At 39.8% G+C, this 65,217-nt stretch overlaps 1 protein-coding gene across 1 annotated transcript; it reads left to right on the top strand.

Moving 5' to 3' along the window:
- The first annotated feature begins 29,573 nt into the window (after positions 1-29,573).
- On the top strand, positions 29,574-58,907 carry LOC139715778 (uncharacterized). The gene is made up of 8 exons (XM_071627317.1): positions 29,574-30,080; positions 43,862-44,086; positions 50,356-50,514; positions 50,770-50,993; positions 51,294-51,830; positions 53,324-53,478; positions 54,041-54,254; positions 58,036-58,907. The coding sequence occupies exons 1-8, from the start codon at positions 30,068-30,070 to the stop codon at positions 58,729-58,731; spliced, it is 2,223 nt and encodes a 740-aa protein (XP_071483418.1). The 5' UTR covers positions 29,574-30,067; the 3' UTR covers positions 58,732-58,907.
- The last annotated feature ends 6,310 nt before the right edge of the window (positions 58,908-65,217 follow it).

The raw sequence follows: 65,217 nt of genomic DNA, 5'->3' as shown, positions 1-65,217 counted from the left end.
TGTGTAGTCCGTTCTGTGTGTTACTCTGTACCTAGAACAAAAATAGTTACTACGAAATAAAGTGTATCTAAACGAGACATTGAATGGTTGAACGCAAAGTTGAGAGACAAATTATTTTGATAACTTTTCTAAGATTCTCACACGTCATATTCATTAATAAGAAATGGCATAGCATGTCTACTGTTTTTTTGTATGATAAATGTAGCATCCATGACAAATAGAGATTACAACAGCAATAATCTAATGGCTTGAATTCGACTCCTGGTAAAAACGTATACAATTTTACAACAATTGAAGAAACGAACAGTATGTGAATAGTTTAACATGGGCCAGTCACCAGTGTGTACTAACTATGTGCTGGTATATTTGAGGGGTGCTGTTCGTTATTCCGAAGGTTCGCTATTCCGAAGGTTCGTTATTCCGAAGGGTCGTTAATCCGAAACACGCAAATTCCCTATACCTACAGGTTCGTTAATCCGAAAATTTGTGGCGTTATTCCGAAGGTTCGTTATTCCGAAGATTGGTTAATCCGAAAATGAAATTCGGAACAATGAACCTTCGGAATAACGAATCTTAGGAATAAAGAGCCTTCGGAATAACGAACCTTCGGAATAACGAGCTGTAACCATTTGAGGGCTACAATGCTTTCCTGTAGACATTTATAAATACAAAGGAACAACATCTTGCCCAGGATTTGTGCGAACTAGACTTCAACAGGCTACTTAAATGATATTACTTCGAGGGAGATTTCTTCTCATCTTCTTCCGGGAATCTTAATTCAGTATGGATATTTCTGAAGATATTCAGTGTTATTAAATTTTGATGTTCCATCCAGCATTTCAAACGTTGAAATTTGTTTGTCAAATCTTCTTGACATAACTTTATTTTTAATATCTTTATACAAATAACGTTTTATTCCACATTAGGGTGTTCATTGGCTGCTTCGGGAAATGCTAAAGAAAACGGAATCATCAGTGTAATATACACTAATAGGTTACTTATGATTGCGATTTGAAAAATAAAGAGAAATCGAAACGTTTCCACCACCAAATAATTTAGGTTGTCATTTTCAGCTAAATCATCATTCATGCAAAAATTTAGTGCAGTTATTGAAATATAAAATTTCTCATCTCATCTCATCTACTGCTTTTCCCGAGTAGCGACATTCATCCAAACTACAAAATATGCAAATTAGCTGTATTAAGGATGTCATGAGTTTGCAGCCCTGGGACCATCACGTTGTGCCTAAAAGTATTAAAAATTTAGGGTTTGATCTAAAATATACTGATCACAAACGTGTTCCCTTATAAACGTAATTATTGAAGTTCTTGTAACACAACAAAACCTTTTGATGCCGGATGCTTTTTTATTTTCCCCAAAATTGATAATTCCATATAAAAAAAAGGGAGAGGCGATTTAGTGAAGATATTAAGTGAGTATGTAAATGGAGGATCTGTGAGATCATGACATCATCATCTTGTCTAATTTGCATATTCTGTGGTTGCTGCTAATATTTTCTTTTCATGGTGGCAAATATCCAAGAACCTTCTCAAGATTCCATAACCTTCATATTTTAGTTCTAATTATGATGCTTGTTTGATTTTACTCCCTCTTTGTATACCAGAGGCAACACGTTGATGATGTGGAATCGCACCGTCAAAGCACATTATGATCAGGCTGATGATAATGAGTAACAATATTAATACATCGTGGAATGACGACGGCTTGTCGTTGCTATGGTAGCGGTCCTTTGTGGCGTAAGGTTTTGAGGGCGTGGTTTTATATGAGATAAATTGGAGACAATAGTGTCTTACGATCCTCTTATTATAATAAACGACCTGTCCATGCAACTGACAGAGATCGCCACAGAAAGTCACCTGCTAGGGCCCGCCACCGCGTTACGTCTATTTTTGTTCCGCCCATCCTGAGCGTTTCTCATGGCAGTTATTAAGCAGTTCCGCCAATCTTTAGACGGTACCCAGGTGTCGTGTGGTTTTGATCGTCCTTAATTCACCAGCCTCGGGAACGTCCAACATAATCGTCACTTAGCACTCACGAGTCAAAGGGACTCTTACAGACATTATAGATTACAATTTACTTTATCTTTTTTTTTTCTTCAACATTCACGCGCATCTGAGCAAGGGGGTCTTTTCATCATGGTCATGTTTCCATTGTCTAACTTCGTGTTTTTGTCGGAATAATCTTTCTAGATTATTACGTGAATGGTGGTATACGATTTAATCTATGCCTGTCAAAACATATCGCTTTCAGAGAAGATGCAATAATTGCAATCTTAGTGTTAGCATTATGAGTGTCTTTATTATTTTCATCAATAACATCACCACTTTTATATTGTGCGTATCATTAATGGTAAAAATGATAATCACAATTAATATCAACACCATTAGCATGATCGATATCATCGAAACTCACACAGCAATCAGAGGAGATGTTGCATAATTATTGCTTTAATCAAAGTTATTATCATCATGATTATTATCATTATTATTATTATCATTATCATCATAACTATCATCGCCATTATCATCATAACTATCATCGCCATTATCATCAAGGATTATGTGCGTTACATCAAAGCCTTTGTGGCCGATTATTAAGAACACAGAACTGATGCAAAGAAAACAATATAGGAACATCTCTCCATAGTGATAATTTCAGCTCAGTTTATTTGATTTCATTTCTTTAACTGCAACTGCAAGTGAAATGTGCCTATAGACATCGGATACTATATCCTTCTTGAATTCCAATATTTACTCTTGTCACTTCAATGATGCAGGATGGAAAATGTTTTAAAGTCCACCCCCACACCGGAGAAAGAGTAAACAAACAAACAAATTCTCCAGTTTTTTTCCTTTTGTTTTGTTTTGTTTGGAACACTAACGAAGCTAAAAAGTATTATGGCTCTAAATCCCTAATCAGTACGTGTTGTGGTCATCTGAATTTCTTAGTCTTTCGACCAAAGATTTCAGTGAAATTACCCAGGTGTCCTCAGGTGTCCTTTTTTCACATTATTAGTAATAATCGGAAATTTAACGGAAGTTGTACTTAAAAATCAAACCAAAACAGTACTCAACAAAAATAATAGGAGGTGGCCTTTCAATTGCCTTGCCAGAACGACAATTGATGATGATTTAATCTATCTTTTTATTATAATTTCAAATTTCATAGAATCAGAAAAGAATGCCGCTATAATGTCTATAGCCCTGCCTCGCAAGCTCTCCCAATGTTCATAAAACTTTCTGTAGACATGGTAGAGAAAGGAGTTTGATGTCAGATTATAGCGTGTTTAGAATAAAAATTCGAATTAAGACTACTGATATAGCGCTGCAGCGGTGAGATGTGTGCGCAGTATTTGTCTTTGGTAAACCGATGACTTTTATTTCATACGTGGAATGCAAGTGTTTTAACCCGTGTATAAAACAAAACAAAACAAACAAACAAACAAACAAACAAACAAAACAAACAAACACCTACATACACCTATACATATCTCTACATGAGACATGTACATACATGTGCATATACAACATGAGATTATAGCCCATTAAATTTTACCGGAAGTAAGAAATGCCTAAAGTCATCTATCGCAGTGTTGGCCTTTAAAAGCAAGCAAGAGAATTAATCCCTCTATACGCCTATTCCGTCTAACAATGGCTGTGGACTTATCATAGGCGACCAAGGGTACACCCTATTATAGTATGCTCCTAGTCCGAAAAAAAAGTTACCGGGCGTGGCGCGTAAATGTCCCATCGCCAAAATTTGCACTTTTTTATAAACTGATTCATTTTAATGTGGAGATTCCAAACGCTCAGTCTAAAGGGGGACAGGAATCTGTTACGGGGAAAAAGGATTTATGAAGTGTTGACGGTGGTTATTTTCGCTGCTCAAGGTTAGGTCTCCATCAGTGCCACAACAACGTGAGATTCATCACACTGTACACAATGACACAGCAGTTCTTCTGCGCCTATTCCCAGACTCCCTATCCTAAAGCAAGGAGCTCCTTGCCTAAAGTATTACTGCTTGATAACAATCTGTGTGATCTAAACCTAGATTAACTTGGATGTGAGATAGCTCTCTACTATGGGATGAGTGATTATCACTCAACCTGTGTAGATTCTCTCATAATAGCGATATGAATCCATCCTCACATACATCCGTGTATACACCTATGATATAAGAGCAAGAGTTATGTAAACTTGGGATTTATTATTCTTTTCTGATGGAAAATGGTTTCATCAACGTATTTGATAGAAAAACAAAACCATTCGATCAACTCCGTTTTAACTCTCGATTTAACTTCGAACTAAGTGAATATTATGGTAATGATGGAAATAATGGTGATGGTGAAGGTAATGAAGGGAATGATGATAATGATGATGATGATGATGATGATGATATAATAATAATAATAATAATGATAATAATGATAATAATGATAATAATGATAATAATAATAATTATAATTATAATAATAATAGTAATAATAATAATATGACTATTATTGATAATGATGACGATGATAATGACAGCGACTAAATTTTCATCATCATTAATAGTTATACCAAAGACAACAGCTCATCTAGAGATTTTTCATCTTTTCTTATCATATTTCACATGACGGAGACATCAAATATTGAATTGCAAAACAAAACAAAACAATGCACACACACATTTTTTTTATTTCTTTTATTTTTCTTTCTTTTTATACAATAATTATAATACAATTTTTTTATTACAAAATAATGCAGGTTCCATTATGTCAACATTAATTCCACATTGTCAATATTACGAATGAAAGAGAAAGAATTTTTTACGAAAAATAAAGGATAAAGAAAACACACACACACACACACACACACCCACACACAAGGCATATCGGAGGTGTGGGTTGGCGTTCGGCTTCACCAAAGCGGAACTCTAGCCGTGTCTGCTAGTTCCTCGCGTCCGCCATTCCTTTGAGGAGAGGATCACCGGAAGGGTGACATTCCCCGATAGCCTTTCGGGACTTCGTTGGCGCACATCGCGGATGGCATTCGGTCGCCAGGCGTTGACGGATCATGACAGGCCAAGACAGGCGAGTCCTCTTTAATTACGTCTAGCCCTTTGTCGATCTCTCTGACGTTACGTAACAAAAGATTATTGCGTCTTATTTCAGGTTTCGCGCGCGTGCCAAATGTTTCGATGATGCGATCGCCGCCCGTCTGCGAATGTGCCAAGACAAAGGAGTCGGAGGAGTCGTTAACGTTTTGAGGAAAATACTAAACAGCATCTATTTTGGGGGTTGTCCGTCGCTGAATTAGAACAATCGGAAATAAAGTAATTATCAATGAGATTGCGTGGGTGATAATGTGTTGTGTAATGCCTATGTGATGCGGGCACATCCCTTTAACCGCCTCTCTGTCGCATTTCACACCAGAGGGTACTTTCAGTTTTCCTTCATTGCCTTACTGCTTGTTGAAATGTTTGGTCAGATGATATTCATACCATCCATACCATAACAACATAAAATTAATAACTAGAATTTTACTTGCAGTATAATGTCAGCCTGGACGTTCGTATATAGGGATATTTGATTTGATGTGAATATTCCTCATACTCCTCTCCTAATCATAAGAAATCTTAAACAGCAGTGAAATGTCAATTTTTTTTTTCACTCGAAATATCCATCTTTGATAATGCTGACAAAATGTTGAAAATGGTCATTTTCGTGATTGCTCAATTCACTGTTTCAGTAAAGAAAAAAAGAAGAACTGACGAAATGGGACCTGATACAGAGCTGAGTTAGTTTGACAATTTTGTAAGACAAGAAGTAAATACGTCACTGCTCTCAAAAGGGAAGTGTTCCCCCAAAGAATGCCCTCATTTGCTAAGGAATAGGGCCAAAGTTATGATTAGTAAGAAAAAGCCTATACAGGAAAACAGAAACAACAACAATCCCTTCAATGTCGTCACTTTATCATCAGCGGGGAGAAATTGAACTCGTGTCCTTCGGGAACCAAGAAAAACGGCCCCACGGTTAAGCGACTGTGTTCTTAGTTTCAGATTTCATTGGAACGTGTTCTTGAAAAACCCTCCTAAAATGAATATAAATCAGTCGTTTTTACACCTATACACATCCCAACTTTGATTTTTGTCCAATAAGGAACATTTATATGAAAAACAAAACGCCTGGCACATCCAGCTTGAAAGATTTCAAATATGATAGTTTCTGTTTCCGGTCAAGAAAAAAAAAAGAGTGTCCTGTCACTTCTTATATTGTCGATATATACTAGCCTCTAAAGGAATTTCATATAATGTAGATTTTTGAAATCAATGCAAATTCCTACTGTTAACACAGAGACGTCAGCTACTATAGTTATTATTATTATGCACCAAAATGAGGATGCTATATCGATATGACGGCATTACTTCGTGACTTTATTTCTTACGGCGTGCGATAGCAGGAAATGAATATTCCTAGAAATATTCTTCAATTTGCATAGCTTTCTTAGGGTTTTTTTTCCCTAAAAGCATTTTGGTACATCCATGCTTGTATTTCTTTCTTTCTTTCTTTCTTTCTTTTTTTTGCGCGCGCGAAGAAAGACGGGCACTTTCTTGGTTGTCCTTCCGATAACCACAAGTTGGTCGGTTTTCACGACTGTCGCCACCTCAGTCGCGACGGAGTAAAAAATCTACCATTTTCACCTCAGTCCAAACCCCCACACTCCTTAAAAATACAGCCTTAGAATAATTGCCTGGCGAAAGGCAAAGGTGATGATACATGGTCGGTGATAATGTCTGCAACAAATGAAAGGGATGTGTCATGTCAAATAACTCGTTTGTTTTTCACTTCCTCTGAAGTAAAATATTGTACCAGCTAGCGCACGGCTAGCATTGAGTAAAAGAAAACAAACATAAAAATATAAGGAAGTCGTTCATTCGAGTAAGGACCTTGATTCTGACGTACTTTAGAGACATTATTTACCATTTGCAGATGAAACAAATACCCAGCTTTAGTGCTTCAAAATAGTTCTAAAATGTGAGTTAGGGATAAAAACAACCAATGTGAAAAGGTTAATCAGTATAGTCAATGTTTCAAGTATATTGTTGAATATACAAGAGGTGAACAATAGTTATGATAGAATTATTTCTAGACTAAACCGTCTACAGTCATGGTCTATTGAGAAAAATAGAGATGTTTCCTTATATTTTAGGCCCTATTGCGAAATTTTTACATGTTAGGATGTTTTGTGATACAACTGACCAGCACATATGCATCAAATGTGATAACTCGAACATTTTTTAAAATCACTGCTCCCAATGGTAATCAGTACCTTTAACGAAACGATTAGGTCTAAGAAGTCATCACACAGCGGCTGCAAACTGAAAGCAAGGTGGAAATGACGTCATATAAGACATCTTATCCATGGACCATTAAACTATCTTCTTAAGGAGTTTGTAGGTGGTTACCATGCAGGATCGCCATTTCACGCTGTAATATTGTGTCTCGTTACATTGACGTAATATCAAAATACATGGATTGCGTCTTTTCTCTCTCTTAAATGTTTGTTTTCATTTTCTTTTGTGTGAGTTTTCGAACTATAGCAAAAGAGGGTTACTGCCTTTAAGAAAATTGGTCACCTTCGACAGTATGATCCCCTTCCCGCCACTCTTTTTATCAGCTTATCGTCGAATTGAAGTGATAATAATGAGATAGTAAAGCTATCGGGCAGCCATCCAAGGGAGTTTTACAGACGGGAACAAAATGATAGGATGTTTTGATCGCTGAGTAGTGGAGAAAATCTGTCACGGTGGCGGGCTCGTTTCATCGCATTTTTGGCACTAAGTGGATTTTGATGATATAAATAGCATTTTATTTGTCACACTGATATTCACTCCGTGTGAGCCATGCATACAATACACAAACGAAACCTTTGGTGTATGATGGGGGCAGGCAACCCAGACTGTGGGCCAATGTGTTCAAACCTGTGGATGTTTTCAATATATTCTTACACTGACGGGAGATTTAACTTACTATAAGATGCTGGATTCAAGACTAACAACAGAGTTTTAACTTGTATCGAAGGACATGTGCTTATCACTATTGATATCAGACTTACAATCACCACAAGCATCATTATCATCATTATCATCATTATCATCATCATCATTATCATCATCACCATCACCATCGATCACTACCATCGTCATCATTATCACCACCACCACCACCACCATCATCATCATCATCATCATCATCATCATCATCATCATCACACATCATCACCACCACCATACACATCGTCAAAGTTGACAGGTAGGCTTGTGCAATCGTCCAAAACTTTTACCATCTTTATTTCTTTAAGATAACGATAACAAGATTGAATTCTGCAGTCTCATGACATTGACACTTTCACCCCCATTCCCTCCTCACCATCCGTTACTCTTTTATTTAAAACAAAACAAAACCGAGTCCTCTGCGACGAGAATTCGACATGTTTACTACGCCCTAGCTTCTTCTCAACATTTCCAATGACAGTTGGTGTTTGTATTAATCAATAGTTTCTGATGTACTTTCCCATCAGACAAATCTCTTCATTCATTTATCTTTATTTTGTTTAATGGTTGGGGTAAGATATCTAGATATCTCAGACGGAAAGATTGTGATGGTTGTAAGAGATAATAGGTCTGAGGATTCGTTGTAATTCGTATGTTCTGAGAAGTACTTGAGTTAACTGAGAAGAAAATCTAGCTGTGCTGAGTCATCGGTAAACTTGCGATTTCACGGATATTCTGATCTGCAAATTAAAAAGAAAAAAAAATGAATGACAAAAATCAAATAAATAAGTAAACAACGACAATAAAACTGTGATGAATGGGCGCCATCCGACACCGCACGATAAGGTACAGAGAGGAGAATTCCAATTTGATGGCATTATCACACTTTCTCGAGGAGTTTGCTCTTTATTTTCCTTCACACTCAAAATCATGAATGACATTTCTGGAAGAAACGTAATACAGAAGGCAAAAATGCAGGTCTGAAGTGACGTCACGATCCAATGTCAGTTTTTGAAGTTTCCCAAAGGCCAACATCAACATCATTCAACGACAATAAAACTGCCATAACTTTATAGTTATCATTTATGATCATGTTACGGATTGTGCTTGAGCCTTCAAGGGCCAGATGCCCTTTCCTTTCACTATTTTTTTTCTAATTTTCCTTCAAAATAAACAAATTCTGCCTGGAGGTAACTTTCCTGATTGGTTCTTTCCTTGAAGCAGGAATGATGCTTACCAAAGAAAAATTCGGCCGGCAAATTTTCCTGCCCTCGAGAGTTTGGGCGGAAGACGGAGCCTCACCCGTTGATAAAGGCAGAGGTTTACCGAGAAACCCAACCCGACGATAATATTGAAAGAACAAGCACAATGCTATCACATTAGGGTAAGTGCAGGCGGTGCCGGGCAGGGCAGAGGGGGAAAAACACTCCTCTTTATGAGCTGAAAAGAAACGAAATTATGGCAGAAAGCAAGATTCTTTTCTTGAGGGTTTGAGGGAAGTAAGCGATTTATGAGTGGAATCGCGATGTTTGACAAGTAAATAATGCGGTTGGCAAAGGTAAATATCGGCTTTCTGTGGAAATTCGATAATCCGTGGTCATCTAATAATAGTGTCGGTAATACAATGTCTTGTTGGTCCTCTAAGGATCAGAGGTTTGAATGAGGAGAAAGAGTCGTCTTTCACTTCCGGGGTGCGACTTCCGCTAATGACCGGTGCTGGTATGACCGGTGTGATCGAGCTAGCCACAGTCTGCGGACGGCGGGAAGGCAGGTGTGGCTAAATAATTTTTCTTCGATCTGCATATTGCTGTCATTCAATCCATATGGGACTAAGGAAGGCTGCTGAGGTGACACCCATGAGGAATGGCTGGTATACAAAGAGGAAACTGGATGAGAACAGCGACAGATGATGGAACGGCAGAACGGGAGTTGAGATGAAGGGGGGGGGGGGCAGACAGACAGAAAGAGGAAGAGAGAGAGAGATAGAGAGGGGGAGAGATTAAGAATCACGCTGAGCAGAAAGCATCCAAAAACACCACACAAATGTTCACCACAATCCAACAAAAGTGGAAAGTTGTGTGTGTGTGTGTGTGTTTGTGTGTGTGTTTTTTTTTTGTTAACTAAGCTACATGTACTTTATTTGCGATGATGCAACCGGTGTTAAATGCGAATACCGTTTTCTTCTCGGACTTGTAAACAAACCGTCACCGAAATTTCCCTTCTTTTCAATTTAAAGAGGGAAAACATGCATTAACAAACAACTCGTACTGAAGAGTTGAAATGATACATATTTAAAGAGGAGTTTTCGAAATGGTAGTTGGTGTATAGTTAAACTCTAATCGGCATATAGATGTTTCTTATGAAAACTTGTGTACGTACTCAAACCAAAGCGAGAGTCACGTCGAATAATATACAAGGATGGTTTCACCATTTCCCCTTGTTAATCCAAAAATCAACGAAAACTTTTACTGGTACTTTTTTTTGATTACCAGTACCTCTTTACTTGAATACCAAATACGACCAATTTCCCCAGGCTTGTAAGAGCATGGTGGTACGAGTCCAAAAAGTACTTTCCAGTTTATCATTTGCTCCTAAGCACAAAAAAAAAAAATCCTATCAAAGCAAATGATGATCTGAATATAAGATTATATACCGCAGGTATCATAGCTGTAAAAGCGTAATAATTGGGGTTGATTTAGAAGAAAAACAGCTGTAGCAGACGAAGCATTGTCGGGAGGGGGAGGGGGGGGGGGGGGGCGCAAGTAAAATAGAAAAATAAAAGTTATCAAAGACAGTGAACTTGCGAGCGAAGTCGAAGAAACTAATAAATCTGTAAGGGCAATTCATACGACTTCATATAACAATTTATCAATAAACGATAGCACCGCTTTGAATAATTTGTTCTATTTTATTGTGATTGCGACACAAGATCCTGAAAGGGGGTTTTCCTAAATGGTGTGAGGCAGAGATAAGTCAACATTATTGTTGATTTTGCATGTTTTCACGGTTCGTCATACTTCACAAATGTATGAATGTGAGATGGAGCACGATTTTTACAATACATATCATAGCACTCGATCAACATTGACCAAATGATACTTGCGTACATCAAATCATTTTATCATAATGATCACAATTCTCACACTCGAACGAATTCGTTGAAAATGATCAATGATATTGTTATTATTTGATCAGGGCGTATAGAAAATGTATATTGTACTCAATGAAAGAAAATCAAGACTTTAGGCAGTGTTCTCCGTGCGAACAATTGTAAACACAAAGGAGCCAAGGTTGATCATGTACTTTAATACAATGGTTACCTATTGAAAGCGATACTTGACTGACGGATAGAAATATTTTCGAATGATTAATGGTAACAAAAAAAAAAAAAAAAAAACGAAGGAAAACGGAACAAAAAAGTTTGATTCCTACAAAGCTTATAGTATAAGTATAGTATAAATAGTATAAGGTGTGGTTATTGCATGCCTCACGTTCCTTTAGTACTGCGTTACATGATAAATAAAACTCCTCTGGAAAAGAAAAGGAGGAACAGTGATGAACCGCCCATAAACAACAAACAAAAATCCCGCAAACGGATTGCGAAGCCTTGTCATGCGATTCTATTTCAGCAAAATATAGGGAGCTTACGATTCGCTCCAGGAATTTAGTTTTAAGAGGTAGCAATAAAGCGACACTTTTTGCTCTAGAAAAGCGAAGCCACGAAGTAATATAATACACGTTTCACACCATGCAGCACCTGTCTATTATAATATGACATTCAGACATTGTGTCTGCGAACTCCTACCGAATCATAAAGGCAGGAACGAACTTTGGATCCTCAGTGTTTGTAATACCTCATCTTGCACAACAAAAAGGAAACACACCCAAAGAAACAAAACAAAAATAAAAACACACGTGCTCATCACCTCTTTTCTCCCCATCAAAAGCTGGCGACTTGCGGCTAATCTCTGTCTCAAGAGGTAAATTTGAAGTAATTTTATTCACCCGACAGGAAATCGCCTTTCTCTTTATACCAGCCACGATAATCAACATGCGACTTACGGCGCTCTTTTCATCATGCAGTTTTGTTTACACACACAAACATGACGAAGAGCTGAGACTACTTACGAGAAAAGGCTTTTCCGTCTCGTCAGGAAGCGAAGCTGAAATGGATAAAACCTAAAACCAACAAGTTCGCAGACTTACGGCTGCCGTTTTTATACCCCAATCCCTTTGTGTGTCATTGTATAGTGACAGCATTTTCTGTCCTGACACATAACATCGTAATACCCATCTTTCACGTGTTGACAGGAAATCTACAGAGTAGGAATAAAGAGTCAACAAAATTCTTTGTTCTTTTGTGTGTTTTTTTGAGCCGGCGCTGAGTAGGATGCCAAATAATCGAGTTAAAATCATTCTCTTTTCTTCGTCGGAATCAAGGTCTGATCAATTAGTTTATTAATCATGTCATTGACATTTCTTTTTATCATTTTATAAAACGACAAAGGAGATCTGCAATTCGTAGAAAGTGAAGGGAGTGTAGATTATTCCGATCAAACCAACCAATCCCCCCCCCCCATAAAAATGAAAGCAACAACAAACAATCTGACAATTCCCCTTTTACCACGAAATGATAAAGATGTAAAAGGAAGTCAAACGTAAAAATGAAAAAAGATTAACTCTTGAAAATAACGCGTTTGTAAATAATCACAGTGAAAATGGAGCCATTATGGTAATAGATATAATCGACCTTTCGTGACCATTTTTGCCTTCAGCTAGTGGAAGGAATTATTGGAAAGCAGGCTGATGGAGAAGGGAGAAAAAAACCCTAAATGAATGTGTCTGTTTTTTGTTTGTTTTTAACCCATGTTAAAAAGTCTGCTCTTTCAGCAAGTACATGATGGTAACAGATAAATGAATGCAAAAATAACACGGATGCAAACATACAATAAATTACCAAAATGAAACAACAGTGCAAAAATTGCTAAACACGATTAACTCAGTAGGCTTACACGAGTTACTATATACGATTCGTCAAATTAAGGTAAAACATTAAAGATAACACTCTGAAAAGAAAACTCGAAATATGTCCTTGAAAAATTCAAACCATCAGCCTGAAAATGACGTAATATTATTATGACATTATGATGCAGATGAAAATAAACTGTAGACTGTACAGAAATGGATGAGAATGGAAAATAATGGTGTAAGCATGCAGAAAAAAGGCAATAAGTCTCGAAAGGGTCCTCGAAAGTGTGAAGTTGATAATTTTCTTTGTGAAAGTGTCGACATTTCTAACGGAACCCACGTGGGTGAGGAGATCATTTAAGAGTTTACGAGCTGAGTAGGATGATAATGAGCGTGTTTGGTGTCTGATGTGTCAGTATGGGCGAGGTGGGGTGGGGGGGGGGGGGGGAAGGGGGAGAGAGATGTAAGAGACCACTCCATCATGTTCTTGGTATAATAGATTGACAAAGACTGACGTGTTAAACACACTTAACGCGGTGAACATCAGAGAAAATCTGATGATAAGCAATAAATGAGTCTAATGACTTTCCCTCCCAGCACCCACGCCATTGACCACAGACCATTTGGGTAAGTGGGTCTTCGGCGAACACCGGCAAAACTCCAGGCGATTACCGCACCGCCGAGTGAGTGATTCACGGGGTCTTTCCCGCTGGCGCTGCGTGGGTGCAGCTCTCTGCCCACTTCGCTGCTCAGACAATACCAGTGATTCAGACGATGATTCCCGCTTCAAATCTTATCACGGACGACTTGATAGAGGCTACAAGATAACAAGAATCTATTGATCTCTCCTGTGTGTGACTAAGTACTATAGGTTTTCAGTTTTGTTTTGGTGTGTTTTTCCCAATAAGGGTCACTTGCTACAGAGGATTCCCGTGGCGCGCGTTCATTGTTTGGAGTTTGTACACAATATAGCCCCGTCCCAGACCAGCGCGCCTATTTTCAAGCGAGGAAATCCCACTCGTTGAATGACTCACGCGGGAATGACTCATGCCACAAAACTTTCCCGGTTGACAAATTGGAATGCAAAGGGAAGATATCTGTTGGATTGTCGCAGAGGCAAGCAGCGTAAGAGGGATAAGCCTCTTTTAATTCCAAAGGAATTTGAGTCCGAAAGTACGCAAACATTGTCACACGAATGCCTGTGCGGGGGAAATAAACACTTCATAATTGCGACCAAAATACAGTAAACAGAAAAACAAGAAAAAATTAAAACTTTGAAAAATAATCGCTATATTGATAATACTAACAATAGCAATGATGATTGTAATAAGCGATTCAAAATAATAACGTGAATTGCCACTAAATCGTTAAGGCAATTGTTTGTGCATATAGGAATGAGTAAACTGTCTAAATATGCCCACTATTCAAAGAAAACAGAGTCCCCATTACTGGTAAGCACACGCAGTGACGTGGAACATATTATTATGAAATTCGTCCTTACCTCGATCTAGTACACGGGGTATGAGAGGTTGACTGTATTTAATTGATAAATGGCCACGTAAATTAAGTTGATTTCTAATGCAATGCAAGGAATCCTTAAGTTCTAGCGGTATTGACAAATTGAATACCTGACTATGAAACATCTCAAGTGTGCTCATTCATTGTGACAAAACTTCTTTTTTTTTTAAGGGATGATTTGGTTCTGGTTGACATGGGGATTAAGTTTTAACTTTTTATGAGATACTTAGAAACATTTTATGAAATGTTAAAGAGCATAAAATTAGAACAGATATTCGAAGTATATATTCAAGAAAATCAGTCATTAAGTGGCTGAGTTTTCCAAAAAATAAAGTAAAACAACGAGACCCTAATAAAAGATATCTTCCACCTTTTGTTAGGATCAATTTGTTTGGATATCTCACAATCATTCTCAGCCATTTTAAAACCATTTTTCTTCAAATCAAATAAACTTTGAATTTCTCTTAGAATATCATGGTCTTTCGTATTTAATTAAGTTTTCTTACTATCTCACAAAAAAAAGTTGGAAACCTGGAGTCCCATCTCAACCAAAACTGTACTATCTCTCTAAGATACGTTTTCGATACTTCCACACAATCCTTGCTCCTCCCCCTTTTTTTTTTTGGGGGGGGGGGTGGGGGCAATCTTCGTAACATACTTCAGCAACCTTTGTATTTTTTTTGGGTGGGGAGGCAATTTTCGCAATCATACTTAAGCAACCTTTGTATTTTTATTTATTTTTTTTTTTTTTGGGGGGGGGGGAAGGCAATTTTCGCAATCATACTTTAGCAAGCTTTGTACCTTTTTTTTTTTTGGGGGGGGGGCAATTTTCGCAACCATACTTTAGCAAGCTTTGTACCTTTTTTTTGGGGGGGGGGAGGCAATTTTCGCAATATATACTTTTGCCAGCTTTGTAAGTTACTTTTCAATGTTTGTTGTCACACGCTTAACGCGCGTGAGGTGAAGAGCATGTGGCATGTATCACAGCTCATTGTCCTGTATCTCAATGAGATTTCTCTCTCTGTTAACCCTCTGTGTGTCACATGACTTTTCTGTCCATAGGTTTGTGTGTGAAATTTGACTCATCGGCATAAAAAGAGTTAATCGGGACAACAGCAGCGACAGTCACAAGAGAGGCATGACCACTGACTGATGTAGTAAGCATAGACAGATATAGGACATGAGAGTCATAACTCATTACCAGAACATGATTAGAGACCAGAATCTCCGCAATTAGGTCAGGCGAGGTGACGCAACAAGTCTAGAGTCGTGACTAATTGTTAGATTCATGTAAAACAGAAATAATGACAGAATTAGGTTCTAATCATGTTTACTATCGATCCGTGTCACCTCCGAATCGGTTTGTTTATTCTCCTCTTGTCCTCCATATTCTTAATTTTCTCAGGCATGGACAATTAAAGTCATGGTTCGTCACCCGGTTTTGATTTTTCCCCCGAGTCGGACAAAAACTAAACTCGAATTGAGTTTCATAGTTTTGGAAAATTGGTCCCTCGAATTCGGAATACTTCTAGGAAACGCTGCTATGTCTCTTTGTTTGTTGGTTTGTATGTTTGCTTACTTTCTTTTTTTCCTTTTTGAAAGCGTCGTCGTCATGTCATTTCGTGAAATATGGAAACCCAAATTGCGAAGTTTGCTTTAGGTTAGACTTTAGAAAGAAACTGAAGAATTGCTAATCATTTACCCATCATCAAAATACCTTGCCATGTCGTCCTAATGACGAACAACTTCAAATTATGCAGCTCATCATATTATACTCAGTTTTCACTTGAAGTTATTTCTTAATAACTTTCCTCACCATTGGAAATTTAAAAAAAAAAATTACGACCTCTTCGATCTGTGCAAATGTTTAAATAATCAGATGCCGAAAAAAAAATCATTGGATAAAAACGAAAAAAAAAATGAATGAATAAATGAATATGAAATAGAGAAAAGGAATTAAATAATTTCAGCACAATTGAAACGTTGACCTGATACTTTCCTTATAAAGATTCTGAGATCCCCTTAAACTTAGCGAGGTAGCTATCAGGTACCCATTGGTGACGGATAAATGTAGATAGGAAATGAATTGTTTCGGTTAGAGCATGGTGAATAAAAAGTACATTTGCTGATATACCATGCTATCAAAAGTTTGTTGGCAACGGTGACGCACCATAACAACCAAACACCGGACATGGGGAATACAGGTGAGTTATCAAACAACACCTATCACATGACAATTCAGGCACCTGTTACACATGAGAAGAGTGTCCGAATGACCCTGGGGTGTGGATTAGTCACTTATGCTCTCTTATTGTTACCCTGCGCAATCTTATACGATACGGTTATCATTTCTCGTAGGAGTAAAACTGATTAATCACCAGTCTTTTCGTTTGCTGCTGCCACTTCCATTTCTTCCTTTTGTTCTTCTTTTTCCCCCGATGTTCCTTTCATTTCTATGACAGACGTTCTAACTTTCAAACTTTTAAGTACGCAATTCCAAAGCACATGATAAGTAAATTGTCCATGCGTTTACGTGAGATGAGTTTGTGAACTGATTAAAACACCATCAATGGCACAGAAACAAAAAATAGCAAATTGCCCAATGCGCGAAGCCCAAGTTTCCTTCCTGTTTACATTTCCGGATTTTTCTGGTCAGCCAGAGTAAAATATGCCCGATGATGAGTCAAATCCATAGTAACCTGTAGTGATACAATAAGCACGAGCACTGAAAATGATAGGAAACGGGTGGGAAGGGGAGGGGTGGGGTGAGGAGGGGAGCGGTGAAAAAGAAATAGATTTCGATGTGCTGCCAGGTCTTCACATCATTGAGGGTGACGCACGCCTCACGGTTAATCAACGTAATGTACAATCCAGGCATGCTGCTCATCTTCTTTCTATTGTGGTGCACAATACAGGAAACAATCTGAGGCTAGATGACCGTAACCGCGATGAGATACCCATCGATATGGAAGTGAAACCTGGCTTTTTTCCTTGTTGTTAATAACGGGCAATCTACATGCCATTGTGCGTCAGATTTCGCATTATTCGACATTGTCCATACGCCGAGTCATATTCGATATATGTGTGGTTGCCCAATGTATCATTAAATATACCGTTAAAAAGAGATAATGAAAGTAAATATGATTATCATTATGATCTATTTATTTATTTTCTGCAGGTTCAAATGACGTATCTGTGCGTCCATGCACACCGCATAAGTTCCAATACAGAGTATATAGAAGGAAAAATATTTGCATGATTGTTTCGCTTGAAGCCAGTTTGCTACTCCCGTTCGCCCTTTGTGTTGTCCCCTCTCGTACGACTTGGGATGAGTCGGAGAGAGTTTTTAAACAGACAAGCGTTCACCCTCTGTACCTCTCCACATGCAAAGTTGCAGTGTGCTTAGACATTATACTGTTGCCAATTTTGTCACCCCAGGACTTTTAGTCATAACGCAATATGTAATCTGTATTACAGCCGCATAGACTGAAGATCCTAAAGAGAGAGGGAGAGAGAAAAGAAAACTACGGGGGAAAAATGTACTTTGACAGCTATATTGATAGCCGCATTCACACGTACAATATATAGCGGGATGACGATCGCGCTCCAAATGTCGAGATTTGTATCGCGCTAATTTGTGTACGTGTGAATCCTTCTAATGATAGAGTGAAAATCAACTCTTGCTTTCTGACAATGAGAACTTGAAATTTTGATGAAACAGCTACACAGACTTCATTCATTTTGTCTGTCTGTCTGTCTGTCTGTCTGTCTATCTGTAATCTCCCCCTCTCTCTCTTCTTTGTGATATATGCATGATCCAGTGCTTGCTATAAAAAATTGCTACAGATATGTATATTCAAAATAAATCCATTGTTCCTGCGCACATAGTGTATCGAAAAGAAATGGATATTATGAAGATGTAATACACACTCTATATTGTGGACCATGTATGATTCTACTAATGTCCAAACTTCTAGCCTTTTACCCACGGGAAAAAAAAACACTGTCTCTTGCTTTAATTATCATACAAGGCAATGTACGATTGTATTATGCTGCAGTCAATGACAGTTGAGTAAAGCTTTTAGGTGCCATGGAATAGGTATGGGGTAATATGTGTAACTGATGGGCCAATAAAGAGGGCAATATTTACACAACAAAAAACGGTTACAAGGCTATCACAGTAATTGAGTAAAGCTTTAAGATGTTGCGGAATGGGTGTGTAGTACTATGTATAATTGATTGTAAAATGATGAGCTAAAATAGAAGGCAATATTTACAAGGCAACGTACGATAATAATGCTATACAGTTGAGTGAGGCTTTAAGATGCCATTTAATGGGTGTGTAGTAATATGTATAATTGATGTGTAAGGCTGGCTGTTAATAAAGACATGTTTTATCGGGTCACGGAGGTTGCGTTTTATCAAATGGATAAATGTATTTGTTAATGTTTTAATGTCTAACATGAGAAACATACGTATTACCAATAACAAGAGCAAAACCTAAAAACTCTAAATATATTTTAAGACATGGTTGACTGGGAGTTGCTATTTTTATTATACGATTCTTTTATTGCTCGATTGAAACTACAAAAACAAGAATAAAGACAGCAACAACAACGCACAAACAATCACCAAATGGTACGGAGTGATGTGGTCAGTTATGACATCACACATACAAACTCGTTGCAAACAAACAGCTAAATGAAAGGTTCCGTAATTACTCAGAGTAATTCAGGTCCTGATGGTACAAGGACACGAAGTATATAGGCCTAAACTTCTAGTTACGAATACCAGATAAGTTCAACATATATCTATTCTAGCATCTATTCTTAGCATCGCGTATTTCCCCATTCTTCGCCAAAGGCTCCGTTTTTGACATGTTGCATGAGATACGACGCCTAGTTTTGAATTGCATATTTCAATTTCAATTTCAATTAATTTATTTTCATACTTCTCGTATATGAATATCACATCCTCAGAAATAATAATACAGGTTCTTTTACCTTGTAAACAATGTGCAAAAGCAAACAATATACATGATAATAACACTACTATCGAGAACGGGAATGATATTGAAAATGATAACGATAATAACAGTTGTAAATGATGATAAATAGTAATATTCCAACAATAACAATAATGATGATGATAATGATAATAATAATAAGCTAAAACTATTTTCCACTTCCACGGTAAAGAGGTAACAAGTACAATAAACATGATACATAACATTGACATACAAAATACAAATTTCATGAACGGTAAAAAAACATATTGACAATAATAATGGAAAATGGATGGATCTTCAGAAAATAAATAATTCATAATTCATATCTGGTAATCATAAAAGAAGATCTATATTGCACACGAAAATCATTTGCATATCTTTTATTGTGATGATGAATCGACTTATTTTGCGCAAACAATTCATCAAAGACTTCTGCTAACAGATCTTTAGTTCTGTATATACGAATGCATTAAACAAATCACTAGCAATATATTCATTTCATAAAACAGTGGTTTGGTATAAATGAATATCATATATAATTATGACGACGTAGAAGTGATACGTACCGCTCTTATCTGTAAATGACAAAAATGATGCAATAAATATTTACTACAAGCACCCTCAAACAATGATATTGTATAACAAATACCGAAGAATACATCTTTGCAAATACGTTTTTAATTTAGTCTTAACTCCGATGGTCTCAGATATCTTTAATACTATTTCATTCACACGAGTCTTTCATTTCAGATCACAGTCATAGTAACACCTAAAAATGTATTTGTTTTCACATTTGTTACTGCATGACCATCAGTAAATATCTTAAATTTACTTGCATCTTTCTTATGAGAGTTTGAAATCATCATATTATGCGTCTTTTCATAATTCAATTGTAATTATTTGCACTTATCCATTTACTGACTTTACACAAATCTATATTAATCATTTTAGCCAAACATTCTACATCCTACAATGTCATATCAACAACAAAAATAAAAGTGATAATGATAATACATAATAATAATAATAATGATAATAATAATAATGATATTATTGTTATTATTATCATCATTATTGTTATCATCATCATTATTAGCATTATCATTATCATTATCACTACTGTTACTATTACTACTATACTATTTGTACTACTATAACTAGTAAACTTTATTGATTTTCAAATTTCGAATTTCAAATTTCACGATGTGTGCACGTAGCATTTTAATCTAGTCCCAACCAAATAATCAGAGAAATATATGTCTTGTTCAATCTGTGCATCATCTTGCCGCGGCAATACAAGCTAGTCATACTGAAGAGCTAGGGAATGTTTCACTGCATGGATACTGGAAATCCCAGAGAAGGTTATTAGATTGCAACATGGCAAAGGGACAACTAAAAAGAAACACATATTTACATACCTCATTGTCATGCAGTGGCGTGTATAATTGATTTGTTATCTTCATAAGATTTCTCCAATAGGACTTCCTGACCCTAAGCCGTTTCGGCTTCTCGCCTTAATCTTCTCCATTGTCTCCTTAATCCTTAATCCTCGCACGCGTCATTTCTGGGACTTCAACGAGGCCTTGTGGGTTCCCATTGTCTCACTTGTCTTGCCGGTGAATTCGGGAAACCCAGTCGCAGTAGACATCATTCGCTGTGAATGTGGTGAAAGATGTGGACTCTTCATTTTTCTTTTTCTTTTTTTTTTCTGAGGGCAATTCGTCTAAATACATTCGATTATGCAGAGGTTGTTAAAGGGATCGTATAGTTTTGGTTGAGACCTAATTTCAGGTTTCTAACATTTTTTGGTGAGATAATGAGAAACCTCTTATGAAACATGAAAGAGCATGTAATTCTATGAGGAATTCAACGTTTATTTGATGAAAATTGGTTTTGAAATGGCTGAGATATCCAAAAAAGAGCGATTCTAATAAAGTGTGGGACCCACACTTTATTACGATCGCTTTGTTTTACTTTGTTTTTGGATGTTTCAGTCATTCCAAGCCTAATTTTCATCAAATAAACTTTGAATTCCTCTTAAAATGGTATGCTCTGTACTATATCATAAGCGTTTTCTTGGTATCTCGCAAAAAGTTAAAAGCCAAATTCTCGTCTCCACCAATACTGTACTATCCCTTTAAATCAAAATTTCAGCAGCGGATTATGTACTACATAATAATTGTGTATCATTTATTATAACTCTGAGATTCTAGGAGTTTCTAGGCCTTCGATTGGTCAAAGGTGCAGTCATGGAAACCGCTAGCTAAATGCTGTAGGGAAAACTGGTGGTTTCGTTATTCCAAAGATTCTGTTAATCCGAAAATTAAATAACGTTCTTCATTCCGAAGGTTCTTTATTCTAAAACACACAAATTCCGTATACCTATTGATGAAATAGGGTTCTTAAGTCTGAACAACTGTGATAATGATAATAATAACAACAATAATCATGATTATATCGATATTAATGTCAAAATCAAAATGTATATACATAAATTCACCAAATACGGACATGTAAACTGTAGCCCTAGTGGAATCATGCATTGAACGTTTGACAGGTATACTACAGGATGAGATGAATTGAAAAAAAAAATGAGAGAATTAAAGTGTAAAGCGCTTCCTTTTCAGGTTGTGGCAAAAATCTGTTCTTAATCCTATCTCTGGGGTTCAAACTTCGCTTTGCGCTGAATACGATTATAACACCTAATCAAAAGACAAGCATCACGCGTTTCAATAAGATGGACTAAGAGTACTTGTATATTCATTGAAAGCAGACAAGTTGAGACAAGTGGGTACATGCATTCTAAGTCTCAAAACTTGCTGGCACATTTAGGAGCATACAATGATTCTGAAAAAAAATCGCTCGCTAAAAAGAGAGAAGAGAGAGAAAAAACTGAGAGAGAGAGGGGGGAGTGGAGGGAGAGAGTAAGATAACTTAGAAGAGCCTTCAATTAATTTTCCTGCAGTTTTATTCCCTCGTCAGAGAGAAAATGACAATTTTCTTACAACTCTTACTTGCATGCATTTTCGACGTGCCTCGGACGACATTGTGACACGGCAGTCAAGATTAAGAAAAACTTTAATAGACTTACAGAATAACAACTGCAGAGAAATGTCAGCGTCTGATGAGAACTCTTTAATTAGATAGTGAAATATGGAAACATATATCAATGATGGCCACATTGTTAATGATAGATACTTCTGATGATTTGTAAATATAGCCGATTTATATTTACAGGTCGTAATATCAAGTCAGATATTCTCATATCACAAGAAGTAAACGAAGCGAGCCTATAGACCAACGATGAGAAAAAAAAAAGTTATAAAAATTGACTAAAGTGCCTGCTGGTACATGAAAGTTATTTAGGAATACATTGCATGAGAATTGTAGTATTGCTGTTAGTTCCCTTTTAACTCTACATGTACTTTTTTTTTTGCTTTTGATTTAGTTTGTCGGACTTGCATATAAATTTTATGAGTTTTTGTAAATAGTTTTCACTCTGCTGTCTGCGAATGGTTTTTTTTTTTTCAATGTTTTGTCGCAAGGGGGAATAAAAACTTGCGTTGATTTTTCATTGTGCTGATAGTAACATATGTATTCTCTTGCTTCCCAATCATTTGCTGGTGCCCACAAAATAGCAACCCTGGGATTTCGACATCTGACAATTTTGCCTTGCAGTGGAGTGTCAGAAGTTGCATGTGACGTAACTAGGTCGGTTCGAGCTGGCATTTAACGCTGTTTACTAACCTTGATCATTATTTCACTGCTGGCAAGAGACACCGATCATTCATTTCCAATTGAGTGTCTGCGAGATAGTGGCATATATTTTCCCTACACTAAACATCCATGGCAAAAAAAAAAAAAAAAAAAAAAAAAATGTGAGAGATAAAACCCCGGAGTATAGAAAGCTGCATGAATTCGAAATGTACATAATACATCATAAGGAGAAGACGCAAGACAAGGAGAAAGTGGAGGAGAAGGAGTAAGGGAAGGACAAGAAAGAGGGATAGATAAAGAAAGAAAAGAAAACTACAACAGTTCTTGTCCTCTTACTTTAACTTTATGTTTTAGTTCTAGTTTAAAGGGCTCGTATAGTTTTGGTTGAGACATAAATTTTGGTGAGATAATAAGAAACCTCTCATGAATATGAAAGAGCATGTACTTCCATGAGGAATTCAACAGTTATTTGATGAAAATTGGCTTTGAAATGGCAAAGATATAAAAAAAAACAGAGCGATCCAATAAAGTATGGGACCCACATTTTACTACGATCTCTTTGTTTTACTATGTTTTTAGATGTTTCAGTCATTCCAAACCCGATTTTTATCAAACAAACTTTGTATTCCTCGTAAAATGGTATGCTCTGTACTATTTCATGTGTTTTCTTGGTATCTCACAAAAAGTTAAAAGCCCAATTCTCATCTCCACCATTCTGTGCCATCCCTTTAAGAAGTAAACAAAGGGCTAAGAAGAACTAAACGATGTAGTTTAGTTGTAGTTTAGAAGAAGGTAAGGAGGTAGGAGGAGGAGGAGGGGAGAAGATGGTAGAAGGGGAGGAGAGAAGATGAAGGAAGCGAAGAAGTTAAAGGAGAGGAGAAGGAGGAGGAGGAGGAGAAGAAAATGATGATGATGAACCAAAATGAGAAGATCAAGAGGAGAAGGAGGTTGTATGGGCAGGGCCCTGTTTCATAAAGCTGTTCGTAAAGTTACGAACGACTTACGAACGACTGGTGATCAGTTCTGATGTGTTATACTTATCATAATTTCCATAATTCAGCACAAGAACTGATCACCAGTCGTTCGTAACTTTTAGAACAGCTCTATGACCCCCCCCCCCCCCAAGAAGAAACTCTCCTCATTGTTTCGTTATTGGCGTGAAGCACCGAAGCGTGAAGCATAGTAACTTTCCCACTCAAGTCTCTGGTTCACACGTCTGTTCTGTGTCGACAGTGGATATAAAGAGACTCTTTTATTTGCTTTGAAATGTTTACTTGTGCCATCACTTTATCCTCTCCAACGTCTGATACACATAACTGTTTTTCATCTAAGATAATGAACAAATCTTAAGTCTGTTCTTTTTATGTTTATACACAGTACTAGAGTTGATTATTGTCCAAGCATGGAGCTTAGTTGTAGCTCCATGGGTCAAGCTTCCTTCATTGAAAAGAAACAAGAAAAGAATCACAAAACAACTGGTGGGCTGATCAAAAATACTAGTACTTTCTCACAGATTGTGAAGGACTTGCGTACTTTGTTGACAAGTATCGAAAGTTTGGGGATTTCTATTTGTTCCCATCTCTGTACAATGGTCTGATTTCTCTCGTCTAAAAGAGGGACGCGAAACAGATGTAATTGAATACAGAAACAATGCAACTTCTGTTTGTCGTGTGTGTTTTGTCCTTTTGAGCCACGTACCAGTTCTTTTCAAATGGCATAATAGATCAAACTGTCATCGTTTGTGATTCCGATTTCTTTTGGATGGGACGGGGGACACAGAAGAATGCTGCAGCTTGTAAAAGTATTTCGCCAAGCGTCATGCCAAACATATCGCTGATAAAAGAAGAAAAACGCCGGAACTTTGTACGCCTCAAGAAAAGTCTTTGATGTCAATACCAACTTGGGCGCAATCACTGCAAATAGCGAACATAAATAATCGAGTGTTAAAGGATTTGAAATCTAAAGTCCCCGATGAATGGCTTCTAAGGTTTTTTTTTTTCATTAATAAAAACAAACAAACAAGGAGGCTGACCATGCATTACCTTGCCTTGAATAATTTCGATGGACAGAGCGAGGTGGTGAAGAACGCACTGTTATCACTGATAATGGTAGCTTTGTTCCAGCTTCTGTCATCGTTTGGTTATAAGTAGACACAATAAAAAAGTTTCAAGCTTACGTCACGTCTTGCTCCCTTTCTTTTGCATCACCTACAAACCCACTGTCCGTACTGTGCTGATAACTGATTTTTTTCTTCTTATGAATTTCAAGGTCTAAATTAATCCTCTTTTCCTCCAATTGATATCATCATCATCATCACCATCGCCACCATCATCATCATCGTCACCATCATCATCAGCATCATCATCATCATCATCATCATCATCATCATCATCATCATCAAACGCCAATATCATTACTGCTGTCACTATATGTCATTATCATAATAACTTCTGTCACTGTCAAGTGAAGAAACGATGTTTCCTACATTGTATTACGTTAATTGGTATGTATCAATTCCTCAAATATATCATTCGGCTTTCTTTTTACACTTGGTTTCAGATTTACCCCTCAAAAGAAAAAAAGAAGACAAAGTTAAAACAATGCGTAATTTTGTTACATCATTAATTGATCCTTTGAGATATATCCTCTGAATTGCTGGTTTGATTTCGCTCGAATGTCTTACGCTATATTTCTGCAATCAGATATTCGTTCAATGAGAATTTTACTATTCTTTGATTGTAGACGTTCCTTTAAATCATATACTAGTTTGTACCCATGCATAAAAAAATGTGTCGAAACGTAACGCCAACTAATGATGCAAAATGTAGTGTGACTAATTGCGCGATTATACTGCATTATTTCCCCTTTTTTATGAGGGGGGGGGGGGGGGGAGGGGGTGGGGGAGGTATACCTTACCATGGGGGAACTCGATGCTACTTTGTTTTGAACCTGAACAGGAATTAGTGAGAGTGTGCATGGGGCATCATGTGCTCGTATGTTTCGAAGAAACAGGTTGTCTGTTTCCATAGAATGCAGGAGGTTTATGTGTACGTTGTGCGGCTTCTGTCAGCGATCGCTAGTAGGGCTTTCCCCTAACAATCACGTAACTCAAGCGGGGAAAATCGCTACAGATCTAATTTGGGGATGTGCTTCAGTGGATATCTGATGCTGAATGGCAGGTGGAGTACAGCATCAACTCGGTCGACAACGAAAGGGTATTGCCCGTAGTCATCGTTATTTATCTACCCACAAGTTCATCAGTCGGGGGTTCATTTCCCCCACAGGTCCGCTTTTCCGAATGTGCACCTTGCCGGACATTAATTGCGTCGAGTGAAAACATAACACATCCCACTAGCCCACCCACACACATTCACACGAATAACACAACAACAAAGAACATCGTTTAACATTATACACACTCAGATAAAGCGCCAAGGCCAACTAGGTAAGGTTTGATAGTGATATATTTTTACCCCTTTTATTCTGATCAGGGCCATTAAGATTGATTACAAAACTAGGGTAAAGGACTACATATTGTCTCTAATAACATTATAAATTTAAATAGATTCAGTTGCAAATATATTGATTCGTCATTCTTAGAATAAAATGCGTACTTCTGACTGGACGTGGCATGCAAAGAGCTTGAATGATAACTTATATTCCAGGATAATCTCAATGAAAGTTATTATCGTCACGGGTTTGTTGTTGTTGTTCTGAAAACATTTATCAAATCTTGTGCTTGGAACGACAGTAGACAATCAATAAAATAACAGTAGTGAAAATAACAATAATTATAATAATGATAATAATAATGATAATGATAATCATAATCATAATCATAATCATAATCATAATCATAATCATAATCATAATCATAATCATAATCATAATCATAATCATAATCATAATCATCATCATCATCATCATCATCATCATCAAGATCATAATCATAACAATAGTAATAATGAGGAGTCGAGGAAGTACAACCAGTAGATTACAGTTAGCATTCCATTGCGCGGCCTTTCTATATTCGTTATGTTCATCTTCTTTTTTTATGACACCTGTAATGTGCACGAGGATCTACAAGAAATAATTTCGAAAAAATCCCATAGTCCTCACTAGTAGTGGGCTGCCATCGGTAGATATATAGACATTGTTTGCAATAAGAGAAACCCTTTAAAACAACAAGAAAACGCGGGATCATACGGAGCTAGAATGACGTCTGAGTAATCCTTATCTTTATCGAGTCATCACAAGAAACAACACTTATTAGGGAGATACACTATTGTAGTGAAATATTTTCCCCTCGCCAAGTGGATTTCCGGCGTGACCAAGGAGGTACCAGGCGAGCTCTTTGGACGTTTCATGGCTGTGTCGTCACGCTCTCGCCGAACGAGCCGTCGAGGCAAGCCCCCAAACAAACTTGTTGTCATAGCAACCACACCTACCGAGTCTGAAACGACGACTTAGTCTGATTTTCTGTCACTCTCCTGGCACGAGTGCTACCAAAGAAGCTAAACTGTGCATGCACTTTACAAATCATATTTCTGAAAGTAGAAATCTTACAAAGGTGCCCATATTGGGTACAAACATATTTAAATTGATACCACAGTTTTACAGATACTGAGGGACTTTTTTCCTTTTTCTTTATTTGTAGGACTTGTGGAAAAGGATTTTATTTCTGCGTTTTCTGCGTATTATTACTATCAACAAAACATTGTCATGATTACAAATTCATTAACATCGGGGAAAGACAATTGTAATAAAACATCTAAATAGCAATTGATAAATACATTACGTTATTATGAATAAACTTGATCTATATATGTGTTATAGGGAAAAAGTCATGAATATCCCTTTATATTTACATGGATAACGGATGTTTGTTACTCAAACTGCCTTGACCTACATAATATAGTCGTCAATTATTCGTTTCCTTTGAGTTTACCCATGCATGACTGTTTTGTACGTCTGTTATATTTCAAATTTTATTGATGCTGAAATCCTTGCGTCACAAACATCACATCACAAACGGCCACATCACAATGGTTGAATAACGGCTGTCTGTAAAGACTAAATAGGCCATGGGCAGAGCGAAGGAGGAGAAAATCTTCTGTTTCGAAGTATTTGGAGGTCATCAGGTCTTAGTACCGATCGTAAGTCTTTCTCCGGCATCCTGCTCCCATAGAGGAGGACGAAAGACGATGAGATATAAGTGACGTCAAAATGCAGCAAGCTGGAAGCTCGGGCTCCCGTAACGAGTTCAACTGATGACATCACGATTTCACTAAATTCGAGAATAAAAATCTCAATGACAGGCATCTCCAAGGTCACCATGGCCTGCAGGTGATAGGCTTGAGTGAGAAAAGTCGGCGGGTGATTCGATTGTCACAGCCTCACCACGTTTCTGTCAATCGTGTGCCACGGAGGACAATCTCGTATGATATCATGTGAAACAACACGTGGCAATACATAAATCTGTGATCGTTTCAACTGTGTCACAAAGGAATGCTTTGCTACAAATCTATATCCTAACAAAGATTTATAAAGAAATGATGATAATATGTCATGCATTTGCCATAAGTAGGCCTAAATGGTATTAGATGAGATGAAAAGAACATATATATGGCAAATAATGATAATAACATGGGACTTGTAAGACGCCAAATCCATCTAATAGTTAAATGCTCTAGACGCAACCATGTTCAAGATACGTTTACAAACAGGTACATGAGAGGAAAAAAAAAACGACGAAGTTAAATAGCACATGAAATGCATGAAAATGATAATAATCAATCATTGCAAGCCAAATTAAACAAATATTTCTTGAGATTATTCTTGAATACCTCAATACAGAATTACTATTCAAGTGTACGTCAGACATCCATCTCCGTACAGAACTGTGCTAAATCTACCCGCCTTTGACTGGGTACGTCATAATGTATTTTGGTCAGTTTGATGCCAATGAAACGTGAAAAAAAATGCAACTCTGCCGAGAGAACAATGTATACTGTTGAGTTTGGCTGAAATATGGGTAAGTTTTTAGTATTGAAAAGCCTTGTAAAGCCATTTTAAACCAGCGGCAGATCGAACACCGGCAAAACCTGTCATCATTCGAGTTGACATAAAATGGTTATGTAATGACTTCCCCCTTTTTCCCTATCTTCCTACCTGAACGCGACAGTGGTCATGATTCATGTGCCGCTCGCACGTGGGGTCCGCTTCGCAATATTGTGTACCATAGTGCTCAACAAGGCTAGCTCCCGGTACAGGACCTGTGATTGGTCGAGCAGCCTAGCGAGGAGAGAAGAGGAGAACGCTCAGATCCATTGCCTGTTGCATGCACTACGCTGAGTGCGCACGCACAGAGCGATTCTATGGCATCCGCCAGAGCAGCGAGCTGTCAGACCGTGCACGGCTCGACTGTGATATATTTGGCAACTACTGTACTCTGTTTTGTGCATTTGGAATCGCGGGCTCATTCGCGTCAGCTTTAAAATCAGCTCGTGACAGACGATGCATTCACAACACGATTGTCTCTAGGCAAGCTGAGGAAACTGGTATGAGTGTTTGAAACAGCGTTCCCTTGCGGTACGTCCCATCCATGACGCATCTTTTTGAGGATATCTAATTCAGAGCTGCTGTCTGTTGTGGACAGAACTGGGCGGGAATCCATGAGGAGAGTTTCATGTTATTACACACAGTTTCTGAACGTTGACGCTTACTCCTTCTAATTGATTTTATGGTGGAACTTCACGAACTTTCGCTCCTGTCATCGCTTGGAGTTGACTCGTTAGGATGGAGGCTATTGGTGAGTTCAATTATTTTTGCAGATGCTGTCGAGTCGATGATTGATATACGGTGTATTGTCTGTACTCTGTACATTGGTGATTTAACTGACAGAAATCAAAAGTATTTCTCGACCAACAATAGGATACCTGCTTTACAGATACAGTATCATATTAATACAGCATTCCACCTGTGTTAAAGTCTGTGATGCATGTTCAAAAAATAGAGTTTTTTTAAGTATTAGGTTTTTTTCATTATGTGATTATGGTTAAAGTGGATTGACTCATAACATTTGTGTTTTGTTGTTGTCGATTATATAGATATCAAGTTCTATAAACTATCTATTGTGGTTTAAATTTTGGAGGATGAATGTTTTTGTGAATGTCTCGAAAATGACAGTCTTTCAGAATGAATTTCACATCTTTGAGATTTGAAAATCATGGTGAGCTTTTATCATATTACTTTTAGTTTGTCTGTGTGAGTTTGTTTGCCTTTTTTTTTTGCTTGAGGAGCTGTCAAATCAAAACGACATTTTCGAGTTTGTGTTATGATTTGTCACTGACCAGTGCTGACGAAATTATGTAAACATTGCGTGCATTCCATAAACTTCTGCCAATCTCCCTCTCTCTCTAAAATGAAAACTAAACCTCTCGGAAGATTGGCGAATTTGTGTGACATCTTTATGTTCTTGCGATCACTCTTACTCAAAATAATGTCATCAGCCAGCTAGCGTGATTTGGAAGGCTGTACTCCCAGTTGATGCAGCGTGAGCTACGAGATAGCAAGCATGCACGCAGCGCGTTAAGGAACAGTGGCCGGACGCAATGACTTAAACCAGTCGCAGGATTTGGGATCTGTGTAAACCCAAAACGCGTTGTTTTCATCAGGCAGTACTCTCAGAGGCATCCTACACATGGGATTCCTTTTCCTGCGGAACCCGCAAATCATAAGCCGTCTTTTGGACATGACTTTTATTAGCTCGTCACCCGGTAAGAGGTCCCTGATTACCAGCACGTCTCTTCCTCAACCGAGTGCCTCTGGATCAAAAGAAAAAGGGGGAAAAGTACCCACATGTAGCTCGCTAACTGTCTGGCGGATGCGGGCAGAGAAAGGCATGGATGAGCACGCATTACTGGTACACTGTAACTACTACCATACAGACGAAGAATGCCCAGTCACCGCTGCATCATGGGGGCAAGCTAAGTTTTGGGATTCGTGGGGAAATTTGTTGCGATTCCTCTCGAACGGACCCAACATGCCACCCAATGGAAGGGATAGAACCAACACGAATCCGAGCTGTCATTACCATCCCCCTTTTCTATAGCTTTTTATTATGTTTTTTAGTCTCACTATCTACTTTTGACCTGCTCAGACAAGATTTGCCAGGTTTTTATTTTGTTACCACACAATACACACATTTTCAAAACTCTTTGTCTAGGAATATTCATATTTTGGGTTGACATTGTGCATAAAAGCTCAAAATACAATTCGGTAAATGTGCGTCCTCTCCTTTTCCTCCCGAGAACATATCCACGTTTTGTTTTTGGTGGCTACACCTTCATCTTTTATTTGTTCTGTCTACACATGACGACCCTCGCAATGTTTATTTGTCAACCTGTCATAAAAGTGGTATATACATACTTCTTTGCAGCCAGCAAACCGCTCTGTCACAGTAGTCTCTTACGATATCGCATAATTTCATAGCACTGAAAGTCGTACAGATAATTTCTGTAGCTGGTTCGTGTTCGGTATTTCCTTCCGTTTGCTCAACAAGGTCTTTCGTATAAGACTACGGGACACCTTTCTATGTCTGGGAGCTGAATTCGATGATTTGTGGAGGTTATCGCTGTTGATCATCTCATACCCTCACGTCGTCAAACACTTTACAGTTTTTACGACGGATTGTTCTTCGTATTTTTTGTCTTTTTTTTCGCAAATACGTATTGTTCTTTTTTGCGTAGTGAAATCTAACACGTTCAGATGGGTTTTCAAATGCTTGTACTCGTGCTGTCTCGATTCCGTGTGTCGTAACTTATAACGCAGTTTCCGAGTATGTCTGGAGTAGCAAGTGGTTCTTCGGATGCAGTTACCGTGGTTACAGCAATCACTCACAGGATGAGTTAAGTTTTTTTTTTTCCCTGATCGGCGGCTCACGGTCGAGGAGCTTGCTCTGTGAATACAGAGTAACAGGGTCATTCTGCACCTCCCATTATCGTAGAATGACGATAAAACGTTACACTTACAGTGTACGTCCCTATGAGATGACCATTGTTTATACACAAGAGCACATGATTATGCAAAGAATATTCATCAGTCATGGGCGTCGTTGCCATTGTCAGTCAATGTCAACATTCACTGTGACGTTAAATATAAGATGCAACAGCATTCACGTAGAATGCTACCTCGTTCTCTTGCCTGGGTAGTCGTCAGGTGTACCGAAATCGGCGACGAAGACCAGAGATCGTGGTTGCTGCGCTTTAGTCGATGTGGGTGCTAGGGGGCAAGGAAAGATTTGGACGCAGAACGTAGCTGCTTTGTATCAATAATCACCGTTTTCTGTCGGACATGCCCCCGCTGTCCTACTCTGTTAAGGCATTAGCGCACTCAGACTATGGGAACCACGTTATACTCTGTCACGATCAAGGTCGCCAGGGCTGACTCTCACCATGGAGCTAGTAGTAGCTCCATGGCTTCATGTTGCTCACAGAATGGATGTATATACCATGCGTGCCACAATTACGTGACGCAGTCCCCTGCAATAGAAAACCACGAAATATGTGCTATTTTCGAACCATTAGGTGAGAAAGAAAGGCTGTGAGAGGGAAAGAGGGAAAGAAGGGAGGAGGGGAAAGTGGGGATTCCTCAAAGACGAAATAATGTGTCATGCACGAGCAGGAGCTAATGAATTAAAAGGAATAATATCACAACGGTCTCTTGTGGTGTGTAAGCCTAATTCAGTCTTTACAAGAATTTTTGCTACCCTGTTCCACGTCTGGTTTACTCATTTTGGTGAGACACACGATGCGTGTTTCATGCAAATATATACTGCAGACGGAAATTCTGGCCACACTCTGTATGTTTTGGCATAATTATTATCATCGCTATTGTTGCAGCATAGCGTGTATAATTCTCCCATCGGAGCAATCAAAATTGAGAGCAGATTCAGACTCAATAGAAGGCAAAAAAAAAACCAAAAAAAAAAAACAACAGCAACAAACATTTGATAATGGTTGGAACAAATATGATTCATACGTCCTGTGATAGTTACATAAATTTCTCCATGATTTGCTGTTGCATTAAAATTAGTACACTGAATTGACAAAGCAGGGCCATCATTATGTTAACTGTTGCTATTATGAAGCCACGGCCCCCTGTCCTTAGCTTCGACAGCTGTGTCAACTGCGTTATGTGAAAGCGGCTTGACTCAAACACGAGTGACAAAGTGCAGAAAGTGCAAGAAAAATCCTCAGTCATCCGTGGACCTACTCGTAGGTCCATGGTCATCCAGCACCGTGTTCAAACGAACGGAAACATTAACTGGCATCAACTTATTTCAAGTCCCCATCGAGCTGCAGTTTCACACCGGAATCGCACTAATTTCTTGCCGCTGCTGGCGGGGTCTTGCGTTCGGATTAGTATGTACGGCGCGCGTTTCTGTAAGTAGGTGCTCAAACTGCAAACTGCTTAGTCACCTGAGTGATGGAATCACGCAAGGTTTATATCATAATCGTGTTTTTATTTCATGGATTGTCAGATAACAGAGGTAGCGGTGGAGGATTTGAGGAGAGAGTGGAGGTGGTGGGGGGGGGGGGGGTCGCCATGAATACGACCTGGAACCTTCCTCGTCTCATGGTGTACTTTATCAATAACACACCTGATGCGCTCCGGGCACAGCCGGCTGGTTTATATCCCTTCTTCATCCAGCGTATTTCCGTCACAACACCGCCGTACTAATGGTAATATCGGGAGGAGTTGTTTAACTGGTGACAGAGCACCTTAAACTTTCTGTTAAAGGAGCACAAGTATTGCTTTCATTCTTCTGTCTACACGTGTTTCTGTGACCCAAGTGCGATGATGCGACTTCTTGGATTGGAAAGGAGTTAGGAGATAAAAGTGTAACTAAAAAAGAAGGAAGAGAGGACTCTTTTTTACGGGGGAGGGGATCCTAATCCTTAATTCTGGTAGTGCCAGAGAAGATAGTTTGTACTTTTTCTTGATTTTTCAGCGGATGTCTGTGGCACGACTCGTGATTACGTTAGAAAAGCAAAATTTCATAAGGACAAGACTGTCAGATCATACGAAGAATGGAATCATGGTATAGGGGAAAAGATGAATGGACGAAGCATTTTCTAGCAACCTTTCAAAAAATTGCCAAGTTTTGAAAAGATACATAGGCCCTATAGGCTTAATTGCCTGATCGATGTATTGAAAGCAAGTTTCAACCTGAAGACGGGGATGAAAACATGTTAATGCTCTTCCGTGTTATCAAAACCATAAGCGGGCTGCGTTAATTGGTTTGTTATGGTCTGCGCAGAGAGCATGCTTAAATCTTTTCCGGCTTTAACTGTACTCAATCCAACGGAAGTAGTGGAATCAGGACGATATTATGACGGGACGAGGTTGGCTGTTACATCAGGTGTATGGCTGCAAAGGCCGAGATTTTCCATCGGAGCCTTGACAACACGTGCGGAATTCTGTCTGCTGTGTTCTGAAGCCCGAGTTCTGCGGTTGTTTTCTGATTTGCTTGGGTAGTTGTGGTCAGACAGACATCGGTGAACATTATTTTGACGTCAGTCGAAGTGGTGCAACATTATGTAACCCAACATGATGATGCGCTTTCACTTCTATCCTCTTGTTGTGACAATTTTATAAGTGAGAATCAGGAATACGCTTGTTTTTCTGCGACACACTTTACAATCAGAAATAGATGGCGACTGGCCGAGATTCCTGATGAAATTATCTAGACGCTTGTGTTTATCTCATTATTTCATCCTGCGATTTTTCCACGTAGGCAAGACCTGACGAGTGAGGCATGGTTAGTTATGAAATATATAAAACATTAGATCTCCAAAAATTGAAGGAGTGTGAGGGGTTGCAAAAACGGATGGATAAGGTTTCTAGTATCCGTTAAAGTTTAGCAAACAAGTTATCTCCATCCCTACGTTCCCGTTACCCAATTTGTTCGTTTTGTTTTCTGTGTTTAGCAAGAAGACGCCTACAATTTCGCGGAGTTGAAATCATATTTACGAGTTTGTACGGTGATGTCAGCCCCTGGGTCAGATAACACATTCTTAGCCCAAAATCCAATTAGCAGGGGCTTTCTCCTGTAATACCGGCAATCCATCTCGGGCTCCTATCGGGCCCTATCGGCGTAGATGAACTGAAACTCCGGCGCCAATCATCACGTCGAGCTGCCATGTAAACACCGATTGACACGGACCACAAAGACAGGACACCTCCAGAAAAGACTGAGAGAAAACGAGAAACAACAACAACAACAACAACAACAGCAACAACAACAACAAAACCAGCTGGAGAAGATGGTGGAATGGGGTGGATTTGCTATCATTTGTAGGAGATGAAAAAAAAGTTGCAGTTCAAGTTCAGTTCCGCTGAAATCAGTTACAGGGTTACTATTCTGGGAATAACGTTGTAGATGGCTCTGCATCTCGAGTGAGTTCTTGAAACTTTATTGAGTGGCGGAGCACTTTTCCATGTCAGTAGGACTGGAGTCTGAAGTGTTACCGAGTTGCTGTTCACAGTTGGTAGTGTTGAATCGATGAATTGAGAAATAGAGGGACTCTCCCCCCTGTGTGAATCGCGGTTTTGTTCTCCCCGTTGCACGCTTAAATCAGCCCTTTGTGTGGTGAAAGGCGTTTTATTGTCCAATTTCGGAAGTCTTCAAGATTAAGAGACTGACTGATTTACTTTTCTGTCTTCTTGGTCAGAATCTCTCTTTTGTCTCCATTGAAAATGGGAAGCTGTTATACCACGGTGGTCTCTTTGTTCCCCTCTGACTTCCTCATCAAAGGCATGAATTGATCCATTCACCTGGCCTTGTTCTCGACTGATCGCTACCAAAAAGGGAAGATTACTCATTGTGCCCCCTCTCCTTCGAAACAATATTTAGAATTCAGTTATAGATGACATCAAGTACTGTTCTCGGGACAACGAGCCCCAGGTTGCGGCGTTTTTAGGTTGCACCAGTTTACTCCAGCCAGTTCGATTTGAAGAAAAAGTCAGAAAAAACCCCCAAACAAACCACCATTTGTAGCAGAGATCATAGAAGTGTGTTTAGACTGATAGAGTATGACTTTACATGTGGCATCCAAAATATCTCTCTACAGCACAGTTTTGTATTTCTGTGAGTGATCTCCTCGAGAGTTATACGTCTGTCTTTTCCCCTCAGGTAAATTTGCTACTTCTATATCCTGAGTCTCCCACGTGGAATTCGGCCATGGTGTGAACATCTCACAAGAGGTGGGCGTCGTTGAAAAGATGCTCAAAACAAATTTTACTTTGATGTTACGCTGGAAGTGATATAGGCTATAAAATCAACAAATCCCATATTGTCACTGTAACCCTGTAAACCTCTCCCTCGTCTAAATCTTGACTGATTATGGTGACGTCGAAAAGAAACAAATATGTACGAGGAAGTCTTACATGAGTCGGATGAGCATAAAAGTGGCATCTTTGCGTTCTATTTGACAACGTTGGCTGTAATACACCTGAAATAAAGGAGTCATGCTTTCATGGTCCTGGGTCGTATATCTTCTCCACTCAGCCGACTTATAATCCGCTGCCCAGCTAGACTGCGCGGATTATGCCAGGATTATTGCGCAAAACGTGAGGACTATTACCTGGCCAGACCGCCTCTGCGGGACTCCCTGGAAGTTTAGGTGTGGCAGACTGACGGTTCTCGATGAGACATTAATAACGGTTGAGCCCATCATTAACACATTGCTTTGAAACATCCCCTTTGAACTGAGGCAAGGAGAGCAGATATAGAAAGGGAGGGGCGGCGGGCACAAAGGCTTATAGCAAGCTTACAAAATAACATTATCGACACTGTCTTCTTGGCAGGATGCGTTATTAGCCGGATCGCAAAGCAAGGAGAGAGCAACAGGACACTCCTCTCCTATTAATAATCCCTTTGTACGGATCGAAATCCTCATGACCCCCAAAGCTGTGATCATTGTCGTCGAGAGTTGCGTCACACCTCAACATTGCCCTTTAACATGGTGCCAGGATGTTGCAAAGCATTACTTTCACTGACGAATCAGTTTCTTAAACTACATATATGTTCACCTTGTGACGCAAGCTCAGGGCTCATCCTTGAGAATAATCAGGAGTCGTATTGCTTATGAGAAAACAAATACAAACATTGATCCACTAGGATAATATCTGTAACCAGATTGCCTTCAGAAAAAAAAAGAAAAATACAGGAAGGGAAATCATTATTAAAGATTTATAAAAACGTGTCACTCGATAACAAGCACAATTTGTTTGAGACACCGAATCAGGAATCGACTATAGAGAACTCTCGATGAATAAAGTCAAAGGGTAACTATCGACAAGGGATACATATTATCCTTTTACGCCACCTGCACACTACTTTCGTTGATCTGCTCAAGATGGAAACGGGTAGGTGGTGGAAAGGGTACTTCCCACATAGAACAGTTTCCCCAGACGGATGTCACGTATATGAAATGTCTTTTCCATCTTACCTAGCTACATCTAACGGGCTCAACAGAACATTTTATTTGTGTTATCAGACCGGTGAGCTCTTTAACATTGCATTTTCGACGAGGATTTTTTCGCGCGTGTTGTGTGTGTGCGCTCATGTGTGTGTGTGTGTGTGTGTGTTCATTGATCGATTCTTTTGTCTCTCATCACTTGTCACTTCCGCTGAACGCTATCACTTGAGCGATTTCAAGAAAGCAAGACTGGTTTACGGCTCTATTGTCGGAACGCATTCGGAGAAAAAAAAAAATTTTCCAAATGTTTGACTTTACCATTTTTTTTTCGACATTCGCGTCCTTTGCAAGTCGTTCACGTGCTCAATAAACTCAGCCCTTTACTTGTATATGACAAGTGAACTGAACGCAGACCTATTCACACAAATCCAATGTTCTCTTCATAGTGATGTGAGGCTAAAAAGTGACATGATAATACTTAGAAGTTCGTGAGTTAATCTAAGTAAATAAGACGAAATACTTTCAGAAAATACTTTCAAATTTCACGAAATACTTTCAAGTTTCAGAGGCTCAATAAAGGGTTTGTAATGTATGCCAACTTCCCTACACTTTTCAATGGTAATACAAAGCAGCAGTAGATAGGACAGTGTTTTCTTTAGTTACAAGAAGTTGGCCCCACACACACATCCTCACACGCTCAAAGAACTTTCTCTGATTGTGTGTCTGAAGGGATTTCTATAGGTCCCATTTGTAACGATTCCTTCACAGATCAACGTGACGTTTCAAGGAGGAATTTCTTGCGATATGCTTCCAATGTCATAGGATTATTGGAGAAGGACTCGGACTAGATACCCAATTAGTCAACTACAAAGGAAATAAAAAAGCAAGGAAGGGAGACAGATATAAGGAGTATAGGAGAGGAGGAGGGATAAAAAGAATGTTAGTATACAGATAGGGTGTAAAGTATCGCAACGCTATTGCCCTTGCATAAAAACATTTCCTCTCTCCTTCACTGGCGTGGTACAATGTAGATGGCATATGGAAGAGTCAGTGGGGCTTCAAGTTTAAGCGAAAATATTTCATGTAGTAACGGCGTAACCATCGATATAAGAGGGTCATTGATTATTTGGTCAATGTCCAAGTTTACCGTCCGTACAGGCCTGGACTCTACCTGAAATGGTGCTTTGCCTGTTGAAGGACACATGTATCAGATAGATCGAGAACGATTATATGTCAGTGAGGGGATGGATGAATCGATCTATTGTCATCTGGGGTCGATATCTGAAACGACAAGGAAGATAAGTTGTTAGGTTTGTTGGCATTGTTCTGATAAATTGTGGTCGCATAGATAGCGAGCGAGAGAGACGATTAAACCAACCGTTTCATGGCTAATTTGTGTAACGGTTATGTGGAAGAGAGATGAATTGGGAAGAATTTTGCCACTGAGTTACTTACAAAATGCTTTCACTGTTTAAGGTTGTATACATCCGAAGGAATCAAAGAAGATATAGCCGACAACCCATGCTTTGCACCACACTCATTCCACGTAAGAGCGTTTTGCGGTGAAAGATCACCAGAGATTAGTGCCCTGGCTATAATGGAGAGATATCATGATATATATCTATGTACGATCACGCACTGATCTCTGATTTCAGCAAATTGTGTCCGTGAAAAAAAAAAGTATAATGTGGGACGACGCTTTAGAATGAGAGGTGTTGAAGGCGACGGATTTGATTTCTTCGACGGTAGCGCAAAACCCCAATGAACAAGTTACGGGTAGAAAATCACTGCAGAAAAGTCGGCTTACCTATAGTAAGATAAGAGTAAGAGGATTTTGATCATTCGCTCTAACTTTCTATGTTATGTACAATGTAGACTTTTCCCTTTCTTGAACGCGTAATCTTTCGAGCCAAAAGTGATTAACTTCTTGTTGTAGTCTCTCAAATTGGAAATTACCCTGGAATTCGATACCTTCATTTTCGGTTCTTTTTAAAAGTGCTAATGATTGGGGGAAAAAATACGATAATCTATGCTACTATACATGAAAGCGGCCTGTACAGGTGTTTGAAACATCAAAGCGGTGATCAGGACACCATTATGAGTAGTAATGCCTTCACACAACACATTGTCGGGGTCTAGAATGGATAGTATTCCACAGAGAATAACTATTCATGCATTGGTTCTTATCCGTGCTGGCACACTTTATCATTAATTTGCAGATTGGGTTTCCCGTGAATGTCTTCGGATTACACCAATCCAGTAAGAGGTAATTCAAGAGTGTCCTGTTGGTTTGTTTTGTATAGTTTCGTTCTACTTTATGATCGTGTTCGTTTTCACAAACATCTATACAAAATCTTCATGTGTAAAATAACGATATTTACAATCAATGATGACATGATAACTCTTGATAACCTTTCATGGGGCGCTCCCTTCGGCTGTCCACTACTAGTTACTCCTCCTCCGTCAATTCAAGTGCAGTATTTCTCACCAATGTCCTAACGATGATCAATTATCTTGTTTAATTAGTTGAATCGCATAATTATCATTCATGAAAATACACAGCTAAACAAAGATTCGCATGAGACCGCGGATACCTATTGCGTAACTATTCGGATGCTATAGTTGCTTTTTTACCGCACTTCTTTCAACGCATTCGGATTTCCCGTCTCTGCACGAGCCTCCGCGTAGATGATCGGATGTGATGCTTAGAGACAGGCTCGTTGCCAATGGACATACATCAAAAGAAGAGCAACAACAACAACATCAACAAAAATTCTCTGAATACACGGTGGTTTGCGATTCATTTCATGCCTTTATTTTGCAGTAAGAGAAATAACAGTAAATGATACTTCTTCGTGAAATTATTGGGCTTTAGGATAAAGTCTGATTCTTCGCCAACATCGTTTCTGAGCAATATCCATTTGTTTTGACTGTGCTCTCTCTGCAGCCACTTTCCCCAAGACTTTTCATCGCGCTTGATGCTGAGTAAATGCAAATTTTGTCTGTTGCTGTCAGTAAGATAGAGATCTTGTGTTTGTTCATGGCTGACTCCACCAATTTATCCACGTTGCAGCCTCACCTGTTTTTCCCCCTTTGGGACGCCAGCCTTGGCCTTGACTAAGAAAATATTTGGCGGCTTTTCACTCAAGAAGCTTTAAGAGCATCATTTGCCCGAGGGTATCAAGCAACATCCATGGTGTCATATGATTCCAGACGACAAGCGAAGTAAACAGTGAAATGAAGCTCTAGTTGGCGCGCACTTCAGAAGAATCCAAACATTGACCTGTTGATGACAAACTTTTATCCAAGACTGCGGGAATAGTTTAGTTTTCTTTATTTGTCTCTCTTTTTATTTCGTATAGGAATGTATCCCCCAGAGCAATTCGGAAGGGTAATATCACGCAGAGCGCATATCCAGAGCGAAAGTGAAGCGTGTCATCTATTTCTTCTGACCTTGACTTTTCGTTAATGCACTTGAGAAAGTAGTGTGATGCGAACCCATCTGCAGAGATTCTAGGGGGTGCAAAGATGGATAAAAATGGACCAAGGGCAATCAGATGAAAGGTGGCTTGTTTTTAGAAAGTTTGGCAGGCTGGGGAGGAGATGATAGAAACTGAAGAACACCAACATCTTGCCAATCCTTATGTGATATGTGAGTAGACTGACGACTCAGTGTCAAGAAGACCTCGACACGAACAGCTCAACAACAGTAAAGAATATAACCCAGGCTCCGATTTGCCGAGTGCTCATGACAATGAATGTTATTCGAAGATTTCTAGCGAAAAAAAAAAGAAGTGGGACAAGAAAAACCGTAATGAAAGGATTGCGAGAAATGTTATGAAGATATCAAGTTGTTTGTGTCGAAAGGGGATTTTTTTAAAGCTTCATGGTGAGTTTGGGATGACCATGTTGGACTCGTCAGTCGCATGTTTATGTACTGGCGTGTGGTGACATGTAAATAACGCACGGAATCTCAATGACTCGTTAAAATTAGGTGAATCCTAAACTCTGCATGACCTAGACAACCGAACTCGCCCCCGATTTTTTGGTTGGACACATGCTGCTATACCATAATATCACGGAGACAGGAAAAAACTCGATATATCCCCAAATTATCCCGCCTACCCCACCACGAGAGGTATTTACGGAGAGACTCCAGCCCGGCAACTCAGTTGGTATCATTCCTCTAAAGCGTTTGTGGTTTACTGAAATTGTAACAGCGTGATGCTCCGGAGTTCAAACAAATGACAACATCAGACTACTAGTGTAGGTTGATATCTTCTCCAGATTCCCCCCCCCCCCCCCCCATCCCGTTTGATGTCTTTAAACCCAGCCTGGTTTCGAATTTGGAGTTCACTTTTTGCATGGTTTGATTGTACCTCCCGTATACAAATCCTCAATATAGGTCCGCTTATATATACCCATCATCACTGCATCGAAGAGGAACTCTATTTCCGTGGTGGGTTTTTTTTTTGCGATTTTTAAAAGAATTTATGCTGTATTGTGTATTCATACACACAAATAATTCATGACACAGTGTCTTTTTTTTTTAAATTTAATATCTGAATCTCCTGCGGAGTGTGGAAAGTCCTTTCTGATTAGATTTAGATCAATGGTCATTAAAGTAACATGTATTTAATGATCGTGTCAGTGGTTTCAACGAAAACGACAGATGTTCTGTTACTCAGCTGATTGTGCCTCCACGTGTCTTTCAACGTTATCTGCATGCACACAGACTTCTCAAACCACAGAGAATGGTAACCAGATCCAAAATGAGTTCATGGAATCCTTGAAAGGCAACATACGGCATGACTGTATCTGCGTATAATATTAAATCCACACTCACAAACTTACATTAACTTTATCTGATGAGAAAGTCGCTGTTTTTCTTCACTTTTGGGGAAAAAGGGGGACTCTGATGCCTGAAATACGTATTCAAAGCTTATGGAATACTTAACACTTTGCAAGAAAGAAATAAGTTATAAGTTAGACTAAATGAATTGCACAAATTGGAAAGTTTTGATCTTACCCACACGTTTCGGACACACACTATTCTGATATTAAGTTTTCATTACAGGGCGAAATTTTAGAATTAATAGGTTTGCGAAAGCGCGCCTTAACCTGCAAAGTGCAAAGGCAGACACCATTTTTCGGAAGGGAACATTTAAAACATTCCTTCCTGTCTCCTGATGAGGAAAATCCATTAGTTTTTTTGAATCAACAGTCTGTTTTATCCCACTCCCGGGTCTCCGATGGTCCCTGCCGACGAGCCTACGGAATCGTCCGCAGCGAGCTACAGGCCCTGACACCCCAGGCAGTGGCGTCGTTGGGACTCCTTTGGCCTTGAACGAACAATAGCGTTGCAGGGAGAGTGGAAATTGCAGTTTGCAAATTTAGAATTATTTGCCTGCGGCCAGATATGTTAAATTGAGCATTGATTTCGTTCGTTGCAAAAGCAGTCAGAAAAAAGTACATCGAAGGGTTCCTAACGTTTGAGCGAATAGTTTCATGCCGCACTTTCCTTCTTAAGTAGCGCCTAGCATTTTTGGACCTGCTGCTATCATAATGAAGGTGTTATGAGAAGGCAGGCGTGCTGAATAAAGAGAGGGGTGCCCGGGGCATACTCGTAGTAATCACCCGTCTTTCTCCAGCCACAAAATATATTGGCGACCTATGTCTAGTAATGAGAGCCGAACAAAACCAGAGAATAAAGTGCATTTGTAACGAGAGAGGAGCACTTTCAGAGTTAATGGTGAAGTAGGCAATAATGTAGCAAAAAACCGGATTTCATCTATCTCGTTGGAAGAATTGATTTAGAAGCGCAGAAATTCGACAGTTGACATCTCCATCCAAGATTGTTCATGGAGTCAGAGAAGGATCTCATGTCTGAAGCAAACATAAAGTTAAACGATGACAACAGTGTGTGCCTTCAAAAATATCTATCATTATTTTGTCCGTTTCTCTTTCTTTTGTTCTCTGTGCTACCATATTTCTTCACCACGTCATTTTCCATCTCTCTGAAACCTCCTCCCTCGTCACCATGGGAATCATCTTCTCATCCACTGGCTCATTGTCCCATTCTCTTCTCCTCGTCTTGTCACCACAGGCAATGCCTTCAAGTCGGCATATCACACGCTGAGCAGGACGTGCAACATAGTAGACTGCTGCTCCGGCGTGCGATCATGCAACCAGTTCGTCTTTCCCTGCATCCGATGCTGTTCCTATGGCAACCGACCAGTGTTCTACAATTACGACGGCACGGAAACGGTTCAACCGCTCGTAGACTACTTCAAGCCGACAAACAAAGTGGCCAAGGCAAATCTCGTCAAAGGTGGGTAAAGATCCTTTTGCATTTCAGCCAGTGGGCAATACGAAGAAATGACTCACTTATGGATGATTTTCACTAAAGACTTGCAAACGAACAGACACACACACACACACACGCGCGCGCGCGCGCGCACCCATACACATAATTTAGAATGAGTATGGTCGTCAGTGTGGTGGTCATTTTAGAAATGGATTCGAAATGAGTGAATTTGGCCACATTGCAGTTACCATAGTAATGACTCAAATACAGCTGATCTGCACGGCTGCTGCCATGGAAACTGTAATAAGTTCAACTTGCAAGAGTTGAAAATAGCTTTATGAAATGGCGCCTAGAAGTGATATTTATACAAACGATTCGTTGACACTATGCTACATTGCGTTTCACGTTTATATACATAATATAGGCCAATATTTGTATATTCAATTGTTCTCGCTAATAATAACAGGAGAAGATTGATACAAGACAAGCCGTATTGAAATATTGAATACCTATCTCATTGCACACATTAGCACCACGGTTCATCCTAATGATCTGTTATCGTCATACCAACGAGGCGTAGAAGGTTTATGCGATCTTAACCTATTAGGTACATTCTATTATCATATACACATTGTTTCCTACATGTATCGCTTCAAAACTCTGAGCGTGCCATGCTGCATCCCGAAACAGCGCCTTTCTAGACGGCTTGCAACATGACTAAGTGGATTTTGTCAATGAGACCTCAATCCTCAATACATATCCCGCCCCAGCTTCACAAGCTGCTAGTCATGTGTGTGTAAAGTGACGAAGGTCAGCTTTCCACCTCTGTGATGGGGCAGGGTAACCACTAGATCAGCCAAGATGGGACCCATTGCCAGAGCATTGAATCGAATCCAAACAGACTGTTTTCGCCTCCTCTTCGTTATTGAGTGGAAGTCTCAGAGGCACATGGAACGAAGGCAAATATGAAAATGGAATGCAGATTTTTTTTTTCTCTCTCTCTTTTTCGGTCAAAGGGGACTTGCAGAGATGTGAAGAAAGGCTTCAGGCAAGTAGAGCAATGGATGACTGGTGTTCCTGACAACGTCTTAAGTGGAGTTGACATTTCAAGGAAGAATTATGAAAATAGATATGGATGCATTGCAGAAAAGGAACTCAGTCGGCGGAAATCTAAAACGATAGGGTTGGGAATTCAGCTTTTTTTTTCTGCAGACAACGTCTGCAGGACACATTTTAGTGCCACTGGAGCCATTCGTACTCATACGTGCTCGCTCTCCTTGCCGCTGTTCACAATTGTCCAGTCTCAAAAATGCACATTGTCAAAGGCCTCTCATGTGTCGTGTGGATAAACAACGAGGGATAGGCTCGCGGAAAGGAGCCCCTTTTGCCGGGAAGTATGGTAGCCTTACCGAGCAAATAAAAAAGCGCAATGATAAAAACATTACCGGTAGCCATACTTCCAGCCAACAGGATATACCCTATCAAGTGTTTGTTCTATTGAGCAGGAAGACAAATTAAATTACATGGACGCATGTCCAATGCTCTGCCTCGTCCTCATAATTGTATATGGAGTGGCAACACTCTACATTATCCACATGCAGGCTTTAATAACGAGAAATTGGAAGCGGAAGAGTAATTATGAACACAAGAAGTGGAGTTGGGAGGGGCTATTACCTCCCATATACAGTAACGAATTGGAATAATGCGCTAATTATTCCCGGGGAATGGCGGGTCTATTCACGAATCGTTTATGGAAATCAGTGCTTGAAGTGAACCACTGAGGCTCTCCCACAATTCCAGAAGTACTTTTACCTCTGTTGTTACATGACATGCAATTTCCATTAGTCGTTTTTGGCCTCTTAAGTTATATGCTCGTCATACGTCCTCAGGCAATAGGCGTAACTGTCTGCAGTTTGCTGTGAACACTTTTACAGTGGCTGAGGTTATCCATTTTTCTCTTATCATGATAATCTAACAACAATTGATTTGGCATCGTATGATACACGAATCACGGGAGAAAAGAGCAATGAAAAGATATTATTCATTTTGTTTTACTAGGCGTATGACTTGACTGGTCCAGACGTTGCGCAGGCTTACGTCACCGGAAACAACAAACAACAGAAAAAAAGAGAAATACCGATATCGTCTTGTCCGTGTTAGTGGTGGTCGCTCGCGTGCAACGAATCACATTCCCTTCCAAGTTTCTCCCATTCTTTCATACAGAGCGTGACTGGAGGAGTCAAATTCACGAATATTTCTCCTCCTCCAGCCCCCACCCCACCCCAATACTGGTTTCCTGGCGGGCCAGGAAGCCCAGTTTCATCTGACCTTGACTCGATTTTCCACAGAAGACACAAATAGGAGAATTCTCCAAGGGCAGAAGAGCCGACATATTGTTCAGATGGAGATCAAGGACAGACTTTTTCTCATGTTAAACATCATCGTTATGAGTTTCATCTCTCCAATGCCGATTCTGCATTTTTATGAATTCTATTAAGTGTGTCGGAGGTACCTGAAATGAAGTTTGAACGATTCAGCATGGTTTATAGCAAACTTATTCTGACAAGGAAACGTAGAACAGGGAAGGAAAGTGTGTTTGTTTAGCCATAACCAAAGAAACAGAGCATCTTATGAGTCAACATTGTTGGGATGTACCAACCAGATACAGATGTCGGGCCAGATAGTTACTATTTCGCTCCACTTGCAAACTTTTTTGCATCGAAACGCTTAACAGATACGATACAAACGGCGAACAGATGAGCCTTAATTCTGTGAGCATCTTTTTTTGTTAACTCTGATCCACGTAAGATGATCCACACAAAGATGTTGCTCATTGAGCGGGAACTGATCAATATGTGGTCATGCCAAGCTCAGGACCCCCGCGAAGATATCCTCGTTCTGAACAAATATCGAATCAAATGAAAGTGGTTCCAAAGCTGTGTATCTGCCCTTCTGTCTCTCTCACTCTCTGTTCTTTGTGATGGGAATTCTTCTAGGAGCGGCGTATATGACAGCCAGTTGACATTTCGACATATTTCCTCTGCCCTCGAGTTCAAGGGGTCCAATAAGCTGATACACGTGGGTACACATGAAAAACCTGGAATAGACCAAACAACGGAGAAAATACGAAACGGCTGCAGAGATATTGAAGCCAACATACTTCTTCATCATCTTGAGGTCCCCCCTACATACAAAACAACGTCAACCAAACTTACTAGTCCTTAATTGAAAACTGTTACGAGCCAAGCCCATGTTTTAGGAGCTACTTCAGGTGTTGCACATCAACAAACGGACTGGTAATGGCTTGTACATATTCTATCCAGCGCGTCATTCCAGAATAGTCGCGAACATTGAAATTTGAAGGACGAATTAAATTGCTTATTAACGTCGGGCGCGGGAGCGCTTTTCCAGGGTACACGAGAGGCGCTGTTTCTCAGAAAACTGGATGCACAAAGTGCTTTGAACTTTGGAGAGGAATATTTGAGGAACTCTCCTCATAAGGTAGATCCCTGAGGACCACGCTGACTTGTAAGAAAAAAGCTTCTCTCCCCGTGCTTCTCACTACATAATTTAAATGGTGAACGAAAGCCTTGTAGTACGCATAATATTTACATCCGTGCGTGGATTTGTAGAAAAAAAAGTAGCAAACTTGGAGTCGTTCGTAAATTCTTAGAACTGGATCTGGAATACAGCCAGCATTGTTCATTGAGTATTTCTCCTTGAAATTTGTGTAGTTACCATATTTAACGACTTGCCGAAGATCTTTTCATTGTAGGGGCAGGTGCGGGGTTTTGGCTTTAATGCATTGGTCTTTACCCTGTTACCTGTTGTCTTGTCTTCCAGCACCATTACTTTTCTCTGTTGTGTATCTATACGTGTAGCTTGTTGATTTTGCTATCCAATTTAAATCTGTCGCTGCAGCTTACAATTACTAGTACACTGTGCATAAAATATCAGTGATATTTTGCGAGTACAGTCCCTTAGACGGTTCTCGTGATCTCGCAGGATAGAGCACTACATTTATGATGATTTAGAACAAATGAAAATGCCCCCATCTCGACTGTTAGCTACCAATAACGACAATAAAGAATAATTCTCCTGGAGGTTTTAGTCCTTTTCTCTTTTTAAATTCTTAGATAAGGAGAAAGAAAAAGGACGTGCAGTAGTAACACAATTTAAGTCACAGCGCGACGAAATCATAGTGCACCATAGACGTACAGGACGTGTCAATGATTCCTCCCCCACAGTACATCCTCGTTTTTTAGTCCCTGTCTTGATTTATGATGCGTGATCGTCAAAATCTCCTTCAGACCTTAAGTGGAGTAACTCTTCTCCTTCACTTCAGAAAATGGGCGCAAAAACAATACTCCGAAGCTCTTTAGAAGTAAATAAACAAAAACGGATCCCCACTCCTTCGCTGAGGCACCGTGACCGGATTCGTCGTAAATTTTGCGAATTGGCCATTTTCCCCCCTCGTCACGAAGACAGTGAATGAAAGTCACATGGTCTGCATGATTTCATCATTTGATTTTGCCGTAACATGCTATAAGTAGTCATGTATGTCGGTGATGATATGAAAAGGGTTCTATGCCCCATGATTGGTCAGTTCCGATCTCGCATAGATTTATGTCATCCATTAAAGGGAGCTTGTAGCAACCGCGTAATCACCTGATTTGTGCTATTACTTGTGAACTGGGCGCTAGACATTTCAAGTACATCTAGTCACCTTTCTAGGTTGAAAGAAACAACGCCAGTGTCCTGCTATCTACCTTTACACAGGTAAAGCATGATATCTTTATGGAATAATATGCAGCGTCCGACGGAGCTCTACTCTGGCTCGTCCATGTGTGACACATGATAATAACTAACTGTGCACTTCAAAGATCAAGTTCATCACTTCGACACACCACCATAGAATGCGTAATCTTCACCGTACATACACATGGTATGAAATATATTCATCTGTCCGGCAAATTCGAAAAAAGAACTTGAATCTGAGATCCTTAAATTACAGCGTGGACAATCACGCGAGGAAACATCCAATGTTCCAGTGATTCTAGCCTCGAGAAGCACGTGTCTCTATCATGCTCCCGCCATGATCGGTACTCGACCCGTCGACTATCCCCATCACCTCCCGTACGACACTGACATCCTCCGCAGTAAATCATCCTATAAGGGCTCTCCCATACAATGTATCATCCGCTCTGATCTATTGTCCTGCTTTTTTTTTCTCCACCACCTACTTACCTTCGGAACGCAAAACGGTGACATAGATTTTAGGACCTAGGCGACGCAGGGCAGTAAAGATATGCTGCAATCTTTGGAATAGATTAATTCAAATATCTTGAACACTCCCTTTGTTTGGTTAATGGAAATTTTTGTTAAAAAGAGCACAATGAAAGCTTTTAACTTGAAATGAAGCATCATCCTGCTAACTATAACTGATGTGAGAAAAAAAAATCATCTGTATCCAAGATTTTAAAAGGTACTTATTTGCCATACGATTTTGGGGTATTAGCATGAGCATCTCAATAATCTAATCATAAATTAGTCGATGCCCAATGTGTATATATTCCCCATCTTCAGACGATTCGGTCTATGTAATTGTGCTACTATCAGTAAACGCACCTCTTTGGTTAGCTGAATATGCGGAATTTCATATTACCAAGGTTGACAACCATACTTGAAAAGATTATGTAACCCTTTCTGTCACCTACTCTGAAGTCAGTAGAATAATTACTGACGTACTAATTGGGCGCTTGTGCGCAAACATCTTACGCCAAGTCCTCGCCGCCCGAAGTGTCCCTGGCACACTAGGAGTGGCCACAGCACACCAGGAGTGGCCGTTCCAGTTTTGACTTCTGTGCGTGATCTGTTTCTGGAAGGTCTCCTCAACCGATGAAATCGATCATGTACATGGGGCTACCAATAAAAATGCCGCATTCAGCGGGATACGTTACTCGGAGCGACTTAAGTTACCCCTCCTTGCAAGTCGATTAAATCGGATAATGTCGAAACTGCCTTCGGAAGAAGGCCATCATGAGACAATGTAAATACGTTCAAGAACACCTCATTGCATTTAACAAGACTCCAATGACAAAAACCGAAAGTTTTTCTTTTCCTTTAATCTAGCCACATGAATGTAAAGTTGTGTTTACTGTTTCAAAAAGGACACCAATTCTCTACGCAAAGTTGTTGGGTTTTTTTTTTGGTGCTAATTCTCAGAAGGCTTTTAACCGCATTCATATAAGTGATTTTGATGTTTCTTTTCCCATATAATTTCTGGCTCTCAGGAATGTCGCTCCCGAAGGAGAGATTAAGAATAGGACTAACAGCGGTGGAACAAATCTGTGAGTTGGTCAGGTACGCCTACGACAACGATCTCAGACTACGTGCCGTCGGGTCAGGAGCATCGTGGTCGAAGCTAACCAATGTCCGTGATATTCTGATTGGTAAGCCACACATTCCATGATAAAAAGAGGTCTTTTCTTAGAAATTGTTGGTGGATTTTTAGGGTCATGTGTTTTCTTTATAGTCGTGTTGGTTTGTTCGTAGGAATGATGTCGTGGTAAACGCTGATTCCCTAGATATAAATGCAACTCACACTACAAGAAAATTACTCTTGGGGAAAAGAAAAAACGAAGTTGAAAGGGAGTGAGTTGTAGAGCTCGCCTATTCTTAACGTGAATTGCCGTTTGCTTCACCAGATATGACAAACCTCACCAAGATAGTTCGGGCAACGCCGCAGATCAGTGACAACACCGTCTACCACATCGAGGTCCAGGCTGGAAAGATCTTACACGACTTCGTGCGCGAGATCGACACCAAGTACGGCATGAGTCTGCCATGTATGGGCAACTACGCTGGGCAGACCATCGCAGGTATCATCAGTACTTCTACACATGGCACCGGCCAGGACTATCCGACCATGGTAAGCTGCAATCTTGGTTGTCACTGATGTCGATCGAAAACTAGTATTTTGAGATATCGTAAAGCTTAGTCTCATTGATTTTTGTGGTAAAAAGTGATATGTTGCAGTAATAAGTATTGCATCTCGTCTCTCGACGTTCATTATTCTAACTACGATATTCTCCTTTTGAATGCAATGCGACTTTCTGACAGAGTCGATGATTGAGGCAAAAGACAAAATATCTGAAAGAACAAAATGAAGAGTAACTCTTAATCCATATATTCATGCTTGAATTATTCTGATTTTAATTTTCGACTGCAGTCTAATTTCGTCGTCGAGGTTCACATGGTTGTTGCACGGGGCATTCAGATCAGAGTGAGATCACCAAGAGCGGGCGAAAAGGAAGAGGACTTCGAATCCGTTCGGCGCCGAATCGAGGCCGCCAGGTTTGGCGACGCCCCGCTCCAAATAATTAGCACCGAGGTCTTCCGAGCAGTTGCCGTCGGTTTTGGCTCCCTGGGTGTCATCTACTCCGTCACACTCGAGTGCATTCCTGTGTTCAACATCGCAGAGACGCGGCATTATATCGACATCCAGTGGCCGGAGAAAGCCGAAAACTTTCGAATACCCGACGAGCTTCGAGTACTTTCTGAGGGACACGGCAAATTCTTCTCATTTTTCGTCAACCCCTTTCCCAGGGGCGAATCGGATAGCAATGGAAACAGAACGTTGAAAGCTGTGTACCTATCGGGAGAAAAGACTCTAGAAACGGGAACATGCCAGTGTAATATGTGTATGGACATGCAGTGCTTTACGTGCTCGGGGTGCAGAGGTCAAAGCGCATGCCAAGTAGTTCAGGTGAGTAGATCAAGTCAATAAACACTTAAACCTCAACAATTTATAGCGTTTTGAAAGATCCCATAAAAATGGAATATGGAGTGTTTATGTGAGTGGCATTTAGTCGTTGACTCCTCAGCTTTCTATTAATAGAGGAAGATGATCCCACAGACGGTTGAAAACACATCAGCAAGTTGTCTGCTGGATTGTAGTTTGAAGATTAGATTGAGTTTTATATTGGAGAGATACATCTTTACCGTTCAATGTATCCACATTTTACTGTGGCATTGACCGACTTTGGGGTCAAATTTATTACATGGAATTTGTTACCAAAACTGACATAACGCTGAAACACAGTCGAACAGTATCTTGATGTGTAGGCAGAGTGTAATGAATCCCCAAAATGCTGATGCAAGACCACTGAACTGAACTGTTTCGGTCATCGTGGATCCACAGTTGAATTACGGTTTTCTCTGCATGAACACTTTTGGTTCTCTTATGCACCGTAACCATGACCATAGAATCTGTCATTTTCATACACTTTGATTTGGCTCTGTTACTCTACTGATCATCGCATGGTATGCAACACACCCGTCTCACGAGTAAGAATAACATGGGCACGGAAATATGGTTGACCCTCATCAAATAAACTAGTTTACTGGAATGATTGTGGATGATTTATAGAACAGTATAACATAACGAAAGCACACGTGGCCACTCGGTAAACGTAAACCCAAATTATTCCGTCGCTACGAAGTCTCATGAAAGCTGCTTTTGTAAACTTACACCGATCCGACTGAAACACAAGGCTGCCTGTGTTTGTGTAAAATCTGCTGTAAGAAAACACTCTGGAAAACCCCTGCGGTGCCGAGTGTGACCAGAACCCTCAAGTTTGTCTCACAAACTCAGGCGTAACAAGCCAAATCTGGCTATTTTCTCAAGTAAAGTCTTGTCAGGTGAGAAGGTGCCAAACCGAGCCCGCTTCGGGCCATTTGTTCTGATGGTGTATTATTATGCTGTCCGTGTTGCGAGTAAAGTGCAGAGAGGAAGGCAGAAAAGAGAAACGGGAAGAAATGCCTGTTTCTTGGCTGTATTCGGCGGTGGCAAGTCGGCGGTCTCGTTGTTGCTTTTACGTGACACGACTTAAGAGACCGAGAAAAGTGCCCCGCCGACACCGCACTTCTCGCCAATCCGCGGCCATCTTGAAAGGTGAAAAGGTCAACAATAAGGGCGGGGAAATTCGCCTTCGGTGATAATTAAACAAAAAATATAATAATAAGCAAGGCGGATGATAGGAAAATTACTGGGATATTTGTTCATATCTCTCACGTTACCTCATGAAAGTTATACCATTACTAATGGATGGAATGATGGAAAATGGAATTCTACCAAACTGATACATGTTCATTGCGTTATCTTTTAAGCACGTGTCTTTGTGTAATAGACCAAATAATGAACTCACATTAATTCAGTACTTTTCTTGTGTTTGTGACTTTCTATATTTTGCATCGTAGACGGATTGTGCGGCGAGCTGTCTCCAGATGTTAGCACGATTCCTTCCCTGCAGTCTGGCGTGCTTTGCTGATTGTGGACTCGAACAATTCGCCAGGGGAAATATCTATGTCCAAAGATGGTACAATGTGCTCACATTCACCAACGGGAATATACAGTACGTGTAGTTCAGTGTGCCAACGTTCGCCATGTTGTGTTCACCTTTTATTTGAGATATACACTTTCCCAATCTGTGTAGATTTTAGTGCCTGGGTTTCAGGATGTGAAGTTTTTATGCGATGTCCAGTTCTGAATAAAAACAAAATAGATCTGTGGGACAATGACATTGTGTTCTTGAATGGTAAAGAAAATGCCGGCAGCCGTCTAGTATAAGTTGTTAACTCCAGGGTGACAATTTTGAATTTAACGACAAGTCTCTGTTTTTGAGCAGCCCACAAGTAGGGAATGGGAATGAAATTGCATCCTTAACTGAGCAAATCATTTTTGCTTTATAAAATGTTTAAGGGGGAATGCGGTATTTAAAAGAAAACAACAATTTGATTCATGTTTCACAATTTAGAAAATTAATGGCTTTAGATTAGATTCAGAGGTTAGGTTTAAATGAATATCCGTCGTCGTTCGGCAGGATAAAGTGTAGTTGGATCACTCGTAGAAGTGAATCATGGTATAACCACAGACATTAAATAGCATGTACCTTTCCCCTGTTTTGATATTTGCAGCGTGAAAACGGCGGAGTACTGCGTCCCTCTCACACTCCTAGACGACGCTCTTCGGGACATTCTAAAGATCATGCAGCAGTATGGCGAACTCTTCGGCTCGTACACACTCCTCCCCGTCTACGTGCGCATGGTGAAGGGAGACGACCTGTACCTCAGTCCCGCAAACCGACACAACTCCGACGGGTCCACGTCAGACCGATTTTGCTTCATTGAGGTAAGGAATCGCTGAGCCCAAGTGTGGAATTATGTTACTTATTCATCATTTCCCCTATAATGTCAAACGACTCTGAGCATGCGAACGTCGTTCCGTTCAAAACTTGGTCATCACATAAGGCTTAATCGGAGAGCTAACCGGACACTTGGGCCGTCGACGTATTACAGACTATGCTAGAAGGACCGTGATAGCGTTACAAAGAGTTCATGTAGAAATGTGTATGGCTGAAGGGCTGTCGCTGCAGTAAATTTAGTCATGGTTAGTCACTATTATAGGAAGTTCTTTATGCATCGAGACCCTGGAATGAGCTAGTTTAGATCAAGACGGCTAGCCTCAGAGACCTACTCCTGTTTGATTTGTCCCGAGAAAGGGGTTCAAGGAAATGAGATCGAAACTGCACAAAACGGATGGCCATTTGGTGCCTTGTCATATGTTCACTTAAACCAAAGTACCACGACCTCTTTATCAATCTCCGTAATGCGTGGGTAAAGTGACCAAGACTTTCTGGCAAATACAAGGGCAAGAAGACAATAGAGGGAGAAAGCAAAGCAATGAATTTCGTCCTGGTGATAGAGAAATAAAAGGAGAGAAAGTAGAGGGGGGATGGTTGGCGGGGATAGAGGTTGTGGAGTGGAGGGGAAGTATGTTTCTTGCTTGTACAGCGCAAGAATATCACAAACATTTACCGCTGGAAAAACTGGATAAAGTCGTCTCAATTATGAACAGCCGACGGCTAAATATATTCGTGACGATTCGCTAGAAAAACGCGGTGAGCTCCAGCGCGGCTAGCGCGGGCCCGCGGGCGAATCAACCCGCACCAACATTCGAAACAGATTTGCGCGAGGTATTTCGTGCTTTTCAACTCACCTTGTGTTTGTTGTTGTCTCTTTTTAGCTGTTAGGCTGTGAGAAATTCTTTGTATTTTTTACTCGTTTCCGCTATAAATATCTTTTTTTTAAACTTTCTGGAAGAGAGCGGCTGCAATCTCCCGGATTGTTCAGAATCTATCAAGAGCAGTCAACGAAATTTGATGTTATGTCAAGCGTTTCTAGCGCTTACAGACCGAGACAGGTTTAAATAAGAAGACATTTAAAGTATATTTGCACTCAAACAAGTTCAGGTTCTGATAAGGTAAAAGGGGATGAAAATGCAATCATATGTGTCTACATTCACTGAGAGTATCCCCCTACCTCTCATTATATACATATATATTACTTTTTTTTTCTTCATGCGTACGGGAAGGTTTGGGTCCAATTAAACCTGTGATGATACTTTATGGAATGCTCTCTTTCTTCAGTGCACTTCCCTTAGGATTTTCCCTCTCCCATGTTTGAGGTAGTACCTAATCGAAGAAAAATAGCGATACCAGCAAAATAGCAGACAAATAAGAAGTAGGAGAGTATATAGGTCATTGAAAATGACAATGAACCAACATACAATAATGGAATAACACTTATATCACATCTAGGTGTATAGTAAACCTATTTCAGACAAATATGAGGTACGTTTCAAATTCCTTTCTGGCCCAACCTTGACTTCATGGGCACAGGAAAATTTCATTTTAGAAATCAGCTGGTATAAAAAAAAAAACACACAAACAAAGCAGTGTTAAGAGCCGCTGTACCTGAATCTCAAGAGAACTTGTTATTGTTCATTTGTATGGCGCATACTTTTAAACCATTGATTTACAACTTTATATTCTAAGTCGTTTCGTTTTCGTCTAAGAAACTGATTTATAGCTCGTGAAAACGAAGTGCTGTTTTGTGCAGGGACGCGCAGGGCTCGGTAACACCTGTAGCTAGTAGGCAATAGATGACTGCCACTCTGTGAGAGCAGATGATTGGAAAGGAGAAGGGAGAGGGAGAGAGAGGAAGGGGGAGAGAGATGGAGAGGAGGAGACACGAGGGAAGGAAGAGGGTCGTAAAGAGAAGGAGGCCATGGCCAAGGCCAGCTGAACAAACCGTCATGTCTATCTGCACTCTCATTCTGGTGAAAAAGTGCATTGATATTTGAAATCTCTTTCGCGGCGCGGACTGCCTGCAACGTTCTATAGTGCGCCCCTTCTTGCTGACGGCTTTTGCTCCGCTCGCTCCATATGTGTACATAGTAGTAGTATTCGCACATTGCTGCGTGACGATAGCAAACTCACTTGCCGGCCACATCATAAGCGTCTCATCACAGCTAATTATTTGCAAACGGAACCCGCATCTCAACCGTGGTGGCTTCCGACGAGGTGGCCACGTTTACCGCGATAACAACTTGTTGGAGTCCGTCCAGGGGCTGAGGAATACTGAAAAAAAAAATGAAATACATGCGCTGATACGAACGGCTGCTCCTCATGTTAAAAGTCGGAAGGCGATAAGCGGGCGGGCTCTGCCGAGTATTAACTCATACAACCCAATCCAGCTGTTAGGTAATTTCTTGCATTTTAAAAATCCATCGGAGATGACTCGTATGTTCCTGCAAAAAGAAGCCCCAGATCTAGGATTAGGATGCCGGCTTCTAATGCCATCCAGATCATCAGTTTGGTGATGCCATGCAACATGCCTAAATTGCTGCTGGACACAAATTGAGAGAAAGAGAGAGAGAGAAAAAAAAAGGGGGGGGGGGTGAAGAAGGGGAGGGAGACAGCAAAATACCCCAACTCTTATCATTGTACTAAACGGTCAGGTGTACGTACAGTCCATTTGAAACTGATGTCAGTATCTTGTTTACTTGCTTGTACTTGTTTCTTTGTTTGTTTGTTATGACATGCTTGTCCAACACATTGCCAAGGAAGATTTGGGTCACGCTGCGATGCTATCTCTGCCAGAATTGATATTATGTACAGCAACATGTACAGAGAGAGATAATTCTGTTATCACGCGCAAAACATGTACCCCACTGACAAAACTTTCCAAAAAAGATCAGATGGGTTGGAGGTGGAAGTTTGAGGAATGCCTACAGATAAACACTTCGACCATTTTAACATCCCTAAACCGACCTATAAAAAAGTTGGCAGGGACACCGAAGGATATATTATGTACTTTATAAATGTCTCTCGAAAGGTTTGCCAACGTCAAGTGAGTCGAGATGTTATTTTTGGTTTTCCCTCTTCCCTGGTATCGCCATCCGCTGTGGACTCCTCAGTTTTCCACACAAGAGAAACATCAAATGAAACGCTAAGACACTTAGGAATGAGACAACGTACATACCGCAGGCGAACACCATTTAGGTATAGTCGCACGAGTGTATCGCCGTGTTGGTGTAGCAAAACTGAATACGGATGAATATACAAATGTAAACCGCAACTTATTTCAAACTTGTGATGGCATAATGCGTTGATGACGACAGGGATATGATGCGATATGCCTCTGCATGATCATCATTGCTCGAAGAGTCATCCATGGCTCAACAAACATCGACGAGGATAAATTGAATTATTGCCCAGGTCAATCCGCCGTCCTTAGAGACGAAATCTGACTCGGTGTCTCTTTTAGCGTACGCGTTCTGTGCGTGTACGGCAACCAATTAAGCAAAAGAGACACCATCCAAACACCCTTCTCACAACAATGAAATATGAACGAGCTCATGCATAAATAAAACGGATTTGTATATTTTGAATATGTTTTCGCAATATATCATTGATAGGCAGTTCATAATGACTGAGTTACCATGTGTACAATCCTGTTTACATATTTGTAGCAATGAAGAATATTAATAAGTGTATATTATTACGTTGATCTTTTTCATAAGTTCTAATCTCAGTTTTGTTTGTCATTTTTCATTTGTATTTGTGTAGGTTCCATTTCTTCCCGGAGCATATGGCATCGACGAATTTCACAAGAAGCTGGAAGACCACTTATACACTCACTACAGAGCTCGACCTCACTGGAGTAAGAACAACTTCCTCAACCACAAACGAGTGGAGCAGCTGTACCCCAATTTGGACAAGTGGAGGCAGGTTTACTTGCTCTTCAACCGAGACGGAACATTCGATAATGAGTTCACGAGGAAATGTGGATTTGAGGACTTTCACAACATGGAGAAAACGGGCTCGCAGGAGCGCGTTGGCAGCACGGAACATTGCTGTGCGTGCAAGCAGAAGAACGGTGCGCGGAATGTCAACGCGGAGTGCGAAACCACAGAAGCAAGCGCGTTGGATTCCAATGCCAACTCTATGAGTAGAACTAGGACGGTGGAGCGCGGGCTTGAGTGTGAGAGGACAGAAGCGGTGACGGAGCAGGGCTCCAGAAGTCATGTCGGTTCGTGCTCGCACGATAACACGCTGCGCTTCCTCGGGGGCAACCTGGGTGCAATAGTACAACAACCCACGCGAGAGCCAGCCCCCATCATGTTCGGCGAAAGAACTCTGCTGGCAGCTGACACGAGGGAGGTCGCAGGGTCCGCGGCGCGGCACGGGTGCGGTGCCGGGACGCAGCGGGACAGTGACACGTACCCCCACCCCTTGCCTGCAGTGAAATCTACATTGGTTTGAGAGAAAATACCCAGGAGGAAAGGACAGTGCTATTCTGCAGACTTCATGGACGCAATACTTTTTTTTCTAATGTATACTTGACATTGCGGTAAGAGTTGAATTCCAGAACAGATGCGCAATCGACCGGATTCAGAGTGGGATGCAAATAATTTGTCCAAGATGGGAGGAAGCGTTATGCAGGGAGCCAAATCAAGAAACATTGACACCGCCAGATCCCTTCCCGGGACCCTGAAACCTCAATATTCTTACATTGATGTGTTAATTGACACGTCATCAGTAACACGTATGAAAATAGTGTGTGCCTTTTCGAGCCCAAACTCCGAACTGCTCTCTCAGTGGCCTCGAGAGGACGCGGTCAAAATGTGCCTAGTCTTCCGCACCAGGAGTAGCATTATTATGATGAATCATGTCCTTGGGAGAAAATCATAATTGCTTCCCGATGCCTTAAAGAGATCTCTTATAATCGTAATGTACGAAACCCCGAAATACCAAGCATTGTGTACTTATCAAAACACCATATTTAGTAGTGAGGCCATCGAGAAATGGGGAAAACAAATCTCCGAATTTGAGAGAAACTGAGAATACCTCTTTGTATGAAATGGCTGCGGTAAAACTTTTACTTAATTCTCTCCTTATGTTCTCAGACAGTCACTTCCCGCCGTGTATTCAAGTGTCAGTTCTATGGACAGGTACGAATATTCATGGCCAAAATCACACGTTCAGAGCAAATTAGGATAATTAGTGGCTTGGTTGCTTTCTCGAAAATTCTTTGTTCGTGTATCAAGTCTCCTCTTAGAAATAGCAAGAGTATTGCACTGTAGAATAAATTCCGTGACAGGCCAATGATACGAAGAAAAGAAAAGTACGAGACACCCCAAAGCATCAAGAAACAAGAGAATACCTCGGTACTTTATTCGTCAAAACTATGTTTTCTTACGTAAAATGCTTTGTTACGCCTAGGAATTGATTTATGTACATGCCCCTAAAACTTTGGACAGATCCGCACACTACATGTCGTCATTAGTGTTCCATTGTTCGAATGATGCCGTAAAGACCAAAAATCCGCAAGTATAAGACTACCTTATCTATAGAGAGTGTGTAATGATGTTGCAAAAGTTGTAGACCACTTTACGTCTTCCAATTCCAATATTCCAATATTGTCTTCCAATGAAATAACCCCTTGTCGAGGTCTTTCCATATGCCAGCAAACACAGTGTTAGCATAAACAACAGAGGGTTCTTAATTCTGGACTGTACATTTCCGTGTCCGGTTCCATGTCTGTTTGTTTCATATTTTTTTGCTTTTAGGGGACCGTTCAATGTGTTTGAGTTTGACATCTCTGTTTTGTGTTTGTTCCATCGTTACTGGGTAATTCAAATCTTGAGATCATTTGATTTCCCGGCTAACTGGAAAATAATCAAAGTAATGACGTCACAGTATGAATGTTTGGTGATGATTGGTTAAAAAAATCTACACTAGCCATGAAATGTAATTTCTCATGGTTGGAGTTCTCGCCTAAAATTCAGCATTTTAAAAACAGGCCTACAATAACCATATTTCTGTCCAAAGTGTTTTCCGTGTGTTCAGTTCTGATGATTTTTGAAGGAGAGCAATACTGACTTCACTTACAGATCGAATCTGAGTCTTCCATTTACAAAGCCAATGATCTATTTTATGCCTCATCTACTCACTATCTGTGCCTTTGGGAAATCATTTGAAGTTATTTCAAGTACGAACTTAAGGCTAATAAAGGCCAATACTATTATTCAAGTCGACTATATTACAGATGTGGTGTATGAGTCTCCACAGCTTAGCAGACGGACCACGTCTTAAAACATAACATATTATGCATTCTTTGGAAGCGCTGAGGTTGAGATAAATTATTAATGACTTCTAAAGTCGTATCTGAGGTACCATTCTTGCTTGCGTTTTCTATATTTGTACTGTACATAAGTAAATGATATCTATGTAGATATCTTTCATGTTTTATATCGAACACAGCAGTATATTTGTTTTCGATTCATCTCCGTACTTTTAAATGTTGTATGTTCGTACTAACTCTGTAAATGGTCTGTCCATAGTTTATAACTTATGCAACACTGTATTCGAACTTCAGATATGTCTGAACGCAAAACGTATTTTGTGTGTATAAGTCTAATTTATAATTGCATACTGTATATAATAATATGTATATATGTATTCGTATATACGCTCAATATTTTTTATTCCAAAGTATTTATTTATAAAAAGAACGACAAATGCACAGCATTGGAAAAACATTATGTTGCTAGGAAAGGTAAAACGAAGGTGCTCTTAAACACCAACGCCCATTTTTTTCAACGGTTACAAAATAAATCTTGTAATACAGTTGTATGAAAATCGTCCATAACTTGATCTGTAGAGATCTAACCAGACCCGTGCCTTTGCTGTTTTGTAGATCTGTAGAGATCTAACCAGACCCGTGCCTTTGCTGTTTTGTAGATCTGTAGAGATCTGCCTTTGCTGTTTTGTAAACAGACCCGTGCCTTTGCTGTTTTGTGAGTCTCAGATCACTCCAAATGCAGTGTCACCATCGTTCTATATTTTTGCTCAAATTATTTATGGAATTTAATTTATACGACGTGCTATTTATAAACTATTTTGAAGCTGGTTTTAAATAAAACCAATTACTGTGTATATTTCTTAAAGATGGATTGCGGTCTCAATCTTCATCTCTTTGACTTTTGTCAGTGCAGGAAGGAGATTTGTAAAATCTCAGTATCATCTGGGGGCATTTCATAAAACGTTTTGTAAGTTTTTGTTTTAACAAACTGTTATAGGCTACTGAAATCCTTGTATCTAATTGGCTGAGAGCAAAACGCTTCATGAAATGCCTCCCTGTATGAATAGGGAAGAAGATTAAACGAGATAGAAAAAGAAAGAGGGGAGAGGAGGAAGATGAAGAGAGATAGAGAGAAAGAGAGAGAGAGAGAGAGAGCATGAGAGACCGCATGAGAGAAATAAGTTAGTATTTTTCTTTTTCTAAAGGAACTTTTACGTGAGAGAAGGAAAAGACCTCAAACTGATTCAATAAACATAAGTACATTACATCTAATTTTCCCCGATAAATGATAATATCAGGATAGTGAATCGTTCTAATAAATGACTTTTAAAACACCCAGTGGAGGAAACACAATTTCAACAACTTTGCATTCTTCAGTTGTAAAAATGTACATCAAATTTCGAAAATCGAGTGGTAACTTAATTCCTTCACATTTCCGCCGGTCCAGCCGGCGAATGTTTGTTACAATTATTGTTAAAGACGGTCAAAAATATTATTCACCTAATACATGCACACACAGACACACACACACACTCACGCATCTATATATATATATATATATATATATATATATATATATATATATATATATACATACATATATATATATATATATATATATATATATATATATATATGTTTACATTCGTGTTTTCATTTATTTATCTAGAGAATCTGTAGACGTGTCAAGAATGAATTTTCCTTGGGGGTAAAATGAAAAGTGTAAATGAATTGTGACGCGTTTGATCCGACTTGGAACATTGCCTAGGACTAGACTTTACCGCACTGCCCGTCACCGGCGACTCGGCCAAATTGGCGGTGACAACTGGGTTGAATTTGCGTGATTTTATTGCGCGAAATATCGATGGAAATCAAACGAATACTATAATTGACGTTTAAGAGATTTGATCTGCGCAATCGTGGCACAATGAAATTTCGTATGGTGCCCTTCATGCGCACATATGAAAATGAGCTGTGTTATCGCTAACGGAGACATTTAAGCGGACTGCGAGAGTAGGAACATTTCCCCTGAAGCAGCGCTGTGGTAGGAGCAGGGCTTATAGTTTTCTCATGTTCTGAAAGATATGTGATTGAGTTATGAGAGTTGCAATTAACTTGAATCTGAGATAGTTATCAGACTTCAGCGTCTACCAGAATAGTCTGCATAAACTGTTCAAGAATATGAACATAGCATCATAACACAACACAAATAGGCATCCACTTTGTGTGTTTCGTGATAGCAGTGATATTTATCTTTTTCGTAATATGTTGAAGTCAAAACAATACACAAGATATACATTTACATAACTATTAACCCTTGCTGACACATCTAGACATCTGCACAAATTAGTAATAAACGATGCTTTGACAATATCAGAAACATCCATCTATGATATCAATCTTTGACCTTCCACGATCGACAGCATTTTATGAACATTGCACATAGAAAACGACACTCTAGAAATAATCGACGAGTTATCCCAGTAGCTTCTTTAATGATCAAGCCATATAACGCAAGCAGTGCATCATTCACCTCTCTTTGTTAAGCTATCTTTCAGAATATTAACTACAATACAAAGACCACGTAGGAACAAATGCATGAATGAATTTACCATTCCTTTTACACTGCGGTACCACTAATGATGACTTGAGTGGAAGAGAACATAATAAACGAAAGGGTGTAAGTGCTGTTGAGGGAGAATGATTTAACCACGTAATCGAAGTGACATCTCAAACCCTGAGGTTAGAAGAGTATATATATTCCCGTCAATAAATCATATTATATGGGTTGGTCATGGTTCTTTCAATGTAACCTATCTGTTATATTTCGGAATATTTTTAGCGGTACAACGTGTATAACCATATTGGCAGCATCACCAAAAAAGCCTATATCAAACGCAGCAAGCTGGCTATCAACATGTCTACGCGCGTTTTGTTGTGCATTTTGGCAGGCATAATAGTGTCGACGCTGCCTTTGTTTTCCATTTGTTGACACTGTTTTATCGTTGGATATTAATTACTCTGCCGTTGGGTTAACATTACAAAATGTTTGTGATTTGACAACCCATTTAATATACTACATGTATTATAGGTTATTACGTTTGGTAACCACAGCACAGAATATTGACACGTAACTTTCGTGGCTCAAACAGGGGAGTGCTTTATTGTCATAATAAAAGCAAGGAGAAACTTACCGGTAAATGCTAATATCTATTTTTCCTAGTGTGTCTGTGTGTGTGCTTTTGTTCCCTCGTTTTGCACAATTAATGGCAAGCTAAAAGGCAAAAAAAGAAGAAAAGAAACAACTTATCTTTCTATAATTATCGTGTACTGATTCACTGGTTTACTAATGGCGTGCTTTGTGAGCTGACAATCGCTGCTCTTGACTTTACCCATTGAAGTACTGTAATAATGGGTCACCTTTTCTTGTAAACCCTTCGCGTGTTCTGAGTTCTGATTGACACAGAAAACCTCAGCTGCAGCAGTGTTAACATATTGCACACGGGGTCTCAGATATACTACGTAGATGTTCGGCATTCCATGTTGGTCAGCTATGATTTAATGATTAGTATGAGTGATAGCCTATGTGTGTGTGTGTGTGGGAGGGGGGGGGTTGAGGTTGGATGACAGTTAAGTATGAGACATCGCAAGTTTGTGGAGAATGATATTTTCTTATTGTTATCCTCGTGATCATAATTATGTTAATTATCTACAGACATGACAGATCGAAAATTAACTGATGTTGTTAATCGCAAGACAGAGCAGTTCTACAGTTTCACTTTGTCACCATATTATCTTTATGAAACTTACACAATGACGCATATAAACATCTTTAAATATCATGTGGAAATATACACCAATACATTGATTTGAATGTAGAGTTACAGTCGGTAACCGTGTTTACTCAAGGAAAGCTCAAAAACGTTTAGCCCAATATGGCCTTTATCTCTGAGTTCTCACAATTCAGTTTTACAGGTGTTCAACTCATTACGTAGGACCATGTCATCTGATATGTGACGTCATATGACGTGTCAGATGATGTCGCTCCCTGAAGGTTTCACGGCATACCTGACATCGCAGCAGTTTCTCCTCGCAAGCCTTTCCTGAAGTCTGTCTCTCTTCTGCGTTCGGCGCATCGTCACGTCTACAGGAGTCCCCACCGCCACTGCTCAACCCACTCGGGTTATCTCGTTTATGGTAGGTGCGCATGTGGTACACCAAGTCGCTGGTCATGCGGAAGCTGGTTCGGCAGCGAGCGCACCAATTTTCCGAGGGCGCGCTCAACATCCCAAGAGATGGGGAGGGCAGAGGGGATGCCATTACGAGCCCCGGAATGGCAAGGTATGGGCTGACTTTGTTTGTAATGTTGATGTTGTTGTTATAATTGTGTTGGAAGTGCCTTCCAAGTGGGATGATTGTCTTTTCTACATACTTTATCTGTTCGTCCGAGCGCTTGGCGTTTAGAGCAACACCACGCCATCCATCAAACAGACTGTGCTGTGGAGCTATGTATGTACCGAAACATTTCACGTCGGTATGTGGATGGAATCTACGCCCCGCGAGGTGCGAAAATCCCGCATATCGACCTTGGGATTCCTGCAGAGGTTGAATAATCGGTTGAGCGGGGTTGACGTTACCGCTACTGTCTCCTGCATTGATCTCAC

This window comes from Diadema antillarum, unplaced genomic scaffold, assembly GCF_040938485.1.
Source record: "Diadema antillarum isolate AM-2024a unplaced genomic scaffold, OU_Dant_1.0 scf00000055, whole genome shotgun sequence".
NCBI classification, from domain to species: domain Eukaryota; kingdom Metazoa; phylum Echinodermata; class Echinoidea; order Diadematoida; family Diadematidae; genus Diadema; species Diadema antillarum.
This window is presented reverse-complemented; position numbering and strand designations above follow the sequence as displayed.

What these genes read in the sequence shown, in the direction of transcription:
- LOC139715778 (XM_071627317.1), top strand. An exon ending in GCCAGGACTATCCGACCATG is followed by an intron (nt 50,994 to 51,293) that starts GTAAGCTGCAAT and finishes TTTCGACTGCAG; the next exon opens with TCTAATTTCGTCGTCGAGGT. An exon ending in ACCGATTTTGCTTCATTGAG is followed by an intron (nt 54,255 to 58,035) that starts GTAAGGAATCGC and finishes GTATTTGTGTAG; the next exon opens with GTTCCATTTCTTCCCGGAGC.